The sequence below is a fragment of the Protopterus annectens genome, chromosome 2.part0, assembly GCF_019279795.1.
Source record: "Protopterus annectens isolate FY-2018-M chromosome 2.part0, PAN1.0, whole genome shotgun sequence".
Classification (NCBI taxonomy): Eukaryota; Metazoa; Chordata; order Ceratodontiformes; family Protopteridae; genus Protopterus; species Protopterus annectens.
The window spans coordinates 1,887,749,133-1,887,821,221 of NC_056728.1; positions in this window are offsets into that span (position 1 = coordinate 1,887,749,133).

The following is a 72,089-nucleotide window of genomic DNA, read 5'->3' on the forward strand; positions in this document are numbered from 1 at the left end:
TCTCAGGCATCTTGAAAATCAACAGGCACTCAAAAGACATCTAAGAAAACACCTTTCAACATCCTTGCTCTGTAGCTGTACATCACCAGGATAAATATAGCATCTCTGCTTTTTCCCCTCTTCTGCTATACCTCTGCTCTCCCCTTCTCTGTTACCAACTAAAACTCTGTCTTCACCCATTCACCATCTACCCATGTCTTTCTTAACTCTTTTACAACTCATTTCATTTATATCTCATAATTCAATCAACATTTTGCTTTCTACTCTTTGTAAATAACTCAGTACTCTTGTATTGTGACATGGTTGTTTAACTATATTTTTATAGAATATGATTAGTATAATATGCCATATTACTTTATGTGTAGTTGCTATCTTATCTATTTTGACATTGTAAAAGTTATTTTCATTGTAGTCTGCCTGACATTGTTAATATTGTATAACTTTAAGGATTATGTTTGTACTGCATGTACTGGAACTTTTCTCCCTAGGCCTCTGCTGAAAAGGGGCCTTTGTACCCAGCCAGCCTTCCCCAGTTAACAAATGTAAAATAAATAAATAAAGTGATTCAGTTTATTTGCTTTAATGGATCTCTGTATTAATTTGATTGTTTCAATTGTATAATGGTATTTTTGCAGGTCTTTTTCTGAATTGTTTTGTTTTATACAACTGTGCTCTTTTTGCATATACGTTTAGCCATTGCGTGTTTTCTTACCGAAGATGCCAGGCTTTTAAGTGTAATATAAATAAACCGATGCTTTATGTCTTAAGCGATTAATAGAATGCTTTTTAGTTGTTACAACCTTTCTAGGGTCCTTAACTCTCAAAACAGGACAGCTGTTGAAAAAGTGTCTGTACATCCACTAAAATGTAGATGATGTCCAGATTATGTCAAATAGGATTTGAAATGTGTTTTCTTTTCTTCCAGAAAGTGACACTATTGCTTTATCTAGAACAGAGTCATCTAAAGTTTTGACTCTAGCACAAGGCTGCCTTCAGACTGGTAAGAACTGAAGTGCCCTATAAATGCTAAAAAGAAAAAAAGTGTCTCACCAACATCTGTTTAATTGATTTTGCCTATTTAATTCAGTTATCTCCATTTTGATGTGTGGCAATTCTGAGTTCTTTTCTAAAGAGACATCTTGTGGCTTCTCACAATCAAAATAGACTAATAGCAGATAGGCAATGTATCAGTAAATGCAATCTTTTTTAAGAAAAGAAGATGCTGTGTGGTTGGATAAGTAACTGTGCAGTGTATGCATATGTGTAAACTGCGTGTGTCTGTGTGAGTGCGTGCACATTTGTATGTGTGTACACATGCGACCTCAGGCATAGGGCAAAGCTCTGCCTTTCAACTGTCTTTGGTTTTGCAGCATACCTCTGATTTTATCTTCTGTTTTTGCCATCCTTTTGGTAAATTTGTGAAAATTACAGTCCATGAATAATGCTAGTCATAGAGAATTATGATCAGATCTGCAATCATAACCATATTATGCGTTTGAGACATGAATGCCATCAAATTCACATTGAGAGCGAAGCTTGAGAGATGAATCTTGGCATCTATGCCAAAAACATATAATAATTGTTTAGGATCAGTGAGACCTGATCATAACTCTTTGTAGTGCATTGAACTTTACCTATTTCCTGTACCACAAGTTACTGAAAAAAAAGCACAAACTGTTTTACTGTCTTTGAAAGACAGTAAAAACTTACTAAGTGCTGCAACACAGACATCATGTAAACATAATTAGAGGAAAGCCAGGTACAGTTTTTAAATGTTGCTGTAATTTACTTCAATAACTTATCTATAGACTGAAAGAACGAAAAGACAAGAGATTTAGGGACAGTTGAGAGCAAAGGAATGTTAGTTGCATAAGACCTGACCATAACAGCACTTAGGTGTGTAACAATTGTTACACACCTCTGAACACACCTCTAAAAGTGCTGTTATGATCTGACGTCATGCTGCAGTAGCTGTTTAAAGACTTATCTTTTCCCTAATTTTGGAGCATAATCATGATATTCCATGCAGTACATTAGAGTTGTACTTATTGTTCTAAAAGTGCATGTTGACACAACCCCTGTTCTTCTGCTAACTTTTTAAGTAAATTAGAGTTTCTGTTTCTCATCTATCCCGTTTTGCAGCACATCTCTGCTTATGCTGCATAGTTTTCATCATCCTTTATAAAATGTTTAATTTTCTGGTAAATTTGTGAGGATTACTGTCCGTCAATAATGACAGTCATTACAGTTTCATAGTTTCATATTTCTTATTTTTTAAGAAAAGGTTTATCCATTCATCACCATTGAGCAGTGATGGAGTTTTAGCTTCCCATTCTTCTGGTTGGGTAACCGGCACCATGCTTGTTTATTATGACAGCAATGAAAGCACTGTATCTCAAAGGGGAAGTAACCAGGGCAAAAGTTGTGCCTGCAGTCAATTCTAGTGCAACTTCGATGCAGCAGAACATACTAAGAAATAACCTAAGTGCTAAAGGAAACACAACAATTACAGTGCAGGAAAACAATTAACAACAGTATAGGATTTATTTCAGAGATCGCTAGGAGGATGGCTAAAACAGATGCATTGCTCATCTGCATAGCTCTTCTGCATTTACTTTGTTTTGGCCTGCTGAAACCAACAGCAACACCAAGTGCACATGAGTATTGAAAAGGAGATTATTTCCCACTAATTCAAGTCCTAAAGAGATTGAGATAGATGCTAACACCAGCTTGGAGATACATCCTTTTGTTGATATTTTATGTCTCTGATTCTTGAGATAAGAAGTTGGGAGGACATGGAGGTCGCAATGTATTACACTGTAAGGTTTTTATGGTAGTGAGCTGAAATATATTTCTAGGTCATTGTTTATGTACTTGTTCATTCTTTTGATTACAAACAAACATCTGAGGTGTACACAGTCATACAATGGGATATAGTTGATAACATCTGTGTGTGTGTGTATGTGTGTGTGTTTGTGTGTGTGTGTGTGTGTGTGTGTGCGTGTGTGTGTGTGTGTGTGTGTGTGTGTGTGTGTGTGTGTGTGTGTGCATGCCGTGCGCACACAGGTATGTGTGTTTGTATATATTTGCTTAGTTTCTGCATCCCAGAATAGTTATGGTGTAAAGTAAAGGATCATTGGTAGTAACCGGGGACATCATAATATGAATCATATCCTTAAGATACAATCCTTGCTTTTTTCATTGGCAGTTGATACTGAGGTTATTATTTATTTGTGAATAAACTGGATAACATGAGGTATATCAGTTTAATGTTGATATTTTATACATTTCTAATTTAGCTTATTTTCTGCAGGTATGTGGGTGTGAAATGCATTGTGTTGGGCTATAGTCTTTTTAAGGTTATTAGCTGTTAATGAGTTGCTTCCTGTAGTGCAGGGCTTATAGGTTCATAGGTTCATAGGTTCATACTAGGCTATCTGCCCAAGGGCATTTATAAGCCTAGCCCAGAGTTTTGTGGCTTTCGCCACCCCTTTAGTTTGAAGAATACTATGCCCATTATTTTGCTGTGCCTCTGTCAAGCAGTGACACTGAGGTAATCCCTGGGGTATATCTGCGATCTCCCATCCATTGGTCAAGATTTCTCTTGAACAAGGCCAGCGAGGTGCTCTGCCTCACATGTACCGGGATTTTGTTCCACAGCATGGGGAGTCTCTGGGTGATGAATCTGTCCCTCCAACATGTCCTATTAATAACCGTGTCAAGCTTTAAGTCTTGACTCCCTCGACCTTTGTTAAACTACTGCATGACTCTAACCAAATTAATTCACTACCCAGTCTTCCTGGTCTGTCCTTGAAAAGGGACACTTGCACCCAGTGGACTGACCAAGCTGTTAGCAAATGCATTACACAGTGTCTTAAATCCCTGCACCTATCTAATAGCTATTAATCAGTTCTTCAGTATATGCTATTTGAGCATGAATTCCAGCTCTGTGTTGTAGTTTAATGCCTTGCTAGAATACATGTAGGTTTATGGGAAGAGAAGTTTTACTGTTTTCCTTGCTAAATATGTTTCCATTGAAAGAGTTTTTGTAGAAAATGTCTGTCAATGTTTTTGCTGCAAAATTAGAAAATAAAAGTTTCAAATTAAATCCAAACTTTTGTGATCATTATAAAAATATAGAAAACATAATTACACTGACAAACTAGAATAATGTTTTATGGTAACTGGGAAGAGACAACAAAGTAATGGGATATTGGGTGGCTTGGGAGCTCCAGTCCATTACTCTGTCTAGGGCCCCATTTGACCATAATCCAGTTCTGGTCATCTGGTGATCTGGAAAATCATGGTTGGATATTGGACTACTTATAGACCCCATCTACTATCCCCACCTTGCCTCCAATCTGAAATCAGAACTACTCTCCCTTTTGAGATTTTGGATTCCACTGGGATCACTGTTACTTCTCAGACAGCACAAGGCCCAGAACTAGCTAGGTAGGAAGTTCAATTCTCACCATGGGAAATGTGTGTGTGTGTGTGTGTGTGTGTGTGTGTGTGTGTGTGTGTGTGTGTGTGTGTGTGTGTGTGTGTGTGTGTGTGTGTCTGTGTGTGTTTGTGTGTGTGTGGGGTGTGACAACAGTTAAGTAATACTTCAATGTCAGATGTACTGTGTCCACTTCCACTGAGGAGAATGCTTTTATGTCACCCAAGGATATAGCCAGGCATACTCTTTGTACTCTACAGGGTAAATTTTTTTTCTCAGCACAAGTATAAACACTAGAGCTGTATCAGGCCATATTATATCAATAACAATCTAAAATAATGCCTGTAACAACATGCATATACCTTGTTGACAGAGAGGATTGCAAATCTAAAACCAATATTTCTAATACTTTTTGACTGAACACTTGAAAATGTTACATACATTTAGTAGGGGCAGCACATTTGTGAGTACAAAATGGAATTCACTGACTGCACTCCTGCAGTCACCAGAGGGTACATCAAGGCATCTTCTTCTCAGAGGTAAATGTTAATATCAAGGGGCTTTGACTGATTAAGTTTATGGATGACTTCATACTGGAATCAATCAGATTCCTCCCATGACATAAGTATTTTACAAGATGGTCTAGCACAGACAAATGACTGGCCCCAAATTTACTGACTAAAACTCGATGCCAATAAAGGTATTATAGTGCCTTTTAGAAAACTGCCACAAAAGCTAACTACTCCATCGATACGATACCTCTAAGAGTTGACCCATCTGGGAACATATGTAGACAGTTATCTAGCCTTTGACCAACATGTAGTCAAGGTAGTAAGAAAATAATTCTATGCTGCTCAACTTATAATTAAGGTCAAGGCATCCAGGTCTAAGGAAGTCATAGTGTCACTTTATTTGGCCCTTATCAGACCATCACTGAGCATAATTCCCTCTTCTACAATAACCTAACCAGGCACATGCAATAGATGGGATGCTCACAAAGGTTCTTTACCAGGAGAATCTAGGGTATAAGCACATTGTGCTATACAGATCATCTTAAAGCCCTATCTCTGTACACTGCCTTCACTGAGAGGCAATCTTTGCTTGGCATACAAGGCATCCATGGATCCATGTGTACTATATCATTTGCACATCCCCAAAAAGAACAGCATCAGAACTACTAGACCCAAAGATTTAAATTTTGCTTGTGACATAAATAAGACCTGTTCACATGACAGATGTGTCTCACAGGATCCCCATGTTCTGGAACAGGCTCTGCAACCATGCGAAACAGAGTCTTTCCCTAACACTGTTTAAGTGCAACCTTGACTAATGGATGGGAAATCAGAAATTCATCCTGGGTCTGGCCACCATGTCTCTGATAGCCAGAGGCAGACGGTAATGCCCAGACTAATATATTCCCCACATAACATCTGTAAACTTCCTAACTAACCTAACCTTTCCTAATAAACACCCATGATACACAGGGACACAGTTAGGTTGGCTTGCATGGCTAGGTTTATAAAGGCCCTGATGGTCATCGGCCTAATATATAACTTGTTGTGTCTTTCAGTTTTTCCCAGTTAGGGGTCGCTACAGTGGAACTCCGGTCTGCTAATGATTGGCAGTAGATTTTTATGTGCCGAGTTGCCGGCCCTGATGCACAACCTAAGATGAAGGTACGCCGATTCACGCATGTCTCCACACAGAAGGCGCTCTAGCTGAGAATCAAACAGGACAACGTCTTACTGTGAGGTGACAACACTACTGCAGCACCACCACCGCAGTCCATCAGCCTAATATATAACTATGAAGCTAAAACTACTAAACATGTCCTTGCAGTCATTGGCTTGAACATAGAAAGGCCTTTGATAACTGTTTGAATTACTGAGACTAGCAATGCAAAGTCCAGGACTGAGAAGACTGAATGACCAAAAATCAGGACTTAATATATCTTAAGTCTGAAATTGCTTTTTCTCAGAATATTCCCTTTTCTCTGAGATATGGTGATTTCATAGTTAGCATAAATAAGTTTGAGGAGGGAGTGCAGTGGAGCTTGCCCCTGCAATATACAATTTTAAAGGAGAAAACTATATTTGATATTCTCTCTTCTCCAATATTTTCAGCCTTTTTTTTATTTTAGCATTTTGTGATTGTCATTGCGAGTCCCACCATTTCAATATGAGATATTTTTTTCATCTCACCTCTACCTAAAATTTGTTGTGAATTATTAAACAACACTTATAAATTATAATGCTTTGATATAATGTGTACTCTGTTAAATACTATTGTTTCTACCTTTTCTATTTTAATCTCTGTTTAATTTTGTAAATATTGTATATATTGTTCATCATTGCTCTGTCTAATTATAGGTGTTTTACGTATTCTTCATGGAATGGGTGAAATGGGCCTTTGTTGCTCACTACATTACTGTGGTGAACAAGTAAGCAGACATATTAATAAAGAAAAAAGAGAAAATATTAACTTCATGTTTTTGGAATCAGCGATACACTGGTATTCTCATTATTGTACCAAATACTGCACAGTGGAAGAAAATTAACTTGGACAAAGGATTAAATACAATTTTTTTTTTATTATTTATTTGTCTGTTGAACTAGTATTTTATTTTTAAGGGACACAATTATGTGACACAGGACCTAAGAACTGCTCAGAATAAACCTTGTACCACGTATTTGGAGGAAATTGTTCTGGTCTTTGGTGCAGGCTGGAGAAGTTTTTTGACCGCAACTGAGCTACAAAATATAAGTATCTTTTGATTATTTTAACAGATTACTGTTTTTATAATTTAATATATATAAAGCACTTTGTCTATTCAGAATCTTCAGAAATCTTTATCTGTTTAAAAACTTTCATAGCTTGTTGTCTTAGGCTATTGTATAAACTGAAACATTTACTCTGTGTAATTATCTCTTGGCTAGTGGGGGCTGGTTCTTTTGTGTTCTTGTAAAAAAAAAAAAAAAAAGTTGTTGTTCTGGTCTTTGGTGCAGGCTGGAGAAGTTGTTTGACCGCAACTGAGCTACAAAATATAAGTATCTTTTGATTATTTTAACAGATTACTGTTTTTATAATTTAATATATATAAAGCACTTTGTCTATTCAGAATCTTCAGAAATCTTTATCTGTTTAAAAACTTTCATAGCTTGTTGTCTTAGGCTATTGTATAAACTGAAACATTTACTCTGTGTAATTATCTCTTGGCTAGTGGGGGCTGGTTCTTTTGTGTTCTTGTAAAAAAAAAAAAAAAAAAAAAAAAGTTGTTGTTCTGGTCTTTGGTGCAGGCTGGAGAAGTTGTTTGACCGCAACTGAGCTACAAAATATAAGTATCTTTTGATTATTTTAACAGATTACTGTTTTTATAATTTAATATATATAAAGCACTTTGTCTATTCAGAATCTTCAGAAATCTTTATCTGTTTTAAAAACTTTCATAGCTTGTTGTCTTAGGCTATTTTGTCCCACCCTCCCTCCCTGTTGGTGTCTTGCTCTTATACTTGGTGGCTTTGCAGTTGCCGCCCTACTGTGACACACCTCCCAGTCTAGTGTCATTAGCTCATTCTTCTTAATACAGAGAACATTTGATAAGGCCTTCTGTTCCTCCTTTTTACCTTTTCAAAAGTAAAACAAAACTTTTTTTCTTTTTCGCCTGAACCTTCTTGTGTTCTGACTGTCCTTCTCAAACATATTGGAAATGTACAGTATATTTCAGAGCATTTGTTATAACTGTATTTGCTATAACTGATTTAAGTATTTTTTCTGGCTTTTTGAATATTTACTGCTTAGCGACTGCATCTTAGCCTGTTTATACAGCTCTGCATTCTATTTAAACTGTTTTTGTGTTGTTTAACTGTTTTGCACTCTTAAAAAGTTATTTGTTGCTTAATTTTACCTGTAGGCTAACACACTCAAGTGTGCTAGCCACTTAAAAGCATTTATAGCATTTACTGTCTGTTTTTTCCTTGTCTCTGTAAAAAAAAAAAAAAAAAAAATCTCTTGTTTTCCCACCTTACTGAACTAGAGTAGTCCAGTTTCAGAGTTGCTGATCCCTGGGCTTTGTTTTTAGTTCCTGTTACTGATCCATTGCCTTATTAGGAAGGAGGGAAGTTTCTTTGCTTAACAGTGGGAGTGGGAAGCACTGAGCAGCCTTTTTGTCCGAATTGGTGAAGTTTCAGCCAGAAACTAGTAGTCTATTGGTCGTTTTGGGCCAATTCCTAGCTCCTTTCAGCCCCTGCTATAAAACACGCTAAACACGTGTTTTCCAGCTTGTACCAACTCTGCACAGATCCTCGTGGTGGCCTGCAGAGTGATCCAAGCAGCAGAGAGCTAAAGAGTGACTTTCTACCAGATATAAGTATTTTTGTGGCTTTCCCACTGTTATTAAGCTAGCGACTGCATTTCACCTGTTTTACTGCTACTTTAAGTGATTTCTGCATTTTACACTGTTTATTGCACTTTAAGTTACTAATTGTTGCAAATTGTTTCTGTAGGCTACACACTAAAGTGCGCTAGCCGATTTACAGCATTTATAGCATTTACTGTCTGTTTTTCCTTATCTCTGTAATAAAACAAAAAAATCTCTTGTTTTCCCACTTTACTGAACTAGAGTAGTCCAGTTTCAGAGTTGCTGATCCCTGGGCTTTGTTTTTAGTTCCTGTTACTGATCCATTGCCTTATTAGGAAGGAGGAAGTTTCTTTGCTTACCAGTGGGAGTGGGAAGCACTGAGCGCCTTTTGTCCGATTTGGTGAAGTTTCAGCCAGAAACTAGTAGTCCATTGGTCGTTTTGGGCCAATTCCTAGCTCCCTTCAGCCCCTGCTATAAAACACGCTAAACTGTACTGCTGATCTAACCAGCATATCCTAAAACTGAAAAGTTCATCTCTACTTGATTCCCAAGTAGACTATTCTCTATCTGTAAAGCCTAGCACTTACTCCTACAGTACTTGCACCTTGATAAAGCACTCTTATTATAGATAGTACCCCACCAGCCTAAAACCCACTTCCCCGAGTCCTTTGAAAGTTCTTTATCTACTACTTCTAGTATGTCGAGGGATCAGTTGCTAGTGTCCTCTCCAGCTCAACTGGTGAACCTGGGAATATTGAGGCAATGTTACAATTGCCTCATGTACACAGACAATCCTCTCCTTCTCCCACAAAACACAAATACATGCGAGAGATGCAACTATACGGCCAAACTGGAGGCTGAGCTCTCTCAACATAGGACTGGCAAGACCAGACAGGAGGAGAAGGCAACCACACACAATACATACCCAGTCACACATGGTACCATCACAACTTCAAATCATACACATACTCACACAAAGACATACTCGGAGGCTCTGATCAAAAATTTACCAAAACAGCAGAGGCCACCAAAGCAGACACCCAAACAACTACCACCTCACGACCCAACACATGCAACACATAGACCACACAGTCAGAGTGTCAAACAGTCACAGCCCTTAAGGCCAAACAAAATGCCAGACACACTTGTCATTGGTGATTCCATAGTCAGACACACTGACGTCCCGCTCACCAGACTGAGTAAGGAGAAGGTCACAGTAAGCTGCCTGTTGGGCGCTAGAATCCGCCACATAACGCAAGCACTCAGGTCTCTCAACAGCAGGTACAAGTACGACTCAGTCATTGTCCACGCTGGTGTCAACGACCTGAGACGTACCTCCTTGGACTACATGAAAAGGGACGTCGAGGAGCTCTCTGATTATGTAGCTCAGGCAGGTATGATCCTGACCTTGAGCAGTATCCTACCTTCACCTAGAATGATGCCACAATACAGTGATAAGATGATCAGCTTTAATAATTGGCTTAAATTCTGGTGTCATTCAAAGGGGATCCAATGTCTGTCTGCCTGGGATGACATGCTGGACAAGCCACGCTGCAACGCAAGGGACGGCATGCACCAGTCACGCTTGGACTTCCGGATATTGGCAAAGGCTCTTGCCACCCCATAGTGCCTTTTTAGGCAAGGCTCAAATTCTAAACCTACCACCCTAGAACACCAAAAGGAAAAAACTAAGGGTAATGCTGCTCAATGCCAGAAGTCTCAATCTCAAGATGCACGCACTCGAGGCCCTTCTCAATATGGAGAACATCGATGTCTGTGCTGTGACAGAAACCTGGTTCAAGGCTCCTGAGAGCACCCCAGCACTAACAGGTTTCACCTCATATCATACGTTCCGGCCCCAAAATCCGGACAACACCAAGAAAGGAGGGGGGGTGTCCATATTCATAAAGGACACCCACACCTCAAGGTTGGTGGCAATGCACGATGCATCGGAGACCATCCAGGTGCAATTAACCATAGGCAAGACTGCTCTGCAATTTGTAGCATGTTACAGGCCACCCTCTCAAACTCAGGAACCTCACATGGCCTTCCTGAAAACATTGGAGGATAAATGTATCTCCAAACACCATCATACTAGGTGACTTCAACTACCCTAATATAGACTGGGAACACTACTCAAGCCCGAACACTCTAACCCAAAGATTCCTGGAGTTCATAAACTCAAATGCCATGGAACAACTAGTCACCATCCCCACAAGAGGTGAAAACATACTTGATCTCATCATCACGAACATGGGATCAAAATGTTCAACACCGAAGTATACCCCTCACTGGTGAGATCAGATCATAAACTAATCTCGCTGGAGGTCCTCATCCCGCCCCACCTGAAACAAAAAGACCACAGTGAAAAACTTCTCAAAAGCCGATTTCACACTTCTAAAAACTAGTGTGGTCTCCTTTAAGGCCCCTGAGCCAGTGGTAAACATTACTCAAACCGCTGAATCACTTACAAATGCCTTCTACCAGCACCTACAGGACTGCATGGATCAGGCAATCCCAAACAAAACTAAGACTCTCTGTACCAAAGGCAAGCGTCCAGTCTGGTGGACCCCAGCCATAAACAAGCTCTACAACAAAAGGAGGAAGCTACTACAAGATAGAGCAAAATCCTTGAAAGGTAAGACACCTTTGATCATTATAAGTAAAAAACTAAGAGCTCTCATAAAATCATCAAAGGCAAATTTTGAGAGAAAAATTGCCAAGGACTCTAAAGACAATCATAAGGCCTTCTTTAGCTATGTTAGAAACCTAGGAGGAAACTCCCAGATATGCTCAGAATTAGTTCAAAATGATGTGAAAATTACTGAACCTACACACATTGCTAACATACTGGCTGACAGGTTCAGTGCAAACTTCTCCTCCCCAAAAGGAGAGATATCTATTCCAGAGGATTGTAGCCCCCCAAACATCTCCAACGCCCAGGTGAGAACTGCCCTCACTAAGGCGAGAAAACACAGCATCCATGGGACCGGATGGTGTCCCCGGCTGTGTGCTTCATGAACTCAACGAGGAATTAAACCCACAGTTAGGACAGCTGTTTAATCTTAGCCTCACCTCAGGATACGTACCCAAGGAGTGGCGCACGGCGACTGTGGTCCCACTTCATAAGGGAGGTGCCTCCACAGACCCTGGAAATTACCACCCCATTAGCTTGACAAGCCTTATCTGCAAAGCCATGGAGAGGATCATAATGGAACTCATAAATAAAGACATAGGGAACTTGCAGACTTTGGATCCAACCCAGTTTGGCTTTGTCAAAGGCAGATCCTGCCTCTTAAACTTGGTTGACTTTTTCGAGACAGTCACCAAGGCCATTGATGAGGGAAAGGCAGTCCATACAGCCTACCTCGACCTGGCAAAGGCCTTCGACACAATACCCCACTCAGGTATCATCGAAAAACTCATCAGCTTGAATGTAAACCCATACATCACAAGATGGGTTGCAAACTGGCTAAGCGACAGAACCCACAGGGTCAGAGTTGCTGGAGCCATGTCAGACTCAAAGCCTGTCACAAGTGGTGTCCCACAGGGCTCAGTCCTGGGTCCACTCTTGTTCGGCATCTACTTTTCTGAAGTACAAGCAAACACAGGAGGGTTATGGCTGACAAAGTTTGCAGATGACTGCAAACTGGGCGCCATAGTCAAAAACACATCTGACACAGATATCCTCCAGAAGGGCCTCACAGAAACGGATAACTGGTGCCAGAGCCATGGCCTGAAGTTAAACGCCAAAAAATGCATAATCATACCCTTCGGGAAAAACAAGGTTACCCCTAGCTACCATATAGGTGACAATCCACTGAGCACAGAAAAAGTCATCAGGGATCTGGGGACCCAAGTTGACAGTAGTCTTTCGTTTGACACTCATGTTGCTAAAGTAGTTAGGAAAACCTTCTATATCGCCCACCTGATCATGAAGGGATTCACATCTAGATCAAGGGAGGTCATCGTCCCCTGTACTCATCACTCATTAGACCTATGATTGAGTACAATGCCCGTTCGAATGTATCTGACCAGACACCTGATGCAGCTTGAAAGGCCCCAAAAGTTCCTCACCAAAAGGATAAAGGGTCTCAAAAATATGTCTTATGCTGCCCGACTGAAAGAACTCCAGCTTTATTCAGTCTCATACCACTTGCTCAGAGGTGACCTGTGCCTGACATATAAGGCCATGTCAAACCCAGATTTGATGAATATGCTTCACCTCAAAAATCTAGATCCCTCAGAACCACAAGGGCGGGAGACTTAAACCTTGACACGGTTATAAATAGAACGTGCTGGAGGGACAGATTCATCACCCAGAGACTCCCTATGCTGTGGAACAAAATCCCGGTACATGTGAGGCAGAGCACCTCGCTGGCCTTGTTCAAGAGGAATCTTGACCAATGGATGGGAGATCGCAGATATACCCCAGGGATTACTTCAGTGTCACTGCTTGACAGAGGCACAGAAAAATGATAGGCATAGTTTTTATTCAAACTAAAGGGGTGGCGAAAGCCACATAACTATGGGCTAGGCTTATAAATGCCCTTGGGCAGATAGCCTAGTATGAACCTATGAACCTATGAACCTATAATACTATACCACTGTGAGTGGGTATATCAGGATTTACACATGGTGGTTTGAGCACGAGGATGAAGCATGAGCCAGCCATGTGTAAATCCTGATATACCCACAAACAGGAGTGGATTGTTACTATTATACAATGACATATCGCTATTATACAATGATGTTGTTTAAGAAACTGCTTACCTTTCTTAAATAATGTCTTTGTATAACAGCTTTGCGGTGTTCCTCCACATTCCTCTTTGTTTGCTAACTGGGCATGCATATGGAACTTATGTCCCCACACTTGCAAAGTACAAAAGAGCAGTGCAGGAGAAGTAATGGAGGAAAAAGAATCTCGGGTGCTCTTTTTCTTTTTCTTACTTTTTTTTTTTTTTTTTTTTTTTTTTTTTATTGCCAACATACTCAGTGCAAGAAATATGGACAAGGCCCTACATAATGGAGGGGCAAATGTCCAGAAATATGAAAGTTGTTGGAATAAGAAGTCTGTGTTAACATGCATTTTCGGAAGGATATGAAGCCTGAACCTGCGATGCCCATTATTTAATAACTTCAGTCCCCAATGGCTTTCCAGAAAACTACAATTTTTATGAGAAACAGACCAAGGGTGACATTCATAGTGAGTGGAACAAATCCGTTGGGGAATTTAGAGGCAAGCGCAGACAGGCACAGCAAAGCCACGATTCATAGAGACCAGTTGCACCAATTTGCAGTGTCCTCAGATGTAGGTATGTAAATAATCAGATAATGAGATATTAATGAGAAGTGACATAAATGTTCTTATGCTAATTAAGGCAGTTTTATGCCAGTTGCAATTCATAGTCAGTTTTTCCCACTTTTCCACTCTTGTTGCAGATGTGGTATGAAAATGGAAAACTCGCCAAAAGTATCAAAGTTACAACTGACAAAAATGCTGTCTCTTGCAGCAAGCATTGGTATTTCTAGGGCAGAGTTGCTTGTCTTGGCTGGGCCAAAACCACTTTCACCCAGTGATGCTCACCCACCAAGAAGGCAGAAATATAGGCAAAGGATTACCCATTATAATTTTGATAATCAGGAAATCCTTCATAGGTTTAGAGTGGACAGGGACATCATAAGGGTCTTAGTGGGCGTGTTTGACTCACCCATAGGAACCCAGGAGGAATGCATGGACTTCCTATTCCTATAAACACCAAAGTATGCACAGCCCTCACTATACTTGCCATGGGGAATTTCTAGAGACAGTCTGAGGATACCTTCAAGATCTTACAGGTTTTTACTTTGAGGATACTGAAGGAGTTCCTGGATGCAGTCTTGGCACATGTGGATCAGTACATCTATTTCCCAGTGTCACCTCAGGATTAAACTTGGACTATGCATGCCTTTTTTGGGATGGCACAATTCCCTGAGATACTTGGTGTGATAGATTGCACCCATGTCACAATTAGAGCCCGTAGTGGTCAACAGGGTGAGTGGTACTGCAATAAGAAGGGCTTCCATTCCATCAGTTGCTAGAAAGTGAGCAATGCATGGGGTGTATCACCAATGTCTCTGTCCAACATCCTGGCAGTGTATGGTTCCCATATCTGGAAAACTAGCTCACTGTACCACCTCTTCCTGCATGGTAGGATGCCCAGTGGTCATCTTGTTGGTAAGCAGAAGCTTTTTTTAAATACATAGTTATTAATGTTAAAGATAATTGCTGTATATTAATCTGTATTTTCATATTTTGGCTTCCCTCCCTTCTCTCTCTTCCTCTCTCTTTTTTATTGTAAGGAGATGCTGGATATCCACTGGAGACATGGCTCATGACTTCCATTAGAAATCCATCTGGAGCTGTGGAGGAAAATACACTTCCCTGTCCCTAACCTGTATTGTGATGGAGAAGGTGTTTGGGCACCTGAAGAGCTATTTCAGGTGTCAGGATGAGTCTGGAGGTGCCCATCAGTATGACCCAGCTACTGTGTGCAGGATGTTCACTGTCTGTTGCATTCTGCATAATATGATTATATGCCAGTCTGGTGGTGAAGTGATCCATGCTGTCACTGCAGCTCCTAGTTGCAGTCCCACTATGACTAATGATGACCAGTTGGCAGCAGTAGTAAGTGAGCCCATGCAGCAGACTCATGCATGGTATGTGGCCACACAGGTTAAGAGGCAGAGTCTAGTCTAGAACTATGGACCAGGACATTCAGGTTAGTATTTTTTTTAATAGACAACACATAGATTATAACTGATGCATGCAGTAAAACTTGCTGCTGTGCGATGCATGGTCTACTGGCAATATCTATCTGACATTCTCTCTCATCTTAAAATATTTTTTATTACTACCTGTGCGCCTGTGCCTCAGTCCACACTGTTTCCTATGCAGAGATGCTGAAAGGCAGAAAATCAATAAATAAATCAACAGCTGCACATGCTGTATTTAATTATTGTTTTTTTTTTTGTTTTTTTTTTATTTATTTAGTATTCAATAGACTCTGGTACTGTCAGCAGTGAAAAATGTAACTTTCATTTTCAATATCTGTAAAGAATTATGTTGCACTGAACATCAGATTTCTTTCTTACTGCCATGTAAAATATTAATGAGGTCAGAATCTTTCTTCATTCATGCAGTGATGAGGTATGTATGTACTTAGCATATGTTCATAGACTTCTCTCCTCCCCACAACAGAATTGCATTTAAATACAAATATACAACACTGTCATTTCAGAACATGGAGAAAGTGGTATCTAGAAAAGGAATAACTTTGCATATATGCCCACCTCAAACCCCCACCAGCTAATCCTTAGTTTCATTACACAGACATACTTACAAAAAATGTTAAATTACAGTAGCTCCAGATCAAAGAAGTCATGCACATATCCTACTGATAGGCTTTGTGATGCTGCAACAGATCTGGAGGATGGGCTACTATAAGAATTGTAAGGTAAGTTAGTGTGATGATGTGATGTAGAGGAGGAAGGTGATCCTCCTGTCAGTGAGCTGACAGTGTTTCATGACCATGAACTTGACCTGGAATGTGAGGCTCTCCTAGCTGTAGATGACTGATGACATGGCCTGTGATAAATGTGTTGTGATTGCTCTGTGTCAGTCCTGATATTACTGCCTTGAGAGCCAATGTTAGTATCATGTGATCTTCCCCTACGTCTTTGAACAGTACCCCATCCTCTTCCCCTGGTTAAACTGAGTCTGGCATGACTCTAGTATGTTTGAACCAGTGTATGAATGGAAGCTGCAACTGATGCTTGGTGTGCCACCATGCTACGCATTAATGAAACCATGGCATTATCCCTTCTCTCTGACAATTCAAAGTAATGTTTGAAATATTCATACATACCCTGTAGGACTTTAACCATTTCTAGTTGATTCTCTGTTGCACTGGTATGAGCCCTACGTATGTCATGGAACATTTCCTGTTGTGCTGCTAATGATTTATGTGTTTTCTGTGGTAGTTCAAAATAACTTCTGCACCTAGCACCTCTTTGTAATGTTGCTGCTGTGGGTAATGTGGCCTCAGACTGCCTGCCTTCATCCTCAGACTGCTCTTCTGCCTGCAGAGACACTGGTGTGGAAGTGCATGTTTGCTCCTGGTGTACAAGCATGAATGATTGTTTGACTTTGTGATGCAGTGTCACTTTATACAGAGTTACTAACATGTTGTGAGGTAAGACAGCCTGTCATTACACTGGGAGACTGCTTGCCACTTCCCCTGGTGTGCCTCGGAAATACAACTACATTATTATCAACATCATCATCAGCAGCAGCAACACCCATTCTGCTGCTGACTGCAGCCATATTTATTGGTGCAGTTGAAAGGTTTGTTCTGATGATGACTCTGTAAAAGAAATCATTACAGTGCATTTAATAACAGTGCAACAACATACGGTATAACATTCTTATTGGGAGGGGGTGCGGGGTGAGATGCTTACTAAGAAGTCTGCCTTCATTTTCATTAGTAGCTGATGTACAAGTTTGACCTAATAATAATGAGTGTTTAATTGCAGCATTGTTTAAAATGTGTATTTTTTTAAGCCAGCCTTCAGAAGCTGATGAATGCAATGCTGCTGCAGACTTTGGTTTGATGGAACAGTGTCCACACCACCTTTAATTATTCCAGTTACACCATCTTCTGTATCATAGTCATCCTCATGGATGGACAGGAGGAGTTCATCATCTGATGTTAACTTAATAATATTCAGCCCCCAGTAGTGGTCCTGGAAATTGCATTATACCTGGCCTTGCTTCTAGCATGTCCTACCATATCATATGCCTTTTTCTTGCACTGTGCCAAATACCTGTTTCTGTCTCCAACTGCATTGATTTGAACAACAACCTGGCTCCATGCTTTGCTCCTCTCAGCTTGACTGGGGCCCTTTTATCACACAGCAGTTTATCATATGTGCTAAGTGCAGCCATGAGTACACACCTTTCTTCATAGCTAAACTGATGTCTATTCCTGGATTCCTTATTTTCCATCTGTACTATACTGGAAATACAAAAATAAACAAACAAATAAGTAAACAGGCCACTTTATGACATTTGCCACAACACTGACTGCATGACATAAAGTTTAAACCACTGGCCTGCTATTCCTACCACCAACACAACAGCACAAAAACAATCTAACACAACTGTGATTTCAAAGAGAACAAGTTCAGATTTTTCAGTACAAAAACACAGTGCTGCCTGCAACTGAAAGGAGCACTTCCCTCAATGACATTAGTAAAACAACAGGATCACCGCACATCTGTATTTCTGTCTTATGCACAATAAACATTGACAAGTTCAATAACAAGGTCTAAATTACATGGACAAAAACAATGATGTATTGTTCAGTTATTATGTTTTCAATCACAGAATAACATGTCAAACAGCTTGCAAGCAGTTCCCCATAATTAAACACTCATTCAATATAAAAGCACATTATTCTTCAAAATGCATTGCAATTGACCTTTAAAACATTATGATATTACATGTTAATTACCCTGTTAATGCCTTTTACTTATTTTAAAAACTTTTTCTTACTTTAGGATATCTGAGGTATCCTAAGTAATTTGCTGCCTATCTCAGCTACTTACAAATTTATATAGGGCAGCTCAACCTTGCAGTGTAAATTCAGTCTGATTTACATGCTTAGTATGCAAATTATGCTAATTTATATGCATGTCTTTGAACTGTAGTATAAAGCAAATGTTTACGAAGTACATCGCTTATTCTGGATTTTTGACAGTTGAGAACTCATGTGACATGCTACATGAATGAGTTTGAGAAAGTGTGGATGCACTGCAGATGTTTACAAACTCCACTGCAATCCACAGCATTGCAAGCTGTTCACAGACATGTGCTACTTACCCTAATAAGTAATACATATGCAAATATCCTGGAAGTACTTCTTCACATTAGCACTGACATTTCTTTCTCCACTACCTATTAAATAAAAAATAAATAAAAAAATGAAGATAAAAAGTGAATGGTCCCATATTAATGCATGAAACTAAATGCTGCTAAAGTCAGACATAAGAAAAAAATGTAAATGTTGTGAAGAAATATCACTGGCAACACCTAATTGATTTAGATAAAGTTAGAAATAATATATTAGTAATTGTATGGTCTGGTGAGTGTTTCCCTTTAAAAAAGGGTGTGACGAGGCATTTTTCGTTACTCCAAAACGGTCAATGTTATCATCATGACCGATGTGCTTGGTCAAATGATCATGCTAGTAAAAAAGGATTTGGTGAAGGTGATGTCACACCCAACAAAGAGAGGTTCTAACCCTGGTTATACAGCCCTCACCATACTTTCCTCATTCTGGTTCTGGCTGTTCAAATGATGGCAGCACCTGTAAAGGTATGAGGCTGTGCTCCTGGCTTGTCTGAGACCTTAATCGTGGTTCACCTTTCGCATGACTCATACCTGGCGACGATGCAGGCATGCAAACGTATCATTACATGGAAAAAAATCAGTATCTGGCAGGAATTGGGTGACCACCTGTCATCCCTGACAGGTACAACTAACACACTCTAGTCAAAAGTGCTGTCACAGGTATGATGACTTGCAAAAGCTTAGTGCTGACCAGCTTGCCAAGTGGGTCAGTTTTGGGTGAGAAGGCCAGTGTTCTATGGTAAGTACAAATTTTAACCCAGATATAGCTGAATATGTGTGTATGTGTGTGTGTGTGTGTGTATATATATATATATATATATATATATATATATATATATATATATATATATATACACACACACACACACACACACAGTATAGATAGATAGATAGAGAGATATCTGTGCATGTGTGTGTGTGTGTGTGTGTGTGTCTGTATATGCGTGTGTATGTGTCTGTATATGCGTGTGTGTGTGTGTGTGTGTGTGTGTGTGTGTGTGTGTGTGTGTGTGTGTGTGTGTGTGTGTGCATGTGTGTGTGTGTGTGTATAAAAATTCAATAGGATTAGAAAAGGTTATACAAGTGTGTGTATCTCAACAGTCAGATATCTTAATCTGCAAATACGCACTTGAGGTAACATTCTGACATACATTAAAAATAAATAAATAAATACCATTTCATGTAATCAGATATCCATCTGTTCATGACAAAGAAAAAATGCTGGTATTACCTGTTAAGAGGTTAGAGTAATAAATAAAAATGTCAATAAAGATTTTGAAAATAGTAGTCTGTGCAGGTAACTGTAAATGTATTAGTAATTTTTAAATATCAGTAATGCTGACTGCATGTAATACAGTTATAAAATAAAAGTTTCAGTTACAGATGTAAAGAACTGTATAGAATTGCATTGAAATAGTTGTAAGATCTTTTCTAATTATTACAGGATGATAGATGCTGTGAGAATTAATTAAATACAAGTAAAAAGAATTGCTGAACTTAATTGTTTGTTTATATATATATATATATATATATATATATATATATATATATATATATATATATATATATATATAGATGGAGGTGCCAGAAGCTGTTGAAGACTGGGGGGCAGGTGGTGAGAGGGGCACTTAGTGATCTAAAAAGGGCAGTTTTTTATAACTATTTACTACCACAGCATAGGTTCACTTGGAGGACATTTTAAGCTAAGACAGTGTCTCTTTTTGTGCTTGAATTAACATTTCCTGATTGGTCTTACCTATCCCATGGCTGATAATTGTATATTGCACTAATGACAATAAATGTGATCATACTATAGATAATGTGAGGGGACCCATGTAAGGGATGCAGCATTTAGGGACTGCCTCTATGCATTAGTGGCATAAGGGGCAATCCTAGAATACATTTTCTATTACCAGTCCTTAGATCCAAGTTGCATTTGAATATGGACAGGGATGAGATTTGTTTTACTTGAATGGATAGTCTCTTCTGGAACAGTGGTAGCCTCTGTGATATATATCCATCTCTCCACAACATTCAGTTTAGATACCTGGACTGAGTATTTCTGATGCCATTTGACTTGCTGATGTTCAGTAGGTCCATCTGTATTAGGTCGGAGGATGCCTTCTATGCCAGACACATCACCTCTAAGAATTCTGTAGGATACTGAGTATAGTGATATATCTTTGAGATGCTCCATGCAAGACCTATTTTTAGGACTTGTATCCTTTTAGTAATGTATCTCTGTGGGTATTCCAGTTGTTGCATGGGTCTGGACCGATACATGCCAAAGTGGGCATTATACAAAATGATTGACCTAATGAGGGCTTTGTAAAGGGGGACAATAACATCTCTAGATCTAGTCAAAATCAATTTGTTTATAAGCTGTGCAATATAGAAATACTTTCTTATGACTCTGGGCACATGTTGGTGAAATGTTAGGTCACTATACACACAAGTTCCCAAATGCCAAACAACTGGGTCACTTCTCAGGGAGCATTGTCAATTTGGCAGTTCCCTGGAGTAGATGACTTTCCAAAGGCTACAATAATGTTTTTCTTGGAGTTTAGTTTCAATTCATGATTCTGGCACCAGTTACTGTTTGGAACAAACCTTCCTGCATGATGGCTAAGTCATTTGGGGATTCATTAACTACTCCTAGCTTGCAGTTGTCTCAAACTTAGTCGGCCAAAGCCCTTTGGTATTTCCTTCTACTTTTGAGATGTATATGCCAAACAGAAAAAGTCTTGGCACCAAACCCTTGGGGACTCCATTGGTGACTGGTCTCTTCCCCTATTTCGATCTTCTGCATCTTGTGAGAAAGCATACATGTATGCATTCTTTGATTCACCTTCCTGATTGTATTAACCTGATTGTATTAAATTATATTCCTTGTATAATACAGCACCACTTGTTAGAAGGTGTTTTAAATTTGTAGTGGGAACAGTCTTCTAGTAAGCAATAAAACAAAATGTTGTTTTTCTTTTGGCTTTTCCCGATTAGGGGTCGCCACAGCGGAACTCCGGTCCACTAATGATTGGCAGTAGTATAACGGGTGCCAAGGTGCCAGCTCGACGCCCAACCTTCAACAAAGGCACCCACATTCTACGCATGTCTTTCAAAAGCCACTCGACTGTGGGGAGGACATACAGACTCCACACAGAAGGTGCTCCAGCCGAGAATCGAACAGGAGAACCTCTTCCTGTGAGGCAACAACGCTACCGCTGCACCACCATGGTAAAACAAAATGTATGAACCAATAATGACAAAACTACCCATTACAGAAAATTTCAACCATAAAAGGCCACTCAAATGTCTGTCATTACAATCCACCAATATCAGTAAACATGTAAAATCTCTGCAAAAGTAAGTCATCTAAATAATTCCACATTAAAGGGATCTGTAACTAATGAAGAGGTTGCTGCTACCAAACACCTTTATATTTCATTGTTTCATCTACAAATGAAGTGCCTGTTGTCCTTGAAGAATAATTTGCCTATGCTACATTAAAAAAATAATAAGCTAGTCATTTTGCAATGGGGAATGGATGGCAAACTGATAACAGAAACATAGTTACTAGGTAACTCCTCCAAAGGAGGACATTCATAGGACTGCAGCATTCACTCCCTTTAAATACAACACAGAACAGTATCAGCAATCCATCTGCATACTGTGGGAGTGGAACCCACAGCCTTCTGCATCAAAAGCAAGAGTACTACCTGTTGTACTACTAAAAATGCAAGTCTCTTAGCATAAGTAGCACTAAATTTTCTTCCCCTGAAGCTCTCAATCCACTTGACACTCAACTAAATCTCTTAACGTGGCAGCACAAGAGATCTGGAAAAAGCCAAAATTTATTGGGGGGGGGGTCAAAGGCCCAAAACCAGGGGCGCATTTTAAATATTGCTTGTATAATCATAGAAAGTTGCTAAAATAAAGTGTTTTGTGTTACCATGTGTTTCCTGAAAGATAGGGAGACTGAAACTTATAGGACTATCATTATTTTAGTGAATTCAGTTCTCAATGATTTGCCAGAAAACCACAAATTTTAACAGGAACAGACCAAAAGTATGAGGCAAATATTCTGTGAAAATCTGGACAGTTGAAGGCTATGGACTCAACTCCGTGAATCACAAGTACTGATATGGGTGGAGAATTCAGGCTCTTGTTTGAGCCTGAGTAATACTAAACACCAGGTATATCTAACTGGGGCATTGTACACACACACACACACACACACACACACACACACACACACACACACACACACACACACACACACACACACACACACACACACACACACACACACACACACACGGGAGCAGCATAACTCCTGCAAATAAAAGAACAACACTCTCCTTACTGGCATGACTCTGGCTCTGACAGCACCAACAGAACAACAGCAGCATAACTCATGTAACACAGAGCAATAAGAGAACAAAAACAGGTAATTTAGTTAGTTTAACTTCCATGCGTGAATCCACATTATCAAGAAAACTCCACTTCATTTTCTGACAGGTCTTGCAGCTGTAAAAGTGGGGGCTCCCCCTCTTTCTGGCTACATGGTTCTGGCACCCATGTATATATATATATATATATATATATATATATATATATATATATATATATTTATATATATATATATTTCTTGCTACACTTACAATATGGCTGAAATGACACTCACCACACCCTAGTCAGACTGACTGTTGGGGGAGGGGAGTGAGCGTTTCTTTGCTTAAATAATTTAATAGTTATACATTAGACAAAATTCTGCAGAAAAATAAATTCACACTTCCTTGAATTATTACATTTTAGCCTTTGCAGTTCAGGTTTTCCACAGAGTGTTACATACATGTTTTAAAATAAAAGACAGACCTGCATCGATACTTCCTTACTACCTACACAATACTTTAGCAATAACTCATGCCTAGGTGTGTGTAATGCTGGATTTACCCACGGCTGGTGTGGTTTGGTCACGAGGGCGAAGCCCGAGTGGCCAAACAAAGCCAGCCGTGGGTAAATCCAGCATTACCCACACCCAGAAGTGGGTTATTGCTATTATACAATAACATTATTTAAGAAAAAAAATTACTTTTCTTAAATAATGGCATTGTATAATGCCTCCTTGCTGCCCTTCCACAGCTGTCTGGTACACTGCGGCAGTTCTGATGTACTGCACATGCGTGTGCCTATGCAGTACATCAGAGCTGTGGGCAAAAGCAATGGAGAAAGCAAGATCTCCGTTGCTTTTTACAAACTGTTTCGCTATGTTAAATGGATTTAACATAACGGGACAGCTTTAAAAAAGCAACGGAGAATCTCCGTTGCTTTTTTAAAGCTGTCTCACTATGTTAAACCCATTTAACATAGCGAGACAGTTTTGAAAAAAGCAACGGAGAAAGCAAGATCTCCGTTGCTTTTTACAAACTGTCTCTCTATGTTAAAGGAGTTTGACATACTGTCTCATTTAACATAGCGAGACAGTATGAAGCAATGGAGATCTTGCGTTCTCTGTTGCTTAAAAGAAGAGTTATAGTAATGGAAAAAGTCTGGGCGTCTGGACCTTTTTTCCATTACTATAACTGATTTACAATGCGCACGCTGACCAATCAGCGTGCACGTTTTTGAATATTAATGGGGGGGGTCGTTGTATAAAGTAGAATATTTCACTACTTAATTTTAATAATGCACACATGTATGCATTCCACAGTTACACAGGATAAGACAAGAAGAAAATGATTACAGGGAATATATGACATATATATGTGGAGTACAGTTAAATACAGTTACACAGGGTTAGCCTCTCTTTTACTTGTAGCTAAAGAAGAAATAAATACAATTCCCATCAAGAAAAGGGAAGAACCAAGAGATTGTTGAAATCTTCTGGTAAGAGTGACAGTTGTCCATAAGATAATTATTATTTACCTAACCATAGTAGACATTATTATACATAATTCATGTTAGCATAAACAGTAGTACAGCTGTACTTTAAAAACTGATTTCAGTGGAAACCCTGCAAAAAACAATTGATATAGCTTTGCAGCTGAAAGAAATTCAAAGGAAGACAGGAGCAGATCAAGGTAAATGTGTTATATTGTCATTTTAAGCAGGACTAACTGCAGTAGGTAGTGATTTCTTTCATGTTTGATGACTGTGTATTGTAAAATGTATTTGAAAAGTATGGAACTGAAACACAAAATTATTCCAAAGGAAGTTCCTTACAAGTATACATAAGCACTATTCTTACACAAAGCTTTTCTCCTATCACTACCCACAAATATATAAATATGCATGTGCATTTCTCATACACAACTGTACTTCAACAAAGATATTTTTTCAATGGTTTATTGATTTGATACCTTGTATTACAACATTGTTGTTGGATTTATTGTGTTTTTTCTGCTTTCGCTCTCCACCCCCTTTTTTTCTCTTTGCTTATGTGTTTCTTTTTTTTTTTTTTTTGTTTTGCTTCTCTCCTATTTTATTTTTCTTTTATACAGGTTCATATCCCTCAGGAGAACACCAGGCATGTGACTCCCAGGTTAGGGATAGATCACATTCAGCCTGACCAGGGCCATCTTCGCAGGGTCAGAATGGAGGTGCTGGTCCTGCAATCCCTCTGGCATGTGGCAGCCTGGCAAGTCTCACTAAATGGGGGCTTCAGAGTTTGGTTGAGGATATACTGGAGGAGGTAGTGTACAGGAGAATTAAGCCAATTGAAGCCTCTCTTCAGCATGTAGAAGACATGCTTGCCTAGTTGGTGCTTACCACCATGGCAACACAGGCCCCTCCCCCTTCAACATCTGGGACCTCCACTGCAACACCATCTGGCAGTGGATGTGTCTGAGTCTCTGTGGACTAGCTAAACAGATGGGACTTCCTCAGTCCTTCTTCCCTTACCATTTCTACTACGCCATCTTACCTGTTTCCTACCCACACTATCCTCTTCCAAAAAAAAAAACTTTTGAAAAATAGGGGGAGTTTATCCCCCAACAAAAGCATAGTGCCCATCCTCTCCCACCTCTTCCAGCTCAAACTCTCGTAATACTTCCCTTGTGTCTTTCCCTTTTTGCTTGTGTACCTTTTTCAGTCTTTCTTATCACCTCCTTTCTATTCTTTAATGAAACCATCAGGGTATCCACAAAATGATACCTGTAAATGAAATGTTCTAACCCCTTTACATTAAAAAAAAAACTGTTTTAGCTGTTGTGCAGCTTTGCTATAATGCTTTGGGTGTGACTGAACTCAGCTGTGCTTGCCTGGGATATGCCAAGGCATATACAATTTACAATACTGTGAAATACGTCTCAGCTACAAAAAGATGACCTTTACATCATTTACAGGGTGTGATTATAGGAATTGCTTTGTGTTTCCATATTTAGCACCAGTACATTATGCTGACCTGGTTTGCATATCCACATAGCACCACTGTCCACAGACAATGCTATGCACTTTTTCAGCCCTGGACTATGAATGTAGGCCTGATACTCTAAGGCAAAAATGTGGACTGTTGAGAGGTATGACTGCTGACAGTGCAAAAATGTAAGGAAAATCAGGTACATTTCTGATTCTTTAGATTTGTAGAATGCACCTGATTCTTTTTGTATTTTGTTCAGCATCTTAGCATATACCAATAGAAAGCCTGGTCATTCAATGCTACTTTAGTATCTGGACTTTTTTCTATTGGTATATGCATGATTTACAACAGGTGTGCTGGTTGGGCTATCCAATCAAAGTGCTCATTTCTAAATAGTAAAGCACAGTCATTGTATAATTGCAGAGAATGCATCTTGTGAGGATACAGATAATGCATTGTTGTCTCTGTTGATAATATAGATGGTACATATAATGTAGAGCAATAGGAAAGGACAGTCCTAAAAGTTTCAAAGCCCACTGGGGTTCCTTGGCTTATAACGTGTAATATCAGAAGTTTTTTCCATTCTTTCAAATGTTACTGCATATGCAAGCCTGTAATGAAGTCAATGAAGTCAGCTTAAGTTAGCAGAAACACTGAATATAATCAAATATTCATAATCTCGAACATGTTTAACACCAACAGAAGTGATTGAAAATCATTTGATCACTTCTGTCAGAGTTAAGTCTGTGTAAGATTGTGCACAGTGTGGACTCTGGCATTTGCCCATTGTCCACTGTAGAGCAATCTCAGAGTTGGAATATATAATTAACAGAGGGAGTGGGGGGGTGAAAGGGGGCTTGCACCCTTGCAAAAACAGTTTTGAGATTTCTGTACTACACTGCACTTCAATGTTTAGAAGTAAGAGAGAGAGATATAGATAGATAGATAGATAGATAGATAGATAGATAGATAGATAGATAGATAGATAGATAGATAAACACAAGTAAAACCATTTGAATCACTGAGAGTCAACAATGCCGAGGTCCAGAATGTGGAAACCAAATGACTGAAAATCTGGACTTACATATACTAAGTCTGAGACTGCCATTTCTTGCAGTTGTCCTTTTTTGTATGATGCTTTAGTTGGTATATGTATGCTTTGGGGATTGTGGGGGAGGCTTACCTCTTTTTGCACAGGGTAGTATGAGGGGTTCCCTGAAGAAAAACAAGTTTAAAGGAGAAATACAATGTTCAATATGTGGTCTTCTCCTGCATTTTTGTTCTTTTTTTGGCATTTCAGGACTCGGCATTGAGAGTCTAAACTTTTCAGTAGGGAACCTATACATGTGTATGTTTTACATGTACTTGATTGTACTTGATAATGTTATGTTATGAGGTGGGCAAGCCACCCCCTCTCTTGTTTTAACAGTCTCAGTCCAGGATTGCTATTCTTCTGAGAATAACTGACAAGTGAACAGCAAAGAAAAAAACATGCTTAGATCTTTCTAAAAGGATGTTGTGGGAGCAAATCATGACAAATTTAGTTTGGGACAAACTAAGTTGTCCTTGTCCCACAAGCAGGGGTAAAGGGGTGGGGGTGGGTATAGAAGTTAGGAATTAATTGGAGTCTTTGCATGTAGGTTAGATAGTAGGATTGTAGTGGTGAAAGGGTTATACAGAAAGGGAGAGGTTAAGGGAAGTGATGTAGGGGAAGGAGGGACTTATAACAGGATTAAGTGGTAGAGATTAAAGGAAGTGGGTACATTTTGGCGTGAGCTGGTGGTGACATAACAGCTAGCTCATGTCCAGATGACCTGTAGGCATTGTGGATTCTGGTAGGCCTTGGATGGTGGGGAGAGAGGGGTGCTAGGCTAAATGAGTTAGTCCCCTCCTCTCTCTTTTTGTTTGTATTTCTCTTATCTCCTTCAGAGGGTTCCAGTGGTTAGTGTTAGTTAATTTGATGGAGGGGGTGGAGGTGGGGGAGTCTCAGGTGGTGACAGAAATTTATAGTATGGAAGTTTGTTGAAAGGGTTACCGAGAGGAGAGTGTATGTGGGTGAATGGTTGGCAGGTAGTGTCCATATGAGTGCGGTGCTTGGCTTACCTGGGTACTGGCTTTGATTCCCTGGGGGTCCAGTAGGCATGGAGTTGCTGAGGTTACTTGCTGGTGGTCTGGTGGTGTCTCCGGTTGATTCGTTGGGCCCATCGCTGTCTCCATACTCAATAGGGCCATGTGTTTGCTGAAGTTGCTTGCTGGTGGTCTGGTGGTGTCTCTGGTTGATTTGCTGGGCCCGTTACTGTCTTGGTACTCATTAGGGCCATGCAGTCGGGTGGCAGCCATGTGGCTCAGTGGCTTGGTGGTTTGTACATCCTGGTGGTTGCAGGAGGCTGTTTGGGTCCTTGGTAGCAGTTCTAGAGTCCTTAGCATTGGGGGTAGTGGGTGGAGGATCACCTTGTGCTCCCTGGTGAGTTTGTGTGCTTCTGTGGCTGTTCTCCAGTCTCCAGGGTCAGGCTGCCATTTTTTGCACATGGGCACTTAAGGTAGCAGCCATTAGGGTAAGTGGTAATGGCTCCACTGCATTGTTCACATTGGTGATACTGGTTGGAGGATCCCTTAGTGCTCCCTGGTGGGGTCGTGCAGTTTCTTTGCCATTCTGTGGCCGTTTGGTTCAGGTCTCCTGTTTGCACATGTGCAGTTGAGGCAATGGCCGTTAACTCTAGTTTGGTGAAGGGTTTTGCACTGCAGTGTGGAAAACATGGATTCCAGGCTCATTCGCTGGTCGGATGGTGCTGGAGTTTGGCTGAGCTGCTGCAATAGAGGTGGGTAGAATATAGGTACAATGTTTGTTTTTTTTCTCTGAAATGGGTTAGTAGCTGAAGGGGAGTGTGTGGGGCTGAAGTGTGTGCAACTGAAGTGTGAAGTGTGTTTCAGGGAGCTGAATATTTTAATCCATGGGTGTGAATGTATAAGTGCAATAGTTTAGTGGTTAGAGTGTATGCTTTGCATGTAGTTATTCTAGGTGTTGCTCTCAGCTGCAGGGTACAGGTAGGTAGGGGAGTTGGTGGAGAGAGGTGGTGTGTAGGGCAAGGCAACATAATAGGGGTTGGGGGTGGAGTAGGGCAGTTTGGTTCATGGAGCAGCATTAATATTATGTGTTTCTTTCTTACAGATGGCTAATTTACTGGGACTACATCAGCGATGGCAAGCTATTGTGGCCCAGGCAAAAGAGTTGTTTCAGGAGGTGGCAACATCCGAAGTGGTAATGGAACCAGAACAGGCTCCGGATCGGAAGAGGCGGTGCACCACGGTGAGAACCCCAACTCGGGGGAAAAGACATCAGACAGTGAAGCAGGTGGTTGCAGTGGATACACCAGCTCCCAGTACATCTCAAGGTGAAGGTGCAGGTAATGGTTTTACTTCAGCAGTATTGGCTGGGGAGCTAGGGGTTGAGGATTGAGGGGTAGGGATGAAGAGGACCTGTTAGTCGGGGACCATGGGGAAGGATTGCAAGCGATAGAGGGTACACAGAGGTGGCAGGCACAGGGAGCCAGGTACCCTGTCGGAGATGCCACTGGGGTGGGTGTAGGCTCCAGGGACAGTTCAGTTTTGGACTTGGAGGTAGGCTCTGACTTTGGGCTGCAGTCAGGGGACTGGTTAGCCACCCGATCTTTGGGACAAGGGGCAGGAGCGGTTTTCCTGACTACACACATTCCAGGGTCGGTCAAAGAAAACATTTTGAAAGGTGAGTATGCGGATTTGTTTGAGCTGATTGATGTGGAAGGGGTCCAATGGTTAGTGGAAGCAGAGTCATGTAATAGCAAGGATTTTCTAGCAACTTTAGCGACATTGGGAAGAAAGAGAGTAGGTAAGCTTCATCCTAAGAAGTGGGATAATTGGGTGGTCAGCTTTATTTACTTTATGGCGGTGCAGCTGAAGAAGGATAGGTCCTTGGCCTTGCTTCTTCCAGGATATTTCCTTACCATTTGGGAGGTGCAACAGTTAAGGTCAGGGAATGTGTGGCTTTGGTTCAATCAAAGCAAATGGAAGACTGTGGACCAGTCACTACATTGGGAGGTGTGTCATCCCAGATATATGGCTAGCTGCAATGATGGATAGTTATGGTGGGTTTAACAGAAGGGTGAGTGGGGGAGAAGCAGTGGGTGTGTGTTGGTCTTTTAATAGGGGTTCTTGTTTATGGGTGGGGTGAACATTTGCACACCTTTTCTCAATATGTGGAGGGAGTCATTCGGCCATTTGCTGTGGTCGGCAAGACCTTTCCACATAGAACTCCAATGTTATGGCTCGTGAGGATGGATTTAGTGGGCAAAGCTTCACCTCACAAGAGTTTCAACCAGTTTGGGGTAGGGGTAATTTTCATGGGTCCCAGGGACTTGGCTTCTTTAGAGGCAATAGTGGAAGAGGTGCCATTCCCCATTAAGGTCATGGTCCTATGGGGTATGCTTTGCCAGTTTCCTGACCTTGCCATCAAGAATGAGATATTACAAGGATTTCATTGGGGGTTTCCTATAAAGTCCACCATCGGAGAGGGTGGGGAGTTCCAAGAACCTGCGATTAGTTCAAGGTAAAGAAGACATCCTGGTGGTTTTGGTGGAGAAGGAGTGTCGGGCGGGGCATTTATTGGGTCCTTTTGACAGTCCGCCTTTCAGTAGTTACAAAGTGTCACCATTGGGGTTAGTGCTGAAGAAACAGGCTGGAGAATTCAGATTGATACATCACTTGTCACATCTGGAAGGGAATTCATTGAATGATTTTATTGTGGATGAGGAGGTTAGGGTGCACTTTGCATCCTTGGATGATGCTGTGAAAGTGATTAGGGAATTTCGGGAGCCATGGCTGGTTAAGGCTAACATTGAGTCAGCTTTTCACTTGTTGCCTATTAGGAGTGAGGATTGGCCATTACTGGGGATGGGGGTAGGTGATAAGTACTACTTTGATAAAGCTATGCCTATGGGTTGTTCAGTGGCATGTACGATTTTTGAGAAGTTCAGTACGGTATTGCATTGGATTTGGCAGCAGAGAGTGGGAACTCAAAAGGCAGTGCATTATTTAGATGATTTTCTGCTGTGGGCAAAGGAAGGGTAGGAGCACAGGAGGGGTTGCGGGAGTTTACGAGCATGTGTGAGGAGTTGGGGGTACCGTTGGCTCAGCATAAGATGGAAGGTCCAGTGAGAGCCTTAGAATTTCTGGGATTAATGGCTGGTGCAGACCAGGGACTGTTTTGTCTCCCCGAGGATAAGATAGAGAGGCTTCGGTCGGCTATACATTTGGTGCTGGGCAAGGATAAGATTTGGATTCGTTCAGTCATGGAGCTGTTGGAGCTTTTGAATTTTGCCTGTTGAGCTGTGCACCCAGGGGGAGCCTTTTGTAGGTCGGTAGCTTATATGTTAAAAGGGGGTTGGAGTAAACACCATTGGGTTAGGATGACCAAACTGGTGTGGGAGGACCTGGTGCTGTGGATGGTTTTGTGCAACAATTTAATGGGATCTCTTTCTGGCAGTCAGACTGGGTGGGGCAGGAGGAATTTCAGTTGTTTATGGATGCAGCTGGGGGTGCCGGTATGGGGGCCAATTTTGGGAGTCGGTGGCTTGCGGCTGAATGGTCTCTTGATTGGAAGGAGGTATGGAGGCATAAGGTTGTCTTTCTAGAGTAGATTCCAACAAAATGAACCAGCACACAGGAGACCGGCTGTTAAAATATTTATTGTGGCAAATCCTTCATAGAAATAACAGCAACAGCAAACCGGTTTTGGTTAAACTACCATAGCCTTCTTCAGTGCAGACAGACAAACACATGGTGCATTCTGATATCCATTTATATAGGAATTACTTAAAGTGACAAGCACAGAAAACCACTTGCATGAACAGTTGATATGTGAACTGGTCCATAGCCCATTTATGAAACATAATAATGTACAAAAACTATTATTTTTGAAATAAACAAATAAAATAACATTATTTCAGAAAAAATCTCAATATATAGGTATGAACAACTAATAACAGATCGGCATGAATCAAGACATTTCATTAAACCCTGGTTTAAATAAAGCCCCCAACCTAGTTATCCAGGAAAATTCCATGTTATTCAGTTTTTCATGCCAACCTGCTTTATTGGCTCTGTGCAAGTCTATTTTATCAATAATAATAAATCTGAATTTGGCCGTATTGTGTATCTTAGTATGTTTACATAATGTATTAGACAGTTTGTTATTTCTGATAGCATTTAAGTGTTCACTGATACGATATTTAATTGGTCTGGATGTCTGTCCCACATAAAATGCCAAACAGGAGCAAGTAGCCAAGTATATTACCCAATCCGTATTGCAATTGCCAAAAACATTAATGTAATATATTTTGGGAGTATTCTTGCTAGTAAATTCCATGCTTTTATGAATGTATTGGCATGCATTACAATGTCCACAAGGATGACATCCTCTCAATTGATCACCCAATATAGTGGTTTGTATTGGTCTAGGGGGATTGTACCTCTTATAGTGTGTAAAATGATTGTTTAATGTTCTTCCCCTCTTATATGAAAAAGAACATGTGGCAGGTAATATTTCACCAAGATGTTCATGAGCTCTTAGAATCCCCCAATGATTATTAACAATTTGTCTGAACAAGGGTGTATTATTACCAAATGTGGTTATGAACCTAATCTTCTGGTCACTGTTATTTATTTGATTTGATTGCTTATAACAAAGCAATTCTGACCTGGATGTGTTTCTAACTTGATTTTTGGTTTGATTGATACGATCAGGATGGTAACCCCTATCAATGAACCTCTGTGCCAAATCATTTTCACATATTAATTGTGCCTCCTCTGATGAACATATACGTTTGGTCCGCAAAAATTGTGATTTAGGAATGTTATTGATGATGTGGCGGGGATGATTACTGGTGGCATGAAGAAGAGTATTGTATTGTGGAAATTTCCTATGAACTTTGGTAGCCAAAGTGTGATCACTTTGTCTGGAAACTACCACATCCAAAAATATTATTTCTTGGTATTGTATTTGTAATGTAAAATGAATACCCATATCATTGTTGTTCAAATATCTCATAAACTCATCAGCCGAGTCCAAATCACCCCGCCACACCATCCAACAGTCGTCTAAATATCTGCGCCAAATATCCAATTCCTGAATATACCTATTATGATTTGAGTCATAGATATATTGTTGTTCAAAAAGCCCATAAATAAATCGGCATAAATGGGAGAAAAAGAGGCTCCCATAGCCGTACCCCTCATCTGCCAATAAACCTGTCCTTCAAAATGGAATACATTTTTCATCAAGACACATTCAGTAAGTTGTATAAGAAAATTATTGAATTCAGGGCTATATAGCTTAGCTTTATCCAACCAAAATGCAACAGCTGATATTCCTGCATTATGTGGAATATTAGTATAAAGAGATGTTACATCCAGAGTACATAACCACCAATTATCTTCCAACTGTGTGTCTTGTACTATCTGTAGAAATTCTGTAGTATCTTTAAGCCTAGATCTAACTAGCTTGAGTAATGGTTTTAGATGGAACATCAAAAAGGCAGAAAGAGGTTCAGTTAATGAGCCATTACCCGATACAATGGGCTTGCCAGGAGGATTATTCGGGTCCTTATGAATTTTAGGAAGCAAATATAGATACTGAGCTTGAGGATCCGATACTTTAAGTTGTTTACATATATTACTAGTGATGATGTTATCCTCCACAGCTGAATCTAACATAAAATCAATATGACTTTTAAAGTTTGGAGTCGGATCAACCACAAGTTGACTGTAAAACTTACGATCAGACAGTTGTCTAATAGCCTCAGCACGGTACATAGACCAGTCCATCACCAAAATGACTCCACCCTTATCAGCAGAAGTAATAACAATGTCATGGTTAGATTTTAAATCATATAACGCTTGTTGTTCATCCACAGTAAGATTATATTTTGGAGACTGATGACTTAGGGAGAAATGCAACTCCTTAGTCACACATTCTTTAAAAATAGATACATGTTTATCCATAGGTGGCTGAAAATTAGATGGACCAAATCTAAAACCTGTTGATCTTTGAGAATCAAGTGTATCTGAAAAAAATTATTTTAAATTTAATCAACCTGCAGAAATCATACAACTCGTTAATCAATATATGTTTAGGAACAGATACAGCCGGCACAAAATTCAAACCCTTGTTCAACAGTTTTATTTGAGCATCAGACAGTTCCAAAGATGAAATATTGTACACATTGTTTATTGTTTCACAATTGTTTGTAATAGTGTGACCAAATTTGGTCCCCTTATGTCTATGTTTTCTCCCACCCCTGCATTTGCTTGATCTAAAGGGATCAAGGAGTCATCAGACTGTCTTCGTTTAGCTACTGCGGAATCTTGGAGGAGAGGGCCATCATAATCAGTGGTGGATGAGGTATCATCCTCAGATGTCCCACTCATAGTAGGGGTATTTTTCTTCAATATGGATCTGGGTCATTTCCGCCTATTGTGTGTTCTGAAACTAGAATCATTAAATCTGACAGTTTATATATATAATATATATAATAATTGTTTTTGTACATTATTATGTTTCATAAATGGGCTATTGACCAGTTCACATATCAACTGTTCATGCAAGTGGTTTTCTGTGCTTGTCACTTTACGTAATTCCCATATAAATGGATATCCGAATGCACCATGTGTTTGTCTGTCTGCACTGAAGAAGGCTATGGTAGTTTAGCCAAAACCGGTTTGCTGTTGCTGTTATTTCTATGAAGGATTTGCCACAATAAATATTTTAACAGCCGGTCTCCTGTGTGCTGGTTTGTTTTGTTGAGATTTTACATTCTTTGTAACCTTGCACCAGTCCTACGTGCATGTTTTGGTCTCTTTCTAGAGTAGATGCCTATATGGGCAACTTCTGTTCTGTGGAAGGAGCATTTGTGGGACAAACGAGTAGTTTTTCATACGGACAATATGGCTGTGGTGAGGGTATTACAAAAGAAGATGGCTAAGTCGGGCTTGTTGTTGTTGGTATTATGAAAATTGGTTTTGCAAAGCCTTTAATAAATTTTTCCTTTACAGGAGTGCATGTGCCTGACATAAAGAATGAGATTGCTGATGGCTTGTCCCGATTTCAGTTTTGCAGGTTTCAAGGGTTGGCTCCACGGCTGGAGGAAGTGCCAGAAACCCTGCTGGAGGAAGTGTGGAATCCTGGATCAAGATAGCTAGGCAGTTGGTGCAGCATTCCTGGGCTGCTTCTATGAGGAAGGTGTATAGTAGGGCTCTTTATGATTTTAATCAGTTTGTTTTGCAGTTGCCAGAAGAGGAGGGGGTGTGGTCAGAGGAATTACTGTTGCGATATGTAGCTCATGCTTGGGGGATAGGCAAGGCTTTGCAGACAGTTAAGGTGGATTTGGCTGCTATTATCATTTTTGCTAAGGTAGCGGGGTTGCAAGATTTCACCAAGTCTTGGACATTAGAGCAAATGTTGAGGGGTTGGGGGAGAGTGGTGGTGGAACATAGGGACATTCGATGGCTGCTTACGAGGGTTATATTGAAAGTTTTGTTGAGGGGGTTAGGGTTGTTACAAGGGTGGTCTTTGGATTACTTCATGTGGGGCACGTTGTGTACATGTATATTTTGGTGCCTTCCATGTTTTTGAGTTGTTAGGTTTGTTATGTTGGAAGGATGTTATCATAGGTGAGGGAGAGGTTACTATTGCATTAAGAAAGAGTAAGACAGATCAGTTGGGTAGGGGTTGATTGGTGATGATTAAACCTGACAGGAATCCTAGCCTTTGTCCAGTAACGTTGGCTAAAGAATTCATGAGGAGGCGGAAGGGGAGTGTAGATGAGTTAATTTTTTGTTCAATGGATGGGACAGTGGTGTTGAGTAGTAGATTCATATGTTTCGTGAGGAGGGTTTTACGTTGCATGGGATTTCCAGAGGACAGGTTTGCAGCTCACTCTTTTAGGATCAATAGGGCTTCAGATTTAGCTAGAGAGCGTAGTTACATTGAAGTGATTAAGAGATTGGGGAGGTGGTCTTCAAATGTATTTTTATCATATATTAGATAAAGTCATTGGCATGATTAATAAGTTTCTTTTATTTTCTTTTAGGGAAGCATATTATCATCTTGGAGCATTTGTATATCCACTGGGCGGAGAAGCGTGCATTAGTCAGGGAAGATGGGATCAATTTGGGTTTATCACATTTAGGGTGGTCAGTGACTTGCCATGGGGTTAGCGGTCATAGGTGGGATAGGTTGCTGCATGAATTTGGGAAGGTTAAATTGAAGGTTACCTATTACAACCGCAAAACCGCAATTATGCGAATATGGAAATGTCGACACATATTGAGCAAACTGTGAAACACCGAACGTTCTGAAGTGAGAAATTCAAAATGTCAAATCGTGATAGCTGGCCCTTCTCCGGTATAGCTCCTTAAGGTAAATGTGCAATAGTTACGGACCTTAGGGTTAGGGTACGGGTTAAGGTAAGTGCATACATAGTAATATATGTAAGCTTTAGTTTAGGGTCAGAAGTAGGGTTTTGTTAAGTGTATGTATATGGATTATTTATTTTGTTTGGGTATAGCTCCTTAACATAGTTGTGCAATAGTTACGGACCTTAGGGTTAGGGTGCGGGTTAAGGTAAGTGCATACATATTAATATATGTGAGTTTTAGTTTAGGGTTAGAAGTAGGGTTTTGTTAAGTGTATATATGTGGATTATTTATTTTGTTTTGGTAGGTAGCACATAGCGGGCGGTGGGGTTGGCCAACTATGCCGATTCGACATTTTGAATTTTGTGGTTTAGGCCATTCGGTGTTTTCACGGTTTGCTCAATATGTGTCAACGTTTCCATATTTGCGTATGTGAGGTTGCATGGTTATGATATAGACCCAAATTGATGGTGGGGTGTCCTTGTCTATTAGTAATTTATTTGTGGGGGGGCAATGACTTGGGCATTCTTTCCAAAAAGCGATTAGTGGATATTATTCTTTAGGACTTGCTGAGATTACAGGCATTGTACCCGGGTATGGAAATTGTTTGGTCAGAGTTGGTTCCTCGTTTGTGTTGGAGGAATGCTTATAGTTATAGGGCGATTTAAAGGGTCAGGAGGTTCGTCAATCAGAGATTGGCTAGGCAGTTAAGAATTTTGGGGATGCATACCATTCAACATAGAGGTTTTTTGGATGCAGAGGAGGTCTGGTATCGAATGGATGGGGTCCATCTTAATGAGGTAGGATTGGATCTGTTTAATCTGCATTTGAAGCTCTTTTTAGAGGGTCTCGTTGGTGCTAGGGTTTATGAAGCAGAACAGCCTGGGGACCAGGCTGGTGGCAGAGAAGAGGGACAGGATTGTCCTCTTCTGTTCCCCCTCTAAGGAAGGTGGTTAGTCATTGATTAATGATTGTTTGGTCATGAGGTGAGCAGGTATGCTGCCTATTTAAGTGTGCTGGGTGAGTAGGAACACTGCCCCAGTGGAGGAGGTATCAGAGTGAGTAGGTACGCTGCCCTGAAGTATATTCATCCAGGGTGAGTAGTTAAGCTGTCCTGAGATCATTGCTGAGAAAGATAATTGATGTTGCTTTGTGTGCATAGGTTCATTGTACAATAATATTCAAAAAATGTCATCAAATGGCTTTATGTGTTTGGTGTGGTTTATTTAAAGGGGGGCCAGGACAAATGTAGTTTGGGGACAAACTAAGTTGTCCTGGTCCCACGAGCAGGGGTAAAGGGGTGGGGGGGTGGGCATAGAAGTTAGGAATTAATTGGAGTCTTTGCATGTAGGTTAGATAGTGGGTTTGTGGTGGTGAAAGGGTTAAAGAGAAAGGGAGAGGTTAAGGGAAGTGATGTAGGGGAAGCAGGGAGTTATAACAGCATTAAGTGCTAGGGATTAAAGGAAGTAGGTACATTTTGGCGTGAGTTGGTGGCCCTCCAACCCTCACTTTTTTGGATATGGATGGAAGATGTTGGGCAGTTTAAAGTGGGGAAGAGGGACAGGATTGTCCTCTTCTGTTTCCCCTGTAAGGAAGGTGGTTATTCATTGGTTAATGATTGTTTGGTCAGGTGGTGAGCAGGTACGCTACCTATTTAAGTGTGCTGGGTGAGTAGGGATGCTGCCCCAGTGGAGGAAGTATCAGGGTGAGTAGGTACGCTCCCCTGAGGTATATTCATCCAGGATAAATAGTTATGCTGCCCTGAGATCATTGCTGATGAAGATAATTGATGTTGTTTTGTGTGCATAAGTTCATTGTACAATAATATTCAATAAAGGTCGTCAAATGGCTTTATGTATTTGGTGTGGTTTATTTAAAGGGGGGCCGGGACAAATACAGTGCATTACAAGTAATGATGTATTACAATTTTGTAAACTTTACAACCATGAATAAGCGACTGCCACCTGAAGTTGTTATGCTATAGCAACTATCTTCAAATGCTAGCTCTTCAAGTTTCACTTTTCTCAATGTACATTGGCCAACTTAATCTGTAGCTAAGTGGCAGAATGGTTGTATAACTTTCCAATAATAGTGCAAATCATATTAAATTAATAGCTCTATACAGTTAAGGGATGCTATAGGTATAGATATATAGATACACATACATGCATATATAGGGCATTAATTGATTTTGTTACTCACCAAAAAAAAATGCAGTCATTTATGACTTTTAACTGGAATATTTATTTGACTGTTTCAGACTCAAGATATCCAACTGTAGTTTTTTATTGCACTGGATAGCTTTTTGTAGTTTATAATATTCAGTTAATATAAAGGAGGTTATGTTGTTGATTTTGACTGTGTGAAAATCTGTATAAAGAGTATACAGAACTTAACTGTGCTGTGAAATCATAGCATCATAATTTAATATGCCAAGCAAAATAAAAAAAAGGCAGTATTAACAATGACAAACTATGCAGTTTGAAGACATAACGTTTTATCTGTGGTTTATATGAAAAGAACATATTCCATATTCATTTAGTATATTGTCCAATTATGCTATATGCTCCACAGAATTTGTTTAATGATTATAATTTTTTGAGAAAAATTAATGTAAACAGCTCTGTGCATTTGTGTGGGTGGGTGGGGGGGGTCATATCACCCAATAATATCAATGAGGCAGTGGGGTAGTCAATTCACACCACTGGAAATATGACTATAATTTTCATTCCCATCTTGATAAATCATCAATTGAGTTGAAGAAAAATTCACTGGCATATTGCAGATTGTTGATTATCACCAAATATTAGATTTGTTAGTATCACTTAGTTCTTATGCAAAACACTGGACCAGATTCCAAAAGAGTTGGTCTCAGTGTACATCTGCCCTAATTTTGACAAACCTGCTGTCAGCATAACTGACTTAGTTTGGTGTAAGGCTTATTTATAAACAGGTTTATACAGAGGAATAGATTCCAAAAGACTTGCTTTCAGTGTTAAGTGATTTACTTCAGTGCAAGGCCTGTCTATAAACAGGCTTACACCAGGTAACAGAATTCAAAACAGCTGCTCTCAGCCTGCTCTCAGTGAAGTGGTCATTTATACTCAGAGAAAGTCTTTTGCAATCAGGCCCACTACAAAAAACATCAGAAGGCAACTTGGATTGGTAGCAATTCAGTTTGTAAGGACATGAAATATTTGACTTGTATGCCACAGATGTTCAAGATTCAGAAAAAGAGGCCATATTCAATTGACACTATAATTCTAGGAACTTATTCATAAGGAGCAGGAAGTTGTTAGAGTTTTTTGTAGACAATAATGAGAATTACTGAAGCTATGCCATTTTAATCAGTGTTGTTGTTGTCTTTAGGCTTTTCCCGGTTAGGGGTCTCCACAGCGGAACTCCGGTCCGCTAATGAGTGGCAGTAGATTTTCACGAACGCCGAGGTGCCAGCTCGACGTTCAACCTTCAGCGAAGGAACGCTCATTTTAATCAGTAATCTTCTATATTCAGTCTAGTATTTAACAATTAAGAATTTCACTCAAGAAGAGAAAAGACATTCTAAAAAGATGTTATCTATTACAGTGTTAAGCAATGGAATATAATAAAAAATTTGCACCATTCACAATTAGCATTTAATAATTTGCATTCTTTTAAGTTTTTAATATATAGTTACCCATATTGGCTGAACAGATTTCCAAGAACCAAAATATATGAAAAGCATCAGAAGTGAAATTATCCTCATAGATGCTACAAACTGGTGAAATGGTTTTACCCCTGACAGGAAGTTTTAAGGGGTCAGGTAGACATTATGCAACAATATATATATATTTGATATATAAATATAAAATTGATGAAATTTCTGTGCTTTAGGTAATATTTCCTTCCAGTATGGATCAATTTCAGGTCCATTTAATAGTGAAGGCCTACAACTTTTTGAATATGTCCCTGAGAACATCTGTGAGCAGTGAATTGTACAAGAAGGAAAGACGGTACTTGTAGGGCAACTTAACCACAATGCAAATATAATAACTTTATCATTTTTAACAGCAGAGAATGTGGGCATGGAAACTGCAATTCTAAATAGATTTAACTGTAGATTTAGATCAGTTTATGGTTCCAAAGTCAAATCATATCTCACAACACAAGTTTGTTACCTACTAATGTGTTGCACAGAAATGTATCTTTCAGCATCGAGAAATCTAGATTCTTTAGGACTCCGTGATTAAATTTGGATTACCTTCAAGTAACTGGAACAATATACATTTTTGAAGAGTCCTTTCCTCTTTGAAAATGTGTGCGTCAGGTACCAAGAATAAATAAAGCTTCATGAATAGACCTGAAGTCCTTTCAAGGAAGAGTACAGATAGGAAGGTGCAGAATAACGGGGCTTTCCAATTAGACCCAGCAAGGAATATTACTGGAAGGGATACATTTGATTGAAAATTGCAACAGTTTTGCTAGCCTTGACCTCTGTAGTACAGATCCAGGCCTGCTGAATCTAGCTTTGTTTATATGCTTGTTGTTTGTTTGCTTGTTATTTCCCTGGAAGCTAATTCCACCTAATACGCAACTTCTCAGCGCTTCTGTGGATCACTAGTGATATCTGCATTGCTTACTGTACTTATTTCCTTGTTTCACTTGAAAGAAAGTTACTGTTTGTCATTTTTGCATTTAGTTACTTCTAACACATTGCACTCAAGTTACCTGGCACTTGCTCACTAAAGCAATTATATAAGTCAGCACTAAAAATTAAAAGCACTACACCCTCACTCCCCACTGGCCCTTGTTTTCAGTTAAGGATTTCCCAATATTATTCTAGCATGTCCAAAGGTCAGTTGTCAATCTCCTCTCCGGTCCAGCTGGTGAATCTGGGAATCTTGAGGCAATGTTATAACTGCCTCATGTACACAGACAACCCTCTCCTCCTCCCACATAACACAAATACTTGCGAGAGATGCAGCTATTTAGACAAACTGGAGGCTGAGCTCTCTCAACTTAGGACTGGCAAGACCAGACAGGAGGAGAAGGCAACTACACACACCACAAAACCAGCCTCACATAATGCTACCACTCCACTGAATCAAACACATAAACACACAAAGACATACTCGGAGGCTCTGAGTAAAAATTTACCTAAACAGCAGAGGCCTCCAAAGCAGACACCCAAACAACTGCTACCTCAAGACACCCCACAAGCAACACATAAACCACAAAAGCAGTGTGCAAAGCAGTCACAGCCCTTAAGGCCAAATACAACACCAAACATACTTGTCATAGGTGACTCCATAGTCAGACACACTGACGTCCCACTCACCAGGCTGAACAAGGAGAGGGTCACAGTAAGCTGCCTATCGGGCGCTAGAATCCGCCACATAACACAAGCACTGGTCACTCCACGGCAAGTACAAATATGACACAGTCATTGTCCATGCTGGTGTGAACGACCTGAGACGCACCTCCCTGGACTACATGAAAAGAGACATAGAGGAGCTCTCTGATTATGTAGCCCAGGCAGGTATGACCCTAACCCTGAGCAGTATCCTTCCTTCACCAAGAATGGTGCCACAGTATAGAGACAAGATGATCAGCTTTAACAATTGGCTTAATGTCTGGTGTCATTCAAAGGGGATCCAGTGTCTGTCTGCCTGGGATGACATGCTTGACAAGCCACGCTGCTCCGCAAGGGATGACTTGCACCTGTCACCCCTGGGATTCCGGATATTGGCTAAGGCTCTTGCCACCACCATAGTGCCTTTTTTAGGCAAGGCTCAAATTCTAAACCTACCACCCTAGAAAACAAAAATGGGAAGAAACTGAGGGTAATGCTGCTCAATGCCAGAAGTCTAAATCTCAAAATGCACGCACTCGAGGCCCTTCTCAGTATGGAGAACATCGATGTCTGTGCTGTAACTGAAACCTGGTTCAAGGCTCCTGAGAGCACCCCGGCACTATTAGGTTTTACCTCATATCATGCGTTCCGCCCCAAAACCCGGACCACACCACAAAAGGAGGGGGTGTATCCATATTCATAAAGGATACCCACACCTCCAGGTTGGTGGCAACGCACGAAGCTTTGGAAACCATCCAGGTGCAACTAACCATAGGCAAAACTGCTCTACAAATTGTAGCATGCTACAGGCCACCCTCTCAAACTCAGGAACCCAACACAGCCTTCCTGAAGACACTGGAGGGTATAAATGTATCTCCAAACACCATCATATTGGGTGACTTCAACTACCCGAATATAGACTGGGAACATTACTCAAGCCCTAACTTTCTAGCCCAATGGTTCCCGGAGTTCATAAATTCAAATGCCATGGAACAGCTAGTCACTGTTCCCACGAGAGGAGAAAATATACTAGATCTCATTGTCACAAACATGGGGACAAAATGCTCCACACCGGAAGTATATCCTTCATTGGTGAGATCTGATCATAAACTAATCTCACTGGAAATCCACATCCCGCCCCCACCCCAAACAAAAAAGACCATAGTGAAGAACTTCTCTAAAGCAAACTTCACACTACTCAAGACTGGTGTGGTATCCTTCAAGGCCCCTGAGCCAGAGGAAACCACAACCCAAGCTGCGGAAGCCCTTACAAATGCCTTCTATGAACACCTCCAGGACTGCATGGATCAGGCAATCCCAAATAAAACCAAGACTGTTTCCACAAAGGGCAAATGTCCAGTCTGGTGGACCCCAGCCATTAACAAACTTTACAATAAGAGGAGAAAGTTATTACATGATAGAACAAAATCCATAAAAGGGAAGTCCCCCTGATCATTATTAGTAAAAAAATACGAGCACTCATAAAATCAACTAAGGCCAATTTTGAGAGAAAAATTGCCATGGATTCAAAGGACAATCATAAGGCCTTTTTCAGCTATGTTAGGAACCTGGGTGGAAACTCCCAGATATGCTCAGAATTAGTCCAAAATGATACAAAAATCACTGAACCCACAGACATTGCCAACATACTGGCAGACAGGTTCAGGGCAAACTTCACCCCCCTCTCCCCCCCTAAAGGAGAGATAACTATCCCAGCCGAGTGTAGCCTCCCGGACATCTCAAATGCGCAGGAGAAAGCTGCTCTCTCTAAAGCTAAAAACACAGCATCAATGGGACCGGATGGTGTCCCCGGCTGTGTGCTACACGAGCTAAATGAGGAATTAAACCCGCACATAAGGCAGCTGTTTAATCTCAGCCTTACCACAGAATACATGCCCAAGGAGTGGCGTACGGCAACTGTGGTCCCACTCCACAAAGGCGGCGCCTCTACGGACCCTGGTAATTACCGCCCCATAAGCTTAACAAGTCTAGTCTGCAAAGCTATGGAGAGGATCATAATGGAGCTCATAAACAAAGATATAGGGGACTTGCAGACATTGGACCCGACCCAGTTTGGCTTTGTCAAGGGAAGATCATGCCTTTTGAACTTGGTCGACTTCTTCGAAACAGTCACCAAGGCCATTGATGAGGGAAAGGCAGTCCATACAGCCTACCTTGACCTTGCAAAGCTTTCGACACAATACCCCACTCGGGTATTGTAGAAAAACTTACCAGCTTAAATGTAAACCCATATGTCACAAGATGGGTTGCAAACTGGCTTAAGGACAGAACCCACAGGGTTAGAGCTGCTGGCGCTGTGTCAGACTCCAAGCCGGTCACAAGTGGTGTCCCACAGGGCTCGGTCCTTGGCCCCCTATTGTTTGGCATCTACTTCTCAGAAGTACAGGCCAACATGGGAGGACTTTGGCTGACAAAGTTTGCAGGCGACTGCAAACTGGGCCATAGTGGAAAGTGCATCGGACACGGATATCCTTCAGAAGGGACTCATGGAAACAGATAGCTGGTGCCAGAGCCATGGCCTGAAGTTAAACGCCAAAAATGTATAGTCATACCCTTCGGGAAAAACAAGGTAACCCCAAGCTACCATATAGGTGGCAATCCACTAAGCACAGAAGAGGTTATCAGGGACCTGGGGACCCAGGTTGACAGTGGCCTTTCTTTTGACACTCACGTTGCTAAAGTGGTTAGAAAGACCTTCTACATTGTCCACCTGATCATGAAGGGATTCACATCCAGATCTAGTGAGGTCATTGTTCCCCTGTACTCTTCACTTATCAGACCAATGATCGAAAGTACAATGCCCCATTCGGGATGTATCTCACCCGACATCTGCAGCAATTGGAGAGACCCCAAAAGTTCCTCACCAAAAGGATAAAGGGACTCCAAAATCTGTCATATGCTGCCAGATTGAAGAAACTCCAGCTCTATTCAGTCGCATACCATCTGCTCAGAGGTGACATGTGCCTGACATACAAGGCCATGTCCAACCCGGAATTAATGGACATGCTCCACCTCAAAAAGTCCAAATCCACCAAAACCACTAGAGCAAGCGACTTAAACCTTAGCACGGATATAAATAGGACGTGCTGGAGGGATAGATTTATCACTCAGAGACTCCCTATGCTGTGGAATAAAATCCCGGTCCATGTGAGGCAGAGCACCTCGCTGACTCTGTTCAAGAGAAATCTAGACCTGTGGATGGGAGATCGTAGGTTTACCCCGGGAATCATCTCTGTGTCACTGCTGGACAGAGGCACAACAAACTAATGGGCACAGTATTTTTTCATATAAGGGGTGGCGTAAGCCACAAAAATTTGGGCTAGGCTTATAAATGCCTTAGGGCAGATAGCCTAGTATAAACCTATGAACCTATGAACCTAAGATGGGTATCAGGGGTCTGAGTCTACATTTCATCTTTGGATTGGAATGGTTACTTATACTAACCCAAGGAATTTTCTTTTTTTCATACAAAAATGAGACTAAAATGTTTACAGATTTAAACTATTATTTTAAAAGACCAAAAATAGCATTATTGCAAAATAGAAAATTCTGTAGACAACAGTATTTTTGAATGTATACTCTCGTGAATAAGTTCAATTTAAATTTGTTCCAATTTTCTAAGTCTGATTTTCTTTTTTTTATGACCAGATTAGGGTTAGTCAGAATTAATTTATAAGTGTCTAATTTATATTTAACCTTGATATATATATATATATATATATATATATATATATATATATATATATATAGGTTCATAGGTGTGTACTAGGCTAATGGCCCTGGAGCCTTTACAAGCCTAGCCCACAGGATTACCCTGGCATCGACCTTCGTTCCCAGTGCCTCTGTCGAGTAGAGCCACTGGACTGATCCCCGGGGTGAATTTGTGAGATAGATTTAGAGGGATTGTAAATGTATGGAAGAATATAATCAGAAAATGAAATACTACTTACACGAGTGAAGAACTGTTATTTCTACTAATGAGGAATTTTGAAGAATTAAAAATAATGGTTCAAGAGATTGCAAAAAAAGACAGAGTGACATAGCGAGCCCCTGTCGGTTCTGGTAGAGAATTTCATTGCAGGTGAAGTATTGTCATTGATTATTATAGGAGAAGAAGGTTAGGAATGTAAGTTTAAAATACTTTACATGTCTCTAATACAAGTACACCCTAATAACCAGCTCCACAATAATATAATATATAGAATTAATTCAAGCATAATTTTATTATCTTTGATTTGTTGCAGTTCCATGCATCCAGCCTGAAGTATAGAGCTCATGTAGCTAGAAACCAAATGGAACTTTTCAGGAAGTATCTTTCAAAATATTTATTTAGTTATTTAATTATTGCTTATTGGCATTTTTTACATTGAAACCCTGACTGGGCAAGGATGCACTTTCAGCATTTTCAAAAATAATTATACATAGCAAACAAACATAAAGTACAAGGCATTCAGGCAAGGCACATTTTTTAAATTGTATGAATAATGAATACATTGAATTTACTGAATAAAACATCTGTGAGTAGGTAGCCACACTAGTTACAAGCAAAAAGGAAAAAAAAGGACATTTATATAATTCTGTGTTACTTGAGGGAAGTAATTTCCAAGTAGAAGTAGAAATTTCTAGAAGTAGACTGATATAGTCCACAAAACCATTCATATTTTAGAAAAAGAAAAAAAAAGATCTGCTGATTTACATAGACAAAGTGGAGATTCAAGAAGATGTAAATAAGGAGGAGGTGTGGCAAATAAATGTGCAAGTAAAGTAGCTGCTAGAGATGATGAAGGGAATCGGAGGTAGAGTAAAGTAAACATAGTCCCAGGAGATGTAATACATGGAATGGTATATATAATTTTTATTTATTTATTTTACATGTGTTTACCTAGAAAGTCTGACTGGGCACATGTCCCTTTTTCAGCGGAGGCCCAGGGAGAAAAGCTCCACATTGAGCATACAGAAATACAATATACCAGTAGCATACATAGGACAAGACATTAAATAGTAGCTTAGACACCATTTGGATAAGCAGCTATACATAAAGGCTAATTAATGGATTACTAAGTTTAGTTTGTACATGATGAGTTTTAACCAAATCAATAAGAATCAAAAGATTAAACAATAACTGGGGAGACATTACATCATTATACATTTCTGTATAAATAAATAGAGACCAATATGACATTACACAATTTCTGAATATAGTTTACAAAGAAATTAAAATGTCTGGTCCCAATACATCATCAGGTCTACAGTGGTACAGTACTGTGTAATGTTAGTATGCAAGGAGGCATAGGTAATAGAATAGACAGAGGGAGATGGTTTGGTCAGTAAGTGAAGCTAAGGTAATAGCATAGTCAAAGAGAGAGATTAGTCTGGAGCAGAGGCAGGACATAGCCATTTATTGAATAAGTGGGTTTTTAGCATTGTTTTAAACTGGGCTAGTGATGCAACAATTGTAATGTTTTCCAGTAGTGCATTCCAGATTTTTCCTATATAATTAGAGAAGAGGGAATCAACTGTTTGATTTTTGGTTGTATTGATTTTTATGTGGTGTTAGTGGAGCATATGGCTCTATTAATGGCATATGGTTGAAGTAATATTTGTAGGGCAGGTGTTTTCTCAGGTTCATAGGGAATTTTATGGACCATGGTTAACTGGTTGTAGTGAAGCAGGAGGGGGAGCTCTAGCCAGCTGTGCTGCTTGAGTGCTACACAATGGTGAGCTCTAGATGATAAGTTTGTAGCATAGCTGGCAATTTTGTTATAACAAAAATCATGTTTTGCTAGCTCTGATTTTTTTTAGATTTCTGAGTATGGGAGCTGCATACAGAAGTGTGGAGATTAAGTGAGACTGGGCAGTAGTAGCTTTAGTATTTTTAGTGAAGTACCGTTTGTTCCTATACAACATTCTGAGTTGTTTGTGTACTTTTTTTACTGTTTGGGAAATGTGAATATCAAATTTTAAGTTGCAATCAATTTCGATTCCTAATAGTTTAGTGTGTGGTGATAGGGAGATGATGGTGTTATTTAGTGATACAATGTTGAAAGTGTTAGTGGGTGAGGCTGATTTAGTGGGGTGGAAAATCACAAAGTTTGTTTTTTGGGGTGTTTAAAATTAGTTGAGAGTTCTTGAATTGAGAAACCAGCACATATCACATTTGAATCATCTGCATATTGGATGAGAGAAACTTGTGGGGTTGAGGTGTGGAAGTTATTTGTAAATATTGAAAATAGTAGTGGGCCTAAGAATGAGCCTTGAGGGATACCTATAGTCACTTGTAGAAGGGGTGATAAAGTTTATTGCCAAGAAACTGTTTGCTGGTGTCCAGTAAGGTAAGCCTGGAACCAAGCAAGGGTAGATTAAACCTCATGGGTCGAGCAGTGAGCAGTAGAAAAAACAATCAGCTACTATACCAAACAACAGGTCAGATTTTTGGGGTGATGGCTGTATCCTGGGGTAAGGCAGGCATAAAGTCATGAGTCCATGAAATATTGTTTCAGATAGGATTTAAAGAATTTAAAGGAGCTGAATAGTTTAAATGTAGTTGGAAAAGAGTTACATGTTTTGATACAGAGTACAATGAATCACCTGCAATAGTTTTAGATTTAGTTGTGATAAGTAAGGATTTGACTACAGAGTGCAAGGCTCTGTCAGGAGAAGGTGCTGAATAATGATTTTTGGAGATGGGAATGTTTCTGGATTATGGCGCAATTTATATGTTAACAGTAGGTGTGAGTGTGTTACGAGTAAACAGCAGTTCTAGACAATTTAGTTGTTTTAGTGGGATGCAGTGATGGGTTCTATAGTGATAGTTGGCAGTGAATTTTGCCACTTTCTAACAGTAGTAGTCAAGTTTCTTTCATAAGCAAGACTTACATTTTGATAAATACAAGTGCAGCTATGTTAATTCTGCCCTTAAGGATGGGTTTTGCTCTATATAGAGACCTTAAGTTTTGATGCGTTGTTTTCTTTACTTGTTGAATATGACCGCTGAGTTTCATCTCATCATCTATAATCACACCTAACAACTTAGTATGTGAAGCCACTTCAATTTTTGTGTGCTTGGATGATCTTATTGTGAAAAGATCACTTTGATTGGAAGGTGTATAGAAGTGAACAGCATTAATTTGGTCTTCCTAGGGTTTAGGAAGAGTTTGGATTTACCCAGACAAGATAAGAAGGAGGAGAAGGACTGTTGAGTAACTTATTAAAGTACGGGCAGGGTCTCGGCTGCACAAATAAGAGCTATCAGCATGCTGTACTACGGATGTATGTTTAGAGGCAGCGTGTAGTTCATTGATACATAGATTGAGTAGAAGGGGGCCAAGTACCAATTCTTGTGGAACCTGCACTGTATATGGTATATCGATAGGAAGGAAGAGAAATCATTTCGCCATTGGACAGATTGATCCCTGTGTGACAGGTAGCTGCAGAACCAGTGGAGTAAGGATTTGGCAGTAGCTAAGGGTGAAATTTTGTACAGGGGATTTTTGTGCAGACTATGTCAAATGTTTTGCACAACTCAGGAATGATTATAGAGGTAAGCTTACTGTCATTTCTGTTGATATTCATTAGATCAGTGAAGCTTAGCACAGTGGTAGTAGTATTGTGATTAGGTCAGAACACACACTGTGTTGGAGAGATGACATTGTTCTTGGATATATAATTAATGAGTTATGAGTGTATATATCTTTCTAAAATTACTGCTAAGGGAGATAGTTTTTCTGAGAATCTATAGTTAGTAAGGTCTATAGACGGGCCACACTTGTGCATTGGGTACTATTTAAGATCTTTCCATAGTGCTAGTAAGTATTTTTCTTTGACTGAGTGACATATTAATATAGAGATAGGGTAGGCTAGATCAGTAGCAGCAATTGTAAAATATTTTCTGGTAATTAATCACGGTCATAGTAGTAGGTTTCAGTTTATTTAGAGATTATTTGATAGTTGATGTAGAAACTGGAGTAAGATTGAACGTATTTGTGAAATTTTCTCTTAATGGTGTAACTTGGAGGTTTGTAAAGCTATTGTTTTTAAGTAAAAAGGTGACTGTATTGATGAACTATAAGTTGAACTATATTGCAATGCTTGTGGCATAGTGAGGTGTGGCATGTGTTGTTTGAGTGGTTTTATCAGGATTTAGTAGTTTATTTACTGAAGGAAAGAGATGTTTAGAATTTGATGACTATGAGTTTTAAAAACTTGTATAAGATTTCCTGTCATTCTTTATATATTGCATGGTTTGGTTTCTGAGCTATGGCTAACATTGTAGTGTTTTATTTTTAAATTATTTATTATTACCAGGCTTTATCCCTGGTAGTCATATGTTGTTTTGTATTCCTGGTTAGTCATGGGAATGGATTTCATTTGACTCTTTCTCAGAAGGGCATGCACATCCAGGATGTTTAAAAAAGGTTTTGTTATATGTGTTGACTGTGTCATTTAGTGGAAAGGTTTCAAATATATTCAAATTGTAAGACTTTATGGACCTGAAAAAAGATTCTTCCTGGAAATTAGAGATATTTCTTAGTAGGTTATATAGGTGGTGTTGTTGTTTCCTGTTTTGGTAATTAACAGAAATGTTCGGAGGTAGTTATTTAGTGTGTCAAGCAGAGTATTATAGGATACAATTTCCTGGGTATAGATGTGAGAATGCAGTCTAACACTCACTTTCTAGCTGATGTTGTATGATATCTACTCGGGGTGCTAATTGTTTCAGAGAATATGACAAGTTGCATTGTATTGGAGGGGTTTTAGGTTTTATGTATTGAATGATAGGCAGTCAGTTTTCATGTCACCCGATATAATTTTTCTTCATGAATGTGAATATTATATATATATATATATATAATATATGTATATATATATATATATATATATACATTAACTCCTATTATTGCTGCACTGTTATTGCTGTTGAGTTTAATCATAGAAATGATCACTTCTGCATGTTTAAAATTAGGGGTATAATGAGGGTATTCATTGGAGTATTTTTGGAAAATATTGCCACTCTGCCTTCTTTTTTATTTTGTTGGCCCAGTTTAAGTACATTTAAACTATGGAGAGCAATTTCATTGCCTTTAGTTTCCATCTTTAGCTAAGTTTCCATGGCTAGAAAGAGGTCTGGGGAGTAGAGGATAATAAGAGCATCGAAGTGAGGCAATTTGTTGGAGATACTCCAAAGAATCACATTGAAGAGCCACAGACCTGTGAGATGGGAAGGCTTAGTGAGGGTGTTTGATGGGGAGATGTGTATATAATACTCAGAAAGGAGGGTGTTTGGACTGAACTAGGGTTTGGGTGTATGCCTCCATTTAGTGATGGGAACAATGTGATGGTAAGGGTAGAACCATATATATTTGGTTTTGAGCATTATTGCTAAGTTTATATATCCTTGGGTTTTGTTCTTTTTTTAGAAATCAATATATTGATTTGGCAGAAGGCTGGAGAGATAGAAATGTAGGAATTGGTAGAGTTTTTGTGTAAAGTTTTGTGCCTTAGTAATATAACATAATATAATATAATATAATATAATATAATATAATATAGTATAATATAATATAATATAATATAATATAATATAATACAGTATAATATAATATAATATAATATAATATAATATAATATAATATAATATAATATAATATAATGTATATTGTTGAAGGGAAGTGCTGGTAATAGGCTGTAATGTGTGCTAGTAAAGTTACGTATAAGGCTAATGTGTGGTAGAGGTATTGTTATGTGGTAAATTTTGGGTGAAGTAGGGGTGGAAGGGTGAAAGGAATGGAGTCTTAGTAGTGGAAAACCGGATTACGGTAGCTATATATTACAGGACATAGACTATGGGTGAGTGACATGTTGAGGTTTGCCAAATATTAGTTGGAATTCTGATGGCAGTATAATATGGTAATTACAGAGGTGCTAAGTGGGATAAAAAGTTAGAGCAGAGTTTGCCCAAAAGGACTTGGGATAATGGTGAGGTGCTGCATGATGCTATATTTGAGTGGTAATATGAAGAGTATGGGAGTAATGGAATGGTACTATGATGGAGGGGTTGCATAAGTATGTTTATAGTATGAAGAAAAAAATAGCGTGGGAGTGTTACTAGACTGCATTATATGGGAGAAAAATGATTAAATGAATACAGAAGGTGTTTGCTAATGATTTAGTCAGGGAGGGGATGAAAAGGAGTGGATAAAGTGCAGAGCAGTATGGGAGACAGAAAGAATGCAGGGAATGTTGCTAATTATTAGATAGAAAATGGGAATAGGTAAATACAATGAGAGTGGCACTATGATGGTTGGTATGTAGTTTGGGGAGGTATAAGGATTGGAATCATGGGTGTCATAGGTGATAGAACCTAAAAATTCTGTTGGACGGAATCTCTACAGCTACTTCCATGCTCATGAACCTTAGAAACATTTCCTACATTCACAAATTTAAGAAAACTCTCAAAAGGCACCTTAATAGCACATAGATTTGCCTCTGTAATCATCCCACATAAACCCACCTTTTTTTCACTATCTTCTCTCTTCTTCCCTTCCCAACTACCATAACTTACTTAACTGCTCTGTATTGTACAACTACCCCCTGAAGATAACCCAATGTGTTATGTAATTTCATTCAAATGTTTGGTTGTATATTTCTTTGCTATGTTTTTCTTCAATGTTATAATGCCTCTTACTATATTATACGTGTTTATATCACGTTATCAAAAGATGAAAATAGCGAATGCTATTTCATCGGCCCCAAAACATCTAAACATGAAAATATCAAACATTCAGAACAGCAATTTTTTTCCCATGAAAAAAAATTGCTGCTTCGAAACACATACATACAACACAAGCACATCAACAAACAGCAACCACACACATACACTTAAATTCCTACATCTAACACTACACTAAACTAAACATACACTACTATCTACCCACTTACCTTAAGCCAAACCCTAACCCTATGGTCCATCACTATCACCCACTCACCTAACCCGCGCCCTAACCCTAACTCACTTAAACAATCCCTGACCCTAAAGTCTGTCACTATCGCACACACGCCTAACCCGCACCCTAACCCTAACTCACTTAACCCGCACCCTAACCCTAACATACAAACAATCGCACACTTACCTGAACCCAACCCGTAACTATCCACCACAGTGCTAAGAATGGCGAAGCCACAGAAACGGCCAACCAAATTCTTTCCCGAGGAAAGAATTAGTTGTTCTGCAGCTTCGCTATTCTTAGCGTTCGCTGAATAGTGTTTGATATCAGAACATTCAAAGTTTTAATACTTCGATATTCTGATATAAACCCTGTTATACTGTGGAGCTTTTTCTGCATTTGCTTAACTATTTTATTGTAAATTGTTCACTGTATTTATCTTCAGTTTTGTAAATTTTCTTGCTTACTTGTACTGTGCAACTTGTCTCCCTGGGCCTCTACTGAAAAAGGGCTTTTGCTCAGATGGACTATCCCAGTTAACAAATATCAAATAAATACATAAATAAATAAATAATACTTGAGTAAGGTGGGGTCCGTGGTCATTGGGGGCGTAAGAAGAAGAACAAATTAAAGGCAGTTGAACCTGTCCTCAGAGTTCCTTTGTTGCAGAAAACAGTTAGTTTATAATGGGTCTTCAGCAGCTAGCATGAAAGCACAAAATAAAACAGGTTTTGTTTTACTCACTGCATGCAGAGACCAAGAAGCTAGAGGTAGTAAATAAGTACCTGGCTTAGACAGTGTAGTCAGTAAAATTGATCATGTGTTGTACCTTTAAGAAGCATTTCCAGATGTAGTCATGTACATATAAATAGTGAGCACATCCAGGCAGCAGTGACATTTTGAGAGGCCAGCCAGAGTGTTAACATGTATGAGTGTAGTAGTCAGTTTGTTTATGTTTATTTAAGTTTAAGTTATTAAGCCTCAATCCTGATGTGTTTGTGTGCAATAAAGCTGTTTGAACCGAACCCACAACTGTTCATCTGTTTTATCCTGACCAGACGAGTGACATGGTGTCAGAACCAGGAGTGAGAGAGCAACTATTTCAAGCCATGAGGTGCAGAGTTGATAGTGAAGGTATATTGAGCAGGTTGGATGATACAGTGCTGAAATGATCAAAAAGGGCCAGAAATTAACTTCAGGTAACCAAAACTTGCATAAATGATTTAGTTTGCAGAGAAAATGAAACCGAGCATTCGTAAGGCACAAAACGCATTATTAATCAAACAAGTAGCACAAAACACATTATTAATCAAATGAAAGGCACAAAACACATCAATAATGAAATTAAATATTTAAAACCATGATATTTGATAAAGCTAGCAGAAATATTTGTATGGGGTTCAGAATTACCTCAGAGTTGCATAATGAGAATGTTTAAAGTGAAACGAGCACAAGAAAAGTATAATGAGCACGGTAAGAGGTCAAATGGGCATAATGAGCACAATAAAAGGGGAAAATAAGCTTAAAAAGCAAGGTGACTGCATGCTTTTTAGTAAATGACTGTGTTTTTGGTATAAACTACTGTTTTGCATTGACAGAAGTCATTCCAAGCATAACTAGAGTTGTTCAAAGTATCTCAGAGTATGCAGTGTTTGCAGAATGTGTGCTTTATTATGGTGCAATTATTTCAAAGAGTTTGCTGTGTGCAAAGTACAGTTATATTGCAAAGTGCAGTCAAAGTACAGCCATTTCAAAAAAGTTTCTTGTGCTGTGTACATTTGTTCGCAAAGTGCCGCTATTTCAAAGTGTTTCTTACACTGTACAGAGTTATATTGCAAAGTACAGCCATTTTGTAGAGTTATTGTGCTGTATACAGTTTATTTGAAAAGTGCATTCATTTGGAACTGTTTCTTACTCTGAACTTCTTGTGCTGTATACAGTTCATTCGCGAAGTACAGTCATTTAAAAGTATTCCTTACACTGATAAGGAGTGGTTTCACAATGTGCAGTGATTTTAAAGTGTTTTTGTACTATGGAGACTTATTTGGCAAAGTGCAGTTATTTCAGTCTGTTGTGCTATTGGGCATAATTACAAGTTCTGGGATAAAGTTCTGGCATATTTATATGTGTATATGTTCATACATCATTTCAAGCACCTTCACTTCTGTGTATTGATATGGCAGAGGCATTTTGCAGACCCGATCCAGTTGTGTTTGATCATAATATTGTAGAGAATTGGAGAGTATTTGAGCAGGAATATGATATTTTCATACAAGCAGATTTTTCTGGCAAAGATGCACATACTAGGGCATTTATTTTGCTTAACTTAGCAGGGTCAGTGTCCATTGAAAGAGATTGTTCATTTGTATATGCACTAGCATTATAGGCAGAAGTGGAAAACTGTCATATCGTTGGACTGGCTGAATCAAGAGAGGACCCTGAGTGCTTGAAATGTAAATTTAGAGAAATGTGCAACCCCAGACAAATGTTACGAGAGACACCTATTTTATACAAGAAATCAAAAGCCAGGAGAAACTTTTGCAGCTTATATCACTGACTTGAGAAATAAAGTTAAAATGTGCAGATTTGGTGATTTGAAAGATGAGTTAATAAAAGACAGGCTTGTGTGTGGTGTTAATGATGCTGCAGTGAGAAAGATTTTGCTTTGTGACTGATTTAACATTGAGCAAAGCTGTACAGATTTGTCAAATCCATGAGATCACAGAAAGGCACATGACTATGCTTGCAAGTGATAAAAGCATGGTTTCAGCAGCCTCTAGAGCAAGTGTAGACAGCATGCACCACATGGCTAGTAGAAACAGGCCTAACCACATGGCAGCCGCAGCCCCTGCAGGTTTTCCAGGGAGGACCCATAACTTTCTAGCAAATTCTAAGACTAGCTCAGTAAAATGGACATGCTCAGTGTAGTATAAGGGTGAATCAGCAAAACCCAAGTCATGTCTCACTGTTAGCTGTCATAATTGTGGTGCCAATCATGAGTCTAAAAGAGAGAAGTGTTTAGCATTTGGTCAGCAATGCCACAAATGGAACCACTTTCAACAGTTTTGTAAATCAAGCAAGCCTCATTTATTTACTAAGAAAGGACACTCAAAAAAGCAAGTTGATCATGTAGAAAGCTGCAACCCTACTTTCTATGTAGATGGTGTATCAGTGGTCAGTGAAAAGTTTAATGCAGTAAATTTGTTGGTAAAGAACAAAGCATGTTGTAGCTGCTCATAAGAAAGGTAAGGATTAATTCACAATATACATTGACCCAAGAGACTTGAACAAGGCATTAAAAATACCTCATCATCCTATGCGTACAGTCAAGGAGGTTGCCACCCTCATGCCAAGTATCACTGTTTTTTCTGTCTTGGATGCAAAGAGTTAATTTTGGCAAGTAATGCTTGATCACAAATGTTCATTACTGAATGCATTCAGCACACCATTTGGTAGTTACAGATTTCCCAGAATGCCTTTTGAAATAAATTCTGCCAGTGAAGTATTTCAGTGTGCAATGGGGCAAACTTTTTGGGGATATCCGGGTGCTATAATAGTGGATGATTTACTGGTTGTAGGTAATGGCAAATCAAAACATGACAGAAACCTCAGGAAAGTTCTGGACAGAGCGCATGAAGTGAACTTAAAGCTCAATCCTCCAAAATGTAAATTCAGGCAACCATAAGTTACTTATGTAGGTCATTTATTTACCAGTACAGACTTATGACCAAACCCTTCCAAACAAGCAGCCATTCTTCAGATGCCAGCTCCAGATAATGTCCAAGCCGTACAACATTTTATTGGTATGGTTAACTATTTGGGCAAATTTATCCCTGACTTTAGTAAGTTATCAGTGCCTTTAAGAGAGCTGACACGTAAAAATGTTGCCTGGTCATGGTTGGAACAACACCAGGGAGCATTTGATAACCTCATACAGAAAATTGACAACCTGCCTACACTGAGATACTATGATGTCCACAAACCAGTAGTTCTTTCCTGTAATGCTTCAAAGTTTGGTCTTGGTGTAGTTATTCTTCAAGAGGGCAGACCTGTTGCCTATGCATCTAGAACTCTTACCCAAACTGAAATGCCATATGCCCAAATTGAGAAAGAACTTTTGGCAATTGTGTTCGCATGTTCGAAGGTCCATGATTATATTTATATTGAGCTATCCAAGTTGAAACTGATCATCAACCTCTAGTCACTATTTTAAAGAAGCCTATGCATACAGCTCCAGCAAGACTATAAAGAATGATGCTCAAATTACAAAAATACAACTTCAAAATGATGTATACAAAAGGCAAACTTCTTTATCTGGCTGATACCTTATCCAGCTCACCCAGAAATATCATGGAACAGCTTGATGCAGAGAAATTTGACTTTGATGTTATGAAAGTGCATAATTTTTCTACCATGAGACTTGATAAGTTGAGAGATCATGCAAAGACTGATCCAATTTTGCAGAAGCTCAACCACTTCATCAATGTCGGATGCCTGTCAAAGCAATCTTGTGTACCGCTAGAAGTGCATCCTTATTTTCCATATGGAGTTGACATGCTGATGGAAGATGGTGTCATTTCCAAAGGTCACAAAGTTGTTGTTCCTACTTCCTTACAACATGAATACATTCAGATTTTGCATCATGGCCACCCAGGTTCCAAAGCTACCAAATGAAGGGTGAGAGGACTAGTATTTTGGCCTTCTCTGTTGAAAGACATTGATAAAGTGCATTCATCTTGCTCAATATGCAGTAGTACTAACAGCATTTGCAAAAAAGAGTGACTTCAGGTAAGCCAGATTCCTGAACTACCTTGGTCAACAGTAGCCCCTGACATATTTGAATGGAACAATCAGCATTACTTAGTGTTGGTTGAATCTTTTTCAAACTGGTTTAAGATCAATTTGCTACCTAACCTAACGTCCAGTACTGTTATTACTAAGCTGAAACATCATTTCTCAGTCCATGGTAGTCTACACAAAGTTACTTCCGACAACAATACCCAGTTTACCAGTCAATTATTTCAGAAATTTGCAAGAGTGAGACTTTATCCATGTTGCTAGTAGTCCAGAATACCCACAGTCAAATGGCCTTGCTGAACATGCAGTACAGAGTGCAAAGCAATTACTAGACAGGTCAAAATGTGACAATACCAATATCTTCTTAAATTTACTTAATCTCAGAAATATACCCCGTGATAATCTACTTGGCTTGCCTGATCAGAGACTTCTATCTAGGCAAACCAGAACAACCTTGCCTATCATTTCTAGTTTGTTGGTACCTAATGCTAAAAACAACAGAGCAATCAAAGCCCATCGCTTTAAGAAGCATTCCTTTCAGAAGTCCAGCTATGATAAAACAAGCATATTTCTTCGTCCGTTGAAAGAAGGAGAGGCAATGAGGATGCAAATATCGCAAGGCTTTGATCGAATTGGTCAAGTGAGAGGCATATGTGCTGAGCCGAGATCCTACTTAGTGGAATCTGAGGGTATAGAATACAAGAGAAACAGCAGGCATCTTCTTCCAGTGTCTGAATTGATATTGCAGCTTTGTACCTGTGATACAGACTCTAGATCTCAGAGCAACCCTGACAATGTTCATATTGAACAACATGTCTTAGTACCTATTCCTGTTCCTGATGATGTCCCAGATGTCCCCAAAGTTGAACATTCCTTCAAGATAGTCCCTTTTGCTAGATCCAATTCTGATTTTTGTTACATGATCAGGTCGTATTTCTAGACCTAGTGTAAAATACACAGTAACCTGGACATGATTCTTTTATATGTGTTTAATTTTGTATGATCACATGTCAAAGAATTAGTTCTGTTTGACTGCATGTCAAAGGATCATTTCTGTATAATTGCATGCCAATGAATATTATCATATGGTGTATGATCTATTTCTCAAAGAGGGAGGATGCAAAACAGAGCGTGTGTTGTACCTTTAAGAAACATTTCCAGATGTAGCACATGCATATAAATAGTGAGCATGTGCAGGCCATTTTGAGAGAACAGCCAGAGTGTTAACATGTGTGGTAGTCAGTCTGTTTATACATTTATTTAAGTTTAAGTTACTAAGCCTCAGTCCTGATGTGTTTGTGTGTAGTAAAGCTGCTTGAACTGAACCCACAACTGTTTGTTTGTTTTATCCTGACCAGATGAGTGACCTAGTCTAATGTTCAAGTGACTGGACAGAGCTTGATTAGGTAATTGGTTCTTAGAGCATAAGGACTGCTCCTAGAGATGGGGTAGTCAGAGTCACTTTCCAGCACAGAACAGGGAAAGATCTGTTTATTTTAAATGAATATACAGCTAGGTTCTTCATGTTAGACTTGTTTGCATTGCACTGTAGCAACATTTTCAGTCAGCAGCTGCTCATAGCAGCATCTTCTAACTGTACAGATCCATTTCTCAATGATGTGACTTGTGGTGGAGCTCCTGCTAAGTGACAGAGTACAGGATTTTATGTCCACAGGCTCTGAAAGGGAAAGAAAGAAAGAAAGAAAAAACCCAACCATAGTACTGAATATTATCTGAAGATGATAAAGTTAAAAACATTATTTTTTTTTATTTTTTTTTTTTATTTTACATTTGTTGACTGGGCTAGTCTAGATGGATATATGTCCATTTTCAGTAGAGGCCTGGGGAGAAAAGCTCCACAGCAGCTGGATGCAACTAATATACATGAGTAACTATCGACATAAGGGGATACTAATCAACAACTGGTTATACATAGTAACAAAAAACCCCTACGAGTTAGGCTTATTTACATTACATAACAAAAAGAAACAGCAATGAGGGATGGACATATAACTAGGTATATAGAATAATAGGTACAAGACAAAACAGACACTTTTGACAACAGAGTTTAAAGCAGAAACTTAGTAAACTAGAAAGGTTAGTTGTGACAAAAAGAGTTTCTACCAGGATTGGTGCATAGACACAGCCATTATGAATTAAGGAAGGTTTTTAGCTGTTTTTTGAACAGTGGGGTAGATGAAAGGGATATAAGACTACTTGGAAGCTTATTCCAAAAGATTCCAATGGTGTTAGTAAATAGAGAATCACCGGATTTGTTATTGGATTTTAGGGTTGCAGCTAGTAATTTATTGGCTGAGCGTAGGGTACTTAGATTTTTATATGGGTTGATCAAGTTAGAGAGAATGGGAGTATTTGTAGGATGATGCAAGATTTTGTGGGTGATGGTTAGTTGTTGAAAAAGAAGCTGGTTTTGCAGTTCCAACCATCCTAGTTTACTTAGATTTTGACAATGGTGGGTACAGAATGAGGATCCAGTGGCAAATCTGGCAATGTTATTGTAAGAAGTGGCCAGCTTATTTTGATTATTTTTAGATAGATTTGTAAACACTGGGGAGGCATAGGGAAGCATGGAAATTAGGTGAGTTTGGGCAACAGCAGTCCTGGCTATAGGTGTAAGGAATGGTTTTAGCCTATAGAGGAATCCCAGTTTTCTATTCACTGATTTGACGGATGAGTTTATGTGTGAGTCAAAGTTGAGGTTATGGTCAATTGTTACACCTAAGAATTTAGTAGTTGAGTCTGGTACAATTACAGTGCCATTATTTTATGTAATTGTGAAATCAATAGAGGGAGATTTCTGGGTAGGGGTAAACAGTAGAAGTTTTTTTTTTTTGGGGGGGGTTATGGAGGAGACAGCATTTGGAGAACCAGTTTTCAACTAAGGTAAATGCTTTTTGGGTGTTAGACTGAAGTTCAGCAGAAGATGCTGCAGAGCAGATTAGGGTCAAGTCATCGGCATATTGAATACAGGTGGTTTGAGGTAGGGATGTTTTCAGGTCATTGATAAAAATAGAAAAGAGGAGGGGCCCCAAAATAGAGCCTTGTGGGACTCCCTTTGAGATAGGAAGTAGAGTAGATAGGTTGTTGTCCCAGAGGACTGCCTGTTGTCTATTTCTAAGATAGGATTCAAACCATTTGACTGCCTGAGTGTCAATTGAAAGTGAAGTAAGTATATCTATCATTAAGTGATGATTCACCATGTCAAAGACTTTGGAGAGGTCTAGAAAGAGAGCAGAGGTGAGCAAGTTGTTGTTTTGATTTTTATTAATTCAGTCAGAAATGGATAGGAGTGCAGTAGTAGTACTATGAAAAGGCCTAAAGCCATGCTGGCAGTTGGCTAAAAGATTATTTTGGAGGAGATGATCGAGAAGTTGCCGGTGAATGCATCTCTCCATGATTTTTGCTAAAGGAGAAAGTAGAGCTATGGGATGGAAATTAGAGAGTTCAGTTGAGTTTCCTCCCTTATGGAGAGGTATAATATGTGAGACCTTCCAAAGAGATGGTATAGTGCATTCAGTGATGGTCCTATTAATTAAAATAGAGATAGGGTAAGCAAGTACTCCAGCTGCAATTTGCAGAAATTTAGCTGGATGGAGGTCAGTTGAGGGGATACACGGTTTTAGTTTTTGAAGCTGGGTATGGATGAGAGAGGTTGGAACAGACTCTAACTGGAGGGGAGGAGGTAAAATGGTTTGTGAGAGTGTGTTGGAGATGTTGGCTGGTGATAAGGTACTTGCTAATGATTGGACTGAGTCCACAAAGAATTTATTAAAGTAATTGGCAATTTGGCAGGAAGAATTTTGAGTCAAATTAGCTGGGGTTGGAGTTTTGGACTGTCCTAGTTGGAGTAGGCTATTTATACCATACCAACATTTTTGAGGGTTTTTCTGTTGGGCGTGCTGGAGATTATGGTAGTATTTCTCTTTATCTTGGACTATTGATTTTTTTGCAGCATTTCTCAACTGTCTAAAGATTTCATGATCAGATGGGTTTTTAGTATTTCTCCATTTAGACCAGATTCAATTTCTTTGAAGGATTTTTTTGTCTTGTCTTCTTAGTGAGCCAATGTGCAGGTTTGTTCTTAGTTCTGACTGTCCGAGAGGGGGCATGGTGTTCTAGGATTTGTAGAAATTTATTATTAAAGCAAGAGACTGCTTTGTCAAGTGGTAGGTATTTAAGGGGTGACCAATTGCAAGTTTTAAGTTTGGCTTGAAAGTTAGCTTGGTTGAGGTGTTTTTTGTTATGGATAGTTCTATAGATTGTGTGGTTAGGTATGTTTTTTTTGTCTGGTAATGAAGATAAGAGAATGGTCACTAATATCATCAGGAAGTATACCTGATTTGTAAGAAAGGGGATTACTGTTAACTAGAATCCAGTCTAAGGTGGTTTGCTTGTTGCTAGGTTTATGGGTTTTGGTAGGGGAGGTAGTGGTTTGATTGAAGCCATACAGGTTTAAATGAGTGTTAGGCTGGGAAGAGTTATAACAGTTCCAGTCAATGTTAAAGCCTCCAAGGAGTATGGTTTATTGTGGAAAGGATGTGGAGAGCCAATTAAGGACAGTTTCAAGAGTGTTAATGCTGTTGCCTGGAGGGATATAGGAGCAGATTATATATAATAATTTATTAGCATTTATCTGTAGTTTAGAGATTAGGATTTCAATGCTATTGGGTGAGGGATGTTGGGTATTTAGTGGTGTAACCTGTAAATGAGATTTATATAATATTGCTACACCACCACCCCTTTTATTTAGGCGATCTGATCTCAGGATGTTATAACCTGGTGGGATTATATCATTATCCTTAGTAACTGGTTTGAGACATGTTTCTGTAAGACACAGGATGTCAAAAGGATGTACGTGTAGCAGGGCATGAAGTTGGGTTATTTTATTATTTAGGCTACTAATATTGAGGTGGCCTATGAAGAGAGAATTGTCAGAGATAGTGAAGATGCGAGAAGTGATGAGATGTTCAGAATGTGGATCTGAGATTGTATTATTTGGGCCTGGGTTAGAATGTATATCTCCATGCAGTAATAGGAGCTGTAAAGGGCTGTGAAGGTGTTTCAAGAATTTATAGAGGAGAGGGATTTGTTTTCTAGTGTGTGGATACATAATATGGGTTATTCTGTGGAATTTAGGAAGAAGGTAGGATGATGAGGATGTTATGTACAAGTGGGTTTGTATGGCTAGAGGAGAGATTGAAATTGTGTGTTAGAATTAGAATCTAGCTTATTCCTAAAGATGGTGGAAGGAACAAAAGGAATTAAAATAATAGAATCTAACCAACTCTAACAGTAGAGTGAAGGTAACAAAATGCGTGAAAGTAAAGGCAAAATAGTTATAACAGAAGTATACTGATGGAAAAACAGAGTGATAAACTGCATAGAACTGTAGAGAGCAAATTATCAGAACAGAGCATTACACTGCTAAGCAAGTTATAAAACCACTATTTAATGATCATTGGTCCAATTAATCAATAAGTCAAATAAAGCTGTATATCTCCAACTATTAGTATACAACTCTATATACATGGATCACTTACCTGTTAAAGGGAACATGTTCCAACATACATAAAGCATATCCAACTGCAATAAACCAATAGAAATACATCAAACTGCAAAGGTATTTTCAGTCTTCTACACACTCATAAAACAAAATGAAATGTAATAGCTTAATTGCAAACTTAATTGAGGTAATAGGGCAGTATTTTTTTGCAATAATAAGGGGCCATGCTCAATTTAGAATAAAGATTGCTTAAAATTGATTCATGAACTTATTACTTATGCTTTTATGCTTAAAAAATTATATATACCTAGCAGAACTGGAAAATATGATGTTTAAGCTTATCAGTGAAAAGTCTGAATCTAATATCAGAGGAAGACAGTGTGGAATTACATTTGAATTGAGATGTTTAAATACAGATTGACATTGTTTGAGTGAACATATAGATTTGTAGATGAGCATATCTATTCATTTGTGTGATAAAATGCATGTAATATATCTTTAGATTGCCCATATAGAGCCGTAATCAAAGGCATTCCCCAAACAGTCAGAAATGTTCTATCAGCAGTAAGCCCTCCTTACCACTGGTGGCAGTCATTTCTGACTCAAAGACAGCCCTACTGCAGTTTAACTCAATGTGATGCAGCACTGTGGTGGGTTGTCTCTTTGGCTTAATGTAAATGTAAATGAGGCATTCCAGGAGAGAGGTATGTGATAAGGAGTCATGTAGTCTCCCATGGAAAAGCCTCTGGTAAGTGATGCCAGGTGATTCATAGAAATGCTCATCTGTGTAAATCACCACTGCTAGACACATCAATCATCATGGCTGAAACTTGCATTAACTTATTACTTTAAAGGGGTGAAATTACATTAAAGGTAAGTGCAAGGGAGTTTAGTGGAGAAGTAGTGTGGGGTGGTATTTGTATGTGTATGTGTCTGCATGTGCAGGTATATGTGCAGGTATGAGAGGTCTCAGTTGAGTGCATGTGCATCTGTGTGCCCCTGTGCTCATGTGTATGTGGGTATGTATCACTGCCATACTCCTAGATTCCACTTGACTAATGAGCAAATCCTACCACATTGGGTTGGGACACTAGACACTGATGAACTTTAGATACTATTCTAAGTCACTTCAAAAGTTAGCAGTTCAATATATTCTGAAACAAGAAAGACATAACAGGGATAAACACTAGACAGTAGGGAAACTCTTTAATATTTCCATACTCTGTTACAAAGTTGAGAGAACACATATTTTGCAGCAGAAGACATATGAACACTAAGAAGTATGACACTCGGCATTATTCACTGTAATGTTCAGTAACTTATGATGGTCATGCTCATAAGTTCTTGACAAAGCCAGTGGGAACATTCGATGACACCAGGCAGTCTTTTTTAAATGTTACTTTATTTCACTTAAAAGTTAGCAGAGAAATGGGTATAATATCATACTGCATTTCGAATAATAAGAAGGAAACTTTAATGTTTGGCATTATTGACTAACCATAATCTTTTGTGATTTAGAGACAATCAAAAAATAAGAGGCCACAAGCAACATCGTGGATGTTGTGTTAAGTCACAGACAGGTAAGAAGTGTGATGGTGTGTGTGCATGTGAGTGCATGCACATGTGTGTGTGTGTGTGTGTGTGTGTGTGTGTGTGTGTGTGTGTGTGTGTGTGTGTGTGTGTGTGTGTGAGTGTATGTGAGTGTGTGTGTGTGGGTTTTTGTGTGTGTGTGTGTGTGTGTGTGTGTGTGTGTGTGTGTGTGTGTGTGTGTGTGCATGTAAATGCATGTAAATGTGTCTGAATGTGTGTATGTGTTTGGGGGTAGAATAGGATGGTTCCAGTGCCAATACAATGCATGGGGCACCAGCAGCGATTACTGCAGCAAAGTGCTTCTTGGCACTTGCAGTAATCATTTTGTGATTAAGAGACATGCAATTTAGCCAATAAGAGGTCTTCCCTCATTGAGGCTAATGTTTCTGTGAAACAGTGGTTTCTGTGACTGCATTAAAGGGCCTTTTTGCTACAGCCTTACTCCTCACAGCTGGACCATTTCTAAATCTTGGCCATATTGTTTGAGTCATGAGTTAACTTTAATAAACCAGTCAAATATTTTGGAGGAAAAGACACCCATTCTGTATATTCCATTAGAATTTTTGATTTAAATAATTATAGATGATGCATGTAATTATTTGAAATTGAGTTATTTAGTGGTTAAAAATACATTTTCCAGATCATATTTAGATAGAAGTTCATTGCCAAGTTTTCAAATGTTTTTTCAAGAATACTAATTTGTTCCACTGAAACTTTTTTTAAATACATTGTTAAAATGATTATGATCTTGTCTCCTGAACCTGATTGACTTCTTTGAAGCAGTCTCCAGAGCTGTGGACGAGGGTAAGGTGGTCCACACAGCCTATCTGGACCTCGCCAAGGCCTTTGACACCATCCCCCACTCTGAAATCATAGATAAACTTACTAAGCTGGGCATAAATCCCTACGTCACTCAAAGGGGTTGCCAACTGGCTTACTGACAGAACCCAGACTGTAAAAGTAGCCGACTCAAAATCCAGCTCCAGACAAGTGACAAGTGGAGTACCTCAGGGTTCAGTCCTGGGACCGCTTTTGTTTGGCATCTACTTCTCTGAAGTACAGGTCAACACTAAGGGACTCAGGCTAACAAAGTTTGCAGATGACTGCAAACTGGGAGCCATTATTGAATCCACAAATGATGTGGATATTCTACAAAAGTGCCTTACAGAAACAGATGCTTGGTGCCAGAGCCATGGGCTCAAGCCTAGTGCCAAGAAATGTATAGTTATCCTCTTTGGGAAAAAACATGTACCCATGAATTACCACATAGGTGGCAGTACACTAAACACAGAAAGTGTGATGAGAGACTTAGGGACACAGGTAGACAGTGGTCTCACCTTCGATAACCACATTGCCACAACAGTCAGAAAATCCTTCTATGTGGCACACCTTATCACTAAGGGCTTTTCATCCAGAAAAAAGGAGGTCATTGTCCCACTGTACTCATCCCTCATTAGACCCATTATAGGGTACAATGCCCCATTTGGTATGTACCTCACAAGACATCTGCAACAGCTGGAAAGGCAGCAGAAATACCTCACTGAAAGAATCACATTCCTAAAGCAGATGCCCTATGCTGACCATCTAAAAAAACTCCAGCTATACACTGTGGCATATCGTCTACTCAGAGGTGATCTCTGCTTAACATACAAGGTGATGTCAAACCCTGAGCTGTTGGACATGCTCCACTTAAAGAAATCCCAATCCCTCAGAGCCACACGCTCCAGGGATCTAAACCCTGTCATCACAATGAACAAAACATGCTGGAGGGATAGGTTCCTGACCCAGAGACTCTACATACTCTGGAATAGTCTGCCCATACATGTCAAGCAGAGTGCGTCCTTGGACCTCTTCAAAGGGAACCTTAATGATTGGATGGGAGATAGGAAATTCACACTGGGGATCATGTCAGTCACCCTGCTAGACAGGGGTCCATGGAAGTAAATATTGTGGGAAGAAATATCCAGGGAATTGCTATGGCTAGGCTTGTATAGGCCCTAGGGCTGATAGTCTAGTACCAACCTATGAACCTATGAACCTATGAGACATATTCCTATATAGTTATATACATAGGTAAGTACCCAGAAAATTTTGACCTATGTGGACATAACCATTTGGAAAGGTATTGCAAGCTGAGTATAAAATGGCTCACTCAACCTGAATGCTGTATTTTATGTTAACTCCTTTAGGGAAAATGACAATCTCGGGCACAGTGAATATTTGACTATTAATATATAATTCCTTGAAACATTTACAGCTGTCAGGGATAAATGGGATACTGTTTCCTACACGTGGGCAACAAATGTAGGCTTGCACAGAAATTTTGGAAAGATAGTTTGACAAGATGGTTTGTATTTGGCTTTTGTAAGTGGCCAGTGCGTTACATCATCTCAGGGTAGATAATAAATACATGATGAGAACAGATCTGTATTGAGATGATATTGTGTCAGGAACACAGATGATATGTTCATAGTCATTTACTGGTTGGGATCACATGTAACCTTGTACAAACAGAATATTCTTTTATGTGCTGTTCAGTTCACAATAATAATAATACGTACAACATAGGCTTTGTCTCACAAGCTCATTATATGTCAGAATCATAACTTTGCTGTAGTATGGCTTTATTGTACTGGCTTAACATCAAACATAAAACTAAAATCAGTTTACTCATAAGAAAAACTTATATTTTCATTTTTCAGGATGTAACAAAAAATAAAGTTTTGAAAGATGTACACTTAGAGATGCATATTTAATATGCTGCAGCTCTATTGTGTTTCTTATGCTATGCAACCTCATTTTATATGACTGAGTCTCAAAGTGTCCTGCCCTTAAAAAGTTGCAAAGTAATCTGAAATGGGCATATGGTCATCTATCGTAATGGTTACATTCAAATGAAAATGGATATTAGAGACTGACAAACTTCAATGTTCAACATTTTCATCTTAAAAAAATGTAATTAATTAACAGACATGCCTCATAGAGGTTACCTCTCCTTTGGAACAAACTTCCAATTCAGATGAAACAGAGCCCCTCACTGACATATTTAAGTGTAATTTGGATGACTGGATGGGAAACTACAAATTCACCCCGGGAGTTTCACCTGTATGCCTCTTGGACAGTGGTAGTAGTTATTTTATTTCTGCTTAATACCTTGATATTCTTGGGATCAGGGGTTGTACTTGGCTAGGCTTGCAAGGACCCTAGGTCCATTAGCCTAGTAACCTCCTATGATCCTTCAAACTATCAGGTGTTTTAGTGTAAAAAAATACCATCAGAATCATAAACATTTGGTGTTATTAATAATAAGAATACTTCATGTTTTGGTGCAAAAGTGATGTTTTAAATCTTTTAAATATTATTATACAAATACAAATGACTTTTTAACTACAATTTAAGATACAGCTTCAAATGGTCCCACCAATACCAAAATTAGGGATATAAATCTTCACACACAGATAAATAAAACATGGTGGAGAGATAGGATCATCAAACAGCACCTTCCCCATCTTTGGAATATAATTCTCCGCAAATACATCATCCTTTATACGAGCCTTGAATAGTTAGATGGGTATTTACAAATTTACCCCAAGCTTGACTCTCTTAACCATCCTCAAGTAAAGGTCTACAGTCTTAAGGGTTTGTACTGGCAACATACCTCTCAAATGTCCAGATTTTAAAAGAATGTCCAGATTTTTGGCTCATATTTTTGGCCTGTTCCTCATAAAATGTGTGTTTTTTTTTTTTTGCAAATCACTAGGATGATCTGAGGACTGCAATCACTAAATAATGACATAGATTTGAGTTTCAGACTTAATATCCTTCAGAAAATGTACGCTAAAACAAACCCTGTTACTCTAGCAACTTTCTAAGTTTATAAGAGCAATATTTAAATATGTCCCTATTTTTGGGCCTTTGGCATCCCATTTTGTCAAGCTATGTTCAGATTTTTTACACTAAGCAGTTGATAGGTATGACTGGCAAGGATTAAATGTTTACAAGACTCATCTTAAATTTGCTATGATCTACTACGTTCAAAGGTATGAGAATTATCTAAGGGCATTTTATAGGCATGTTTCGCAATATGGTGGCACAGTAGTGCAGTGACTAACACTGTCACATCAGAGCAGGAAGATCTCCGGTTTGGTTATTGTCAAGGATGCCTTCTAAGTAGATTCTGCATGTCCTTCTTCTGTATGCTGGTTTCTCTTGATAATCCAATTTCCTCCAACATCCCAAGGACATGCGGTAGTAGGATTAATGGGTATAAATTGCTCATAGTTTTGTGTTTAATGTGTGTGTGTGTGTGTGTGTGTGTGTGTGTGTGTGTGTGTGTGTGTGTGTGTGTGTGTGTTTATGTCTGTGTGTGTGAGTGTATGAGTGCATGGAAGTGAGAGCGAGAGTAAGAGTGATAGATGGAGCCATTATTTTACACTTACTAAACAGCGGTTTTGCTGTGTACTGTCTAAAAGTAGAAGAAACATAAAAAGAAAGAAAAGAGTGTGTGTGTGTGTGTGTGTGTGTGTGTGTGTGTGTGTGAGCGTGTGTGTGTGTGTGTGTGTGTGTGTGTGTGTGTGTGTGTGTCTGTGTGTGTGTGTGTGTGAGCATGTGTGTGTGTGTGTGTGTGAGCGTGTGTGCGTGTGCACGTGCGCGTGTGTGCGTGTGTATGTGTGTGTGAGCGTGTGTGTGTGTGTGTGTGCGTGTGTGTGTGTGTGTGTGTGTGTGTGTGTGTGTGTGTGTGTGTGTGTGTGTGTGTGTGTATGTATGTAAGCGTGTGTGCGTGTGTTGCTGTGTGAAGAGTAAGAGTGATTGAGCACTGGCAGCAGCAGTACCTCTTGACCTCTTAGCTCAAGAAATTTAGATAAAGTCTAAAATAAAGGAGGAGCAAAGGCTCAAAAATAGGAGCAGATTTTAAATATTGCTCTTATAAAATAACAAAGTTGCTTGAATAACAGGATTTGTGATGGACTGAATTTTCTGAAGGAAATAACATCTAAAACTCAAACGCATGTCATTATTTAGTGTCTTCGATCTCTGTGACTGGCAATAAACCTCACATTTTAGGAGTAAGTGACCAAAAAAGTAAAGTAAATATCTGGATATATTTTATAAAAGTTGTATTTTGGATGTAAAATATTTCCTCCAACACCTATGCATATACTACAGCAAGTTTGAAACATTAGGTGGAGGAACTATTTTACATCAAAAATATATATAAATATATATTAAAAAATAAACAAGTAAGTAAAACATGACCATTTTAAGACAGTCCATACTTTTACGTGCAATAATGTCCTCCAGGGTATGTGTTACTGTGTAAATAATGCCCTTCCAGGAATGTAGAGACTCTCAACTGTATTATTGCTTGCTTATCACTAGTTTATTTGCATGTTTGTATATTTTTATACTATGCATATTTGTCAACAAGTACTATTTTCAGATGAAAAAGTACATGCTGAAAACAAAGTTAAGTTTTCTTTTCTTGTTATATTTTTGTTATATTAAGGACAAAAACAAAGTGAGTAGTTAGCAGTAATTACGCTGACATTTGGAAGAGATGTAAGGAACAGCAAACCTGTATGCCCATATTATGTGATGATATTTAAAGTAATTTAGACACGAGAAGTAGGTAGACTAGTAGTCACATGAGTAGTTTCTAAGTTACACATAGTTATTGTCACTCTTCCTGTGTTTTGTGTCTAGCAAATAAAAGGCATTAAGACAAGTATTATTTCTGAATCTTTGAAACTTTGTGTTTCCATTGTTCTAGAGTCCTCTTTCCTTGGATATACAATAAACAACAAGTACTAGATATTGTGGCATTGTATGAGGAAGTTGGGAGTGTCAGAGAAGTATGTAAGAGTGGTACAGGATATGTACGAGGGTAGTGTGACAGCAGTGAGGTCTGCGGTGGGAGTGGCAGATGCATTTAAGGTGGAGGTGGGATTACATCAAGGATCAGCTCTGAGCCCTTTCTTATTTGCAATGGTGATTGACAGGTTGACAGACGAGATCATACAGGAGTCCCCGTGGACTATGATGTTTGCAGATGACATTGTGACCTGTAGTGTGAGTAGGGAACAGGTGGAGGAGACCCTGGAGAGATGGAGATATGCTCTAGAGAGAAGAGGAATGAAGGTCAGCAGGACTAAGACAGAATATATGTGTGTGAATGAGTGGGAGGATAGAGGAATGGTGAGGATGCAAGGAGTAGAGGTGGCGAAAGTTGATGAGTTTAAATACTTGGGATCAATAGTTCAGAGTAATGGTCAGTGTGGAAGAGAGGTGAAGAAGAGAGTACAGGCAGGATGGAGTGGGTGGAGAAGAGTGTCAGGAGTGATTTGTGACAGACGAGTACCAGTAAGAGTGAAAGGGAAGGTCTACATGAGGGTAGTAAGACCAGCTATGTTATATGGGTTGGAGACAGTGGCATTGACAAAAAGGCAGGAGTTAGAGCTGGATGTGGCAGAGTTAAAGATGTTAAGATTTGCATTGGGTGTGACGAGGGTGGACAGGATTAGGAATAAGTTTATTAGAGGGTCAGCCCAGGTTGGAAGGTTTGGAGACAAAGCTAAAGAGGCAAGATTACGTTGGTTTGGACATGTGCTGAGGAGGGTTGCTGAGTATATTGGAAAAAAGTTGCTAAAGATGAAGCTACCAGGTAACAGGAAAAGAGGAAGGCCTAAGATAAGGTTTATGGATGTGGTGAGAGAGGACATGCAGGCGGTTGGTGTGACAGAGCAAGATGCAGAGGACAGGAAGAAATGGAAACAGGTGATCTGCTGTGGCGACCCCTAACGGGAACAGCCGAAAGAAGATGATGATGACTAGATACTAAGTCACTGGTAAACATTATCAAACTGAATTAGCTTTCAGTATTAAATTACTAGTTAACATTATCAGCACTGAGTTACCTTTTGGTAATAACTAAAAATAAGTGTAGCAGCCCCCAGCGGAACGAACACCTCACAGTTTGTAATAAAAGTTATTAAACAAATGCCAAATATAAAGCCTGAGAGGTGACCACGGAACCAATTTGATGTCAGAATGCTCAGGCATTGTAAGAGGTTAAACTGTCCCACAATATATATAAATTGCAGTGAAAATGCTGAGTAAAAAACCAGCGTATGATTTGGAGGTCGAAATATTTTATTACAACATGCTAGCGGTAAGCGCTTTCACTAAGGCTTCCTCAGACCGATGGTGTTGTGATCTTTTTGACTTTTTGATTATCCTATGCAGGCTGTGATAATAATTAAATATACAGATACAACATGCTGTCAAAATTAATCCTGGTTCGGAAAGATTTTTAAATAGGTTGACACCAGA